The sequence below is a fragment of the Lolium rigidum genome, chromosome 2 (genome assembly GCF_022539505.1).
Source record: "Lolium rigidum isolate FL_2022 chromosome 2, APGP_CSIRO_Lrig_0.1, whole genome shotgun sequence".
In the NCBI taxonomy this organism is placed as follows: domain Eukaryota; kingdom Viridiplantae; phylum Streptophyta; class Magnoliopsida; order Poales; family Poaceae; genus Lolium; species Lolium rigidum.
The window spans coordinates 179,233,162-179,305,250 of NC_061509.1; the positions used below are offsets into that span (position 1 = coordinate 179,233,162).

The 72,089-nt window shown below is 42.9% G+C and overlaps 3 protein-coding genes across 3 annotated transcripts; 1 reads left to right on the forward strand and 2 right to left on the reverse strand.

The window, feature by feature from the left end:
* Nucleotides 1–10,063: 10,063 nt before the first annotated feature.
* Nucleotides 10,064–13,007, reverse strand: LOC124687766 (39S ribosomal protein L41, mitochondrial-like). Its single transcript, XM_047221515.1, has 3 exons — nucleotides 12,831–13,007; nucleotides 11,176–11,240; nucleotides 10,064–10,405 (listed from the first exon to the last, which is right to left on the reverse strand). The coding sequence occupies exons 1-3, from the start codon at nucleotides 12,976–12,978 to the stop codon at nucleotides 10,313–10,315; spliced, it is 306 nt and encodes a 101-aa protein (XP_047077471.1). The 5' UTR covers nucleotides 12,979–13,007; the 3' UTR covers nucleotides 10,064–10,312.
* Nucleotides 13,008–13,417: 410 nt separating this feature from the next.
* LOC124687767 (polyribonucleotide nucleotidyltransferase 2, mitochondrial-like) lies at nucleotides 13,418–22,473 on the forward strand. The gene is made up of 16 exons (XM_047221516.1): nucleotides 13,418–13,747; nucleotides 14,320–14,475; nucleotides 14,569–14,739; nucleotides 14,943–15,068; nucleotides 15,140–15,301; nucleotides 15,627–15,746; nucleotides 16,235–16,372; nucleotides 16,581–16,743; nucleotides 17,175–17,300; nucleotides 18,756–18,886; nucleotides 19,018–19,237; nucleotides 19,328–19,399; nucleotides 20,500–20,579; nucleotides 20,691–20,834; nucleotides 21,451–22,137; nucleotides 22,277–22,473. The coding sequence occupies exons 1-16, from the start codon at nucleotides 13,418–13,420 to the stop codon at nucleotides 22,373–22,375; spliced, it is 2,925 nt and encodes a 974-aa protein (XP_047077472.1). The 3' UTR covers nucleotides 22,376–22,473.
* Nucleotides 22,474–25,092: 2,619 nt separating this feature from the next.
* LOC124690332 (GDSL esterase/lipase LTL1-like) lies at nucleotides 25,093–27,799 on the reverse strand. Its single transcript, XM_047223726.1, has 5 exons — nucleotides 27,562–27,799; nucleotides 27,311–27,438; nucleotides 26,984–27,226; nucleotides 25,416–25,668; nucleotides 25,093–25,328 (listed from the first exon to the last, which is right to left on the reverse strand). The coding sequence occupies exons 1-5, from the start codon at nucleotides 27,797–27,799 to the stop codon at nucleotides 25,093–25,095; spliced, it is 1,098 nt and encodes a 365-aa protein (XP_047079682.1).
* Between the last annotated feature and the right edge of the window lie 44,290 nt (nucleotides 27,800–72,089).

The following is a 72,089-nucleotide window of genomic DNA, read 5'->3' on the forward strand; positions in this document are numbered from 1 at the left end:
GTTGTCTCCCATAAGCGCTTTTCTTTAATTAACGCCTTTCAGCTAGGCGCAGAAAGTGTGAATCAAGTAACATCAAGAGATGAAGCATTAACATCATAATTTGTTCTAATAATAGAATCATAAGGTAACTTCATTATCTTTCTAGGGAAGTGTTCCATACCTTTCTTGAGAGGAAATTGATACTTAATATTCCCTTCCTTCATATCAATAATAGCACCAACAGTTCGAAGAAAAGGTCTTCCCAAAATAATGGGACAAGATGCATTGCATTCAATATCCAAGACAACAAAATCAACGGGGACAAGGTTATTGTTAACCGTAATGTGAACATTATTAATCCTCCCCAAAGGTTTCTTTATAGCATTATTAGCAAGATTAACATCCAAATAACAGTTTTTCAATGGTGGCAAGTCAAGCATATCATAGATTTTCTTAGGCATAACAGAAATACTTGCACCAAGATCACATAAAGCATTACAATCAAAATCATTGACCTTCATCTTAATGATGGGTTCCCAACCATCTTCCAACTTCCTAGGAATAGAAGTTTCAAGTTTTAATTTATCCTCTCTAGCTTTTATGAGAGCATTTGTAATATGTTTTGTAAAGGCCAAATTTATAGCACTAGCATTAGGACTTCTAGCAAGTTTTTGTAAGAACTTAATAACTTAAGAGATATGACAATCATCAAAATCTAAACCATTATGATATACAGAAATGGGATCATTGTCCCCAATATTTTGAAAAATTTAAGCAGTTTTATCAGTTTCAGCAGTTTCAGCAGTTTCAGGCAATTTTGCACGCTTTGCACTAGGAGTAGAAACATTGCCAACACCAATTATTTTACCATTGATAGTAGGAGGTTTAGCAACATGTGAAGCATCAACATTACTAGTGGTGGTAATAGTCCAAACTTTAGCTACATTGTTCTTTTTAGCTAGTTTTTCTTCTTTTTCCCACCTAGCATGCAATTCAGCCATCAATCTAATATTTTCATTAATTCGAATTTGGATGGCGTTTGCTGTAGCAAATGACTTAATATCTATATCTTATTTAGGCATAACTTTCAATTTTAAAAGATCAACATCAGAGGCAAGACTATCAACCTTAGAAGCAAGAATATCAATTTTACCAAGCTTTTCTTCAACAGATTTGTTAAAAGCAGTTTGTGTACTAATAAATTCTTTAAGCATGGCTTCAAAACCAGGGGATTCACTCCTATTATTGTTATAATAATTACCATAAGAATTACCATAACCATTACCATTATTAGAAGGGTATGGCCTATAGTTGTTACCAGAATTATTCCTATAAGCATTGTTGTTGAAATTATTATTTTTAATGAAGTTCACATCAACATGCTCTTCTTGAGCAACCAATGAAGCTAAAGGAACACTATTAGGATCAACATTAGATCTACCATTCACAAACATAGACATAATAGCATCAATCTTATCACTCAAGGAGGAGGTTTCTTCAACATAATTTACCTTCTTAACTTGTGGAGCCCTTTCAGTGTGCCATTCAGAGTAATTGATCATCATATCATCAAGAAGCTTTGTTGAGGCGCCTAAGGTGATGGACATAAAAGTACCTCCAACAGCTGAATCCAATAGGTTCCGCGAAGAAAAATTCAATCCTGCATAGAAGGTTTGGATGATCATCCAAGTAGTTAGTCCATGGGTACGACAGTTCTTCACTAAAGATTTCATTCTTTCCCATGCTTGGGCAACATGTTCATTATCCAATTGCTTAAAGTTCATTATGCTACTTCTCAAAGATATAATTTTAGCGGGAGGATAATATCTACCAATGAAAGCATCTTTACATTTAGTCCATGAATCAATACTATTCTTAGGCAAAGATAGCAACCAATCTTTAGCTCTTCCTCTTAAGGAGAAAGGAAACAATTTCAATTTTATAATGTCACCATCTACATTCTTATACTTTTGCATTTCACAAAGTTCAACAAAATTATTAAGATGGGCAGCAGCATCATCAGAACTAACACCAGAAAATTGCTCTCTCATAACAAAATTTAGTAAAGCAGGTTTAATTTCATAAAATTCTGCTGTAGCAGCGAGTGGAGCAATAGGTGTGCATAGGAAATCATTATTATTTGTGCTAGTGAAGTCACACAACTTAGTATTCTCAGGAGTACCCATTTTAGCAGTAGTAAATAAAGCAAACTAAATAAAGTAAATGCAAGTAACTAATTTTTTTGTATTTTTAATATAGAGAACGCAAACAAGACAGTAAATAAAGTAAATCTAGTAACTATTTTTTTTGTGTTTTTGATATAAAGAACGAACAAAGCAGTAAATAAAATAAAGTAAATCAAGACAAAAACAAAGTAAAGAGATTGGATGTGGGAGACTCCCCTTGCAGCGTGTCTTGATCTCCCCGGAAACGGCGCCAGAAAAATTCTTGCTGACGTGTAGTTGACACATGTCTGTTGGGAACCCCAAGAGGAAGGTGTGATGCGTACAGCAGCAAATTTTCCCTCAGTAAGAAACCAAGGTTATCGAACCAGTAGGAGTCAAGGGCCACGTGAAGGTTGTTGGTGACAGAGTGTAGTGCGGCGCAACACGAGGGATTCCGGCGCCAACGTGGAACCTGCACAACACAATCACAATACTTTGCCCCAACTTAACAGTGAGGTTGTCAATCTCACCGGCTTGCTGTAAACAAAGGATTAAACGTATGGTGTGGAAAATGATGTTTGTTTGCGAAGAACAGTAGAGAACAGAGTTTGCAGTAGATTGTATTTCAGATGTAAAAGAATGGACCGCGGTCCACAGTTCACTAGTGGTGTCTCTCCAATAAGATAAATAGCATGTTGGATGAACAAATTACAGTTGGGTAATTGACAAATAGAGAGGGCATAACAATGCACATACATATCACGATGACTACTATGAGATTTAATCAGGGCATTACGACAAAGTACATAGACCGCTATCCAAGCATGCATCTATGCCTAAAAAGTCCACCTTCGAGTTAGCATCCGCACCCCTTCCAGTATTAAGTTGCAAACAACGGACAATTGCATTAAGTATGGTGCGTAATGTAATCAACACAAATATCCTTAGACAAAGCATTGATGTTTTATCCCTAGTGGCAACAAGCACATCCACAACCTTAGAACTTTCGTCACTCGTCCCGCATTCAATGGAGGCATGAACCCACTATCGAGCATAAATACTCCCTCTTGGAGTTACAAGTATCAACTTGGCCAGAGCCTCTAATAGCAACAGAGAGCATGCAAGAACATAAACAACACATATATGATAGATTGATAATCAACTTGACATAGTATTCCATATTCATCGGATCCCAACAAACAAAACATGTAGCATTACAAATAGATGATCTTGATCATGATAGGCAGCTCACAAGATCTAACATGATAGCACAAGAGGAGAAGACAACCATCTAGCTACTGCTATGGACCCATAGTCCAAGGATGAACTACTCACACATTAGTCCGGAGGCGATCATGGTGATGATGAGTCCTCCGGGAGATGATTCCCCTCTCCGGCAGGGTGCCGGAGGTGATCTCCTGAATCCCCCGAGATGGGATTGGCGGCGGCGGCGTCTCTGGAACTTTTTCCGTATCGTGGCTCTCGGTAATAGGGTTTTCGCAACGGAGAGTATAAGTAGGCGGAAGGGCAGAGTCGGAGGAGGCACAAGGGCCCCACACCATAGGCCGGCGTGGGCCCCTCCCTGGCCGCGCCGCCCTATGGTTACGGCCCCTCGTGGCCCCACTTCGTATGCTCTTCGGTCTTCTGGAAGCTCCGTGGAAAAATAAGACCCTAGGCGTTGATTTCGTCCAATTCCGAGAATATTTCCTTTGTAGGATTTCTGAAACCAAAAACAGCAGAAAACAGCAACTGGCTCTTCGGCATCTTGTCAATAGGTTAGTGTCGGAAAATGCATAATAATGATGTAAAGTGTGTATAAAACATGTGAGTATTGTCATAAAAGTAGCATGGAACATAAGAAATTGTAGATACGTTTGAGACGTATCATACGACACCAAGCAAGCCTCAAGGATGGACTTCTTCAAGGGTTTTCAAGGAAACCTAGGGTTACAAGTTCATTGGTGGAATCAGGAGGCAATTCGAATTCCTTTGATAAAAGGGTAGATCTAGCCCTTCTCCTCGGATTCCCCAATGGGGGTGTTCATTCGTTAGCTAGAGAGGGAAATACACCATGCTTAAGCTCTAGAGTAATGGAGATAGTGAGAGAGGAAAAACGAGCGTCCACCTTGGGGAACAAAGGGTGCTTATTTATAGGTTCCCCAGGTTTCTAGCTGTTGTTGTTTCGCGGGCGCCAAAATCTCCAGGGGGGGGGGGTCTCGAGGAAGAAAGCCTTCCGGATGACATGAACTTTTGCCTGGACGGAAACTCTGAAGTTTCTGGTCTAGTATTTCCGCCCCAATCTCTGCCACAACAACTTCTAGCGATGAAACTTCGAAGGTTCAAGGGACCAAAGATTTAGGTCATAAATTCTAACCGTAATTTCCACCCCCCGCCATTGTATCCTTACATAGTGTTGAGCTCTCAACTACGATTAGTTCGAGTGAGAGACCATGAGCTTGCTAGTCTTGGAGGGTGATCTCCTGGTTGGCTTGATGGTTGGTGCTCTGATGACCTCTTTGTGGAAGATGTGAATAGGCATGGGATTCTCCTTCGTGTAGCTTGTGAAGCTTGCCATCTCCGGAGTGGAGGAGAATCTATCCATAAGAAAAGGGACTTTGTCTTTCGTGACATGAAAAGGTGCATGCACTATGTGCCCAATTGGTTGCTCGCAATGGCCTTTCTCGCATGACTTGGGCCAAAAAACGGTCGTTTGGTAGCCCACAAGAAAAAAGATTCCCTATGCAGCACGGTTCTCAAAGCAGCCTAGATGCAGGGAAAACATGGTCCGGCGAGAACACTCGATTCTATCGTTTTTCTGTGGCCATACGCTGGCGAGCGCGAGGGGGGGGGGACGTTGCAGATGTCGGGAAGAGTGGGAGACGCCACAACGCCTCGAGAAGGCGCGTCATAATTCCCCTCACCGCCCACTCTCCCCTCTCACTCTCAACCGTTCTCACTCGCCCTCTCCTCTCGCCACCAGCGGTTGTACTGCCACCGGTAGATCGAAGACCACCACGACGCCATCTTGGTCGTCGCGTACATGGAACCCTTCTTCTCCGGTTCAAGCTCTGCTCGGCAAGGACATCCATGGCGGTAAGACCCTAATCAAAGCTTTTAGGATTCATTGTTCATAGATCTGTGGTTCTACGGTGTTTGATGTAGGGTTATTTTGCGCATGCATCCTAGATCTGGTCCCTTTGTGGTTATACTTGGCTCTAATTTATTTTCTAGCTACATTCTAGCTTCTAATCGGTAGATCGGTGGTCTTTGACCTGGTTTTGGCAACAATGATCCAGCCGTTAAGGATAGATCTAGGTTTTAGGTTCACATTTTGTCATATCGAGGTTTTATTGTTCATGCCGATGCTTACACGGTAGCGCTAAGCCACTAGATAGATGCTTTTTCAAAACCTAGTGCCATGATCGAAGTCTGTTGTTTGATAATGCATTAGGTTCTGATCAAACATCTCATTCACTTGCTAGTGCTACATTTTATGAGGCCTGACTGTATCCTAGTCTGTTCAGAACTGAGGCGAATATGAACTACATGACCTCAAGAATAAGGTAGCTATGTTGAAGAATGTATAGATATAACGCAAGCACAATGTTGAGGTCTAGGAAGGAAGAGTGGGAGGGATAAGGAGAGGCATTGAGGGAAGAGATTGAGGGAAGAGATTGAGGGTCTTAAGAAGGACAAGAGAAAGTTAGAGTATGTGATGTTTGATCTCCTAAAACACGGCTTTTTAAACAAGGATAAGCTTGAGAGTAGGGCAATTTGTGATGAGTGATGAAAGATACAGTGGCATGTAATGTTGAATAATTTTGATTTGTATGAACTATGAAATTATGTTTCTGTGAGATCTGTTGTATGATGCCATGATGCCATGATCTACCGCGATCTATTTTGGGCCAATGATATAATGTGTCAACAATATGACACCACAATTGATGCTATCCAACCTCGTACAAATTAACCAGGAAGACAACTCCATGTGCCTTGTACTTGGTTGAATAGCATCAATCGTGGTGTTCAATGATTTGAGGCCTTATATGTTTGCTTCCATCATGCTTTGAATGTTATTTCTGCTATGTCCAATGATTGTTCTGTGGCATAATGCAAGGCAAGGGGATGCCCATAAACCTAATCCTATGTGCAATAAAGATTGCTTATACACTAGACTTGGTTTGTGGGCAGTCTCTTTGCCTTGAGTGTTCATTTATATGAGGCCTTCATTGTCATGTTCTTGCCAATGATTGAAATGTAACCACATGCTTACAGTTTATCATATGTGAACCTTGCTCACAATTTATCATCCGACGCATGTGTGCACATTCAAATTGCTGCTTCTCTTTTCAGTGCTCGAATATGATGATGGGTGGACCGGCCAGCGTCTTTGTTGAGGGTTGTTTGAAGGAAGCTGGAGAGGGAAGCTCTGCCAAGAGGCATAGGGGGAGGCCTTGATACGTTGCAAACATATCTATAATTTTTGATGCTCCATGCTTGTTTTAAACCAAATTATATATGATTTGCTTACAGTTTGTTGCACTTTTATACATTTTCCGGCACTAACCTATTAACAAGATGCCATAGTGCTAGTTCCCTGTTTTCTGTTGTTTAGTATTTCAGAAAAGTTGTACATGAAATATTCTTGGAATTGGACGAAACAAAAGCCGAAGTTAATATTTTACCGTAACGAAGATAGAGTCCAGAGGGGGGGACGAAGAGGAGCCACAGGGCGGCCAGACCATGCCTTGGCGCGGCTAGGCCTGGGCCCGCACCAAGGGGTGGTGTGGGCCACCCTAGCCTCCACCGACCTCTCCCTTCCGCCTATGTATTCACGATCTCGGGGAAAACCTAAAGACCCGAGCCTCCATCCACGAAAAGTTCTGTCACGGCCGCCATCGCAGACCCTAGCTTGGGAGGGTTTTGAAGCTCTTCCCGGCACCCTGCCGGAGGGGGAGATCATCACCGGAGGCCTCTACATCACCATGCCCTCCTCCAAAGTGATGCGTGAGTACTTCATCCCTGGAATATGGGTCCATAGCAGTAGCTAGATGGCTGCCTCATATTTAGATCTTGTGAGCTACCTATCATGATCAAGATCATCTTTATGTATTGCTACATGTTGTGTTTGCTGGGATCGATGAATATTTAATACTATGTTGAGATCGATTATATATACTTGTCATATGTTATTTATGATCTTGCATGCTCTCCGTTGCTAGTAGATGCTCTGGCCAAGTAAATGCTTGTGACTCCAAGAGGGAGTATTTATGCTCGATAGTAGGTTCATGCCTCTAGTTTTCTGGAAGAGTGAGAGTAACTTCTAAGATCGTAGATGTGCTATTGCTACTAGGGAGAAAATAACAATATTTTATCCAAGGGTAATTCTATTGTTTACTTTACACACATTGCTTAATGCGATAATCCGTTGCTTGCAACTTAATACTGGAAGGGGTTCAGACGATAATCGGAAGGTGGATTATTAGTCATAGACGCAGTTGGATTACGGTCTATGTATTATGTTGTAATGCCCAAACGAATCTCATAGTAATCATCTTGTCATGTATGGTATTTATTCTGTCAATTGCCTAGCTGTAATTTGTTCACGCAACATGTTATTTATGGAGAGACACCTCTAGTGAACTGTGGACCCCGATCCTTTCTTTTACACTGATAAATTCATGTACTGCAATCCCGTTCTGTTACTTTCTGCAAGCACTGTTCTCATTAATTCCACTGCAAACAATCATCATCTTTCCACACGATACGTTTAATCCTTTGTGTTCAGCAAAACCGGTGAGATTGACAACATCACTGTAAGTTGGGGCAAAGTATGTTGGTTGCGTTGTGTGCAGGTTCCACGTTGTTGCTGACGCTGGTAGTGTGCCCTGCCAATAGTCAGCTAGCAACACCTTCAGATGTCACGCCTTTCTCCTACTGGTCGATTAAACCTTGGTTTCTTACTGACTGAAAACTTGCTTCTATGCTCATCATACCTTCCTCTTGGGGTTCCCCAACGGTGTGAAATCTACGCTACGTCAAGCACCATCAGGCCTGTGAAGGTTGGGCACTTCCATGACGATGTCGGACCAACCCATTTTGCCAAAGTGGTATTATCTCTGCGGTTGGAAATGCTCCCAATTCCCACATGCTTCCATCCCTACCTTGGCACCGTCCCTAAGACGATTATCCTAAAGATGAACACCGGCTACTCCTGAATGGTGAAGTCGAGGGACGTCAAAGGTATTGTATGCCTGGATCAGGGCTAGCTCGGATTTGCCATTGCCCATCAGGTCAAGATCAGCTACTTCTTGACCTTCAAGGTGCTCGGGGGCGACGTCTTTAAGGTCACCATCTTCGACTACACCATAACAGAGGTGGTCCAGAGGTGCCCGCAGCATGATCCAGCCCTTGCCATGATCGACGAGTGAAGACTGTGCATGTTTTATGTCTCATACTATGTTTAATTCAGTGATGAACTATGTTTAATATGTGTTGAACAATGTGTGCTATGTGGTAGTGAACAATGTCTGCTATGTTGTGCTGAAGAATGTCTGCTATGTTGATGCTGAAAAGGGGTGGTATCCTCACCATTTGGGAAAGAGTTTATCACATTCCTCGTTCTGCACATAACCAAACACGGTGGTATGTTTCTTCCAAGCGCAAAACAACCTACAAATCGAACTGCCTCTCGTTTCTCCCCTCGAGCCCAAATAAAATTGCTAGCATCCAAACATAGTGACAAAGCTGACCCAAGCCTCGTTTTTACTCATAGAGTGTTGGGCCAAGTTGCACGCGAGGGGAACAAACTAAGAAAACAAATGCGAGCAACCAATCATGGCCTATATCTTGGGCTTTTGGTATGCATCGATGTTGAAAAGGAACCCCAACCAATTGAATGACTAGATCGACTGATGACTCGTTGCTCCCCACATTCTTCCTACCCACATGCACTCGCTCTTCGCTCTTTACTTCTTTTTCCTAACACACAAAATCACGATCTCCTCTGTGATGCTCCTCCCTGTCTTGTTGGAACTATTCCTCTAGCTGGTTGGAAGTTCACAACGATGGATGACCTCATGGCTCGGGATCGAGGTCGAATTCAAAGCCGAGCAAATTTTGGTTGACTCTCTCAATTGCCGCTTACACTAACTACATTCTTAACATAATTACGTTTCTACGTTGACCGATCATGTTTTCAACGTATTAGTTTCAACAGAAAAAAAAGCTACACAACGCCAAACACCTAGACCGCAATGTCAGGGTCTTCACGGATGAACAGCTCCAGATAGCATAGGGCCTGACACGCAACATATGTCAATTTTTTTAATTATGCTAGATGTGCTATTCAGTCACCAGTGTCAGAACGAGTTTGACATGACTGATGCATGTATGAATCACGGGTGTAGGTGTGTCGCAGCATAGCTGCGTCAGTGGGGACTACCGTATGGCAAGGAAATTCCAAAGACAAACAGAGCTGAAATACAAAACATATACGCCACCAAATACGCTGAAGGTCACCCATCTTGGAGCAAACGGAAGTCAGGGCAAATGAGCCCGAGATCAGTTTTGCATTTCTTTCCACATTTACTGATTATGGAATCTTCAATGTTGTACACGTTCTTTCCACATGTTGGAACCTCCTTTTCTTTTTTGCCGCATAAACATAACTTTTTATGCAGCATAGATGTTTTGAAATGTTGCAAAGTTTTTTTTTCCCCTTGTTTTGACTTGTACCAAAAAAATGTTAAAGAGAAATGAGAGGGAAAGGGGATGCTGCAACGGACGGACGACACATATCACGATTTAGCCAGATCAGACGGCAGAAAGGTGGCAGATATTATGCCTTTCACTGGCACAATGTAATTTCAGTAAATCCTGTTCCTGTCGGCAACCAATGTTGTAGCATCACATGCTTCAGAAATGATCAAATGAATACCACTAACGCCAGAAATAGTGAACTCAGAGTACATGGTACGTCTAATAATGGTAAGTTTTCCAACGATTTATGCTGAAGCACAGAGTTTGCAGTTACGCATGGAATAGTTCACATGCAGCAATGTTGACGAGGCTACATATTCTGAACATGGTCACCGGATGGAAAACATAACTGCAGAGCCCCACCGTATTTTTGTGAAACAAGTAACGACTGAACATCTAACATATCAGTTTTTGTTTTCAGTAGATTCCGCTGAAGCGGAGGCTGTTGAGTTGGCTGCAAGGTCCTCCCTGGCGCATTGCGATACATATGGCTTCAACTGCAGTTATTTAGACAAGGATCTGATTAGTTACAGGTTACAGTACACCGTGAGGGAAGATGATTCCCTCAGCTAAATCACATATGGGATTTTCGCGCGCTATACACGCAATACCGTCCACTTTCAGCTCCTCTACCTTGGCCTAGGTTAAACAATCTAATGCTACTAGATTTGGAACATTTAATCCAATGCTGAGAGATTTTCGCACAATACATGTGATATCGTCTACTTTCAGTTCCTCTACCTTGGCCTGGGTTAAACAATCCAATGCTACTATTTTTTCCTTGGCAATATCTGTCCTACGTTTTTTCGATGAGTGAGGATCTGGGATTTTTTTCTTCGAAATACAATACTTGAAAAGAAAAGTTTGAGCAATGCTTGAAAAGGACGTGTTGGGGCTAAGGCATGCTGCATATAAACCAGAATTATCACCAATGATACGATATTTATACCGGTGTGAATACAGATTAGCACACAGATCCCCATGTATTTTTGTTGGTGAGATATGAGGAAAGGCAGCACCCATGTGCTCCTATGTATTTTGGTTGGTGAGATACGAGGAAGGGCAGCACCCATGTGCTCCTATGTATTTTCCTTGCTAACTACCTTTATCTAGTATAGTGCTCTGCATTCCGAGCAAAAGAGTTAACATTCCAATATTCCAAGAAGTTACCAGAAATTTGAGATTCTTAAATGCATAGGCAACTTTGGGACTTAATTTAAATTCAGCGTAAAACGGTGAAAAATGAAACAAAAAAGTACAAAGTCACCTTGAAATCAGTCAAGTCAGGGACCACAAATCTTGGTAACTTGGCGTCCACCATCACATACCCACCTGCAAAATTACATCAATATTTTGAAAATGATGTTAAAAAGTACAAGTGGAATTCTTCAGTCTTGAAAGCCATCGAAAAACTAGAAATTCACAGTAACAGCCACGCTCTTACCCACTTAGTGCAATAATCATATCCTAGATGAAAGTGGTTGCATATTTACTTGAACCAAGCAACATGAAGAATACTACACAGAGGGACTCGATCCTTCCGTACAAGTATGTAACACATAATCAAACTAACCTATTGCACAAAAATATATAAATAGTTTATTGTTCAAACAAGCATGGCGTGTCAGTAGATGAAAATTTCACATCCACATAAGAGTACTAGAGACAATGAGCCGATCACAAGATACGTGAAGCTTTCAGACTTGGATCAAACTCGTAAATATAATTATTGGATCTAATGGGCAAGGTACATATATGTTTCCTCCTTTGGACAAAGTTCAGATGAGGATTTATCTGCAAGGATTTCTTTCTACATATATGTTTCCTCCTTTGGACAAAAATCTTAATGGATAGTATCATTTCTTGACTTTGTTTCACTGAAGATGGTGCTAAGTTTTGGCTGACATCAATACAATGATCTCATCTGAACATGTACATACTACTGCCAAGTACCAGAATCTATCCAGGTTCAAAGTTCAGCTAAATATCCACCAGTATTTTAATTCTTTGCATTTGCCTGCATGTGAATTTCACAATCACCTAGCAATACAGCATTACTAGACCTTAGATGGATGCATACATACATTTCTTCCTGCAAGGATTTATCTCTATGCTTGTATATCCTTGGTGGTAATGGTAATCTGTCTACTCCTACCCCGCCTCCTTGAGAAGTAACTTGCTGACAGGTGGGGCTATCTCTACATGACTTCCACCATCTTGTTTTAGGACATGGAAAATAAGTCGCGTGGTTATTTAAACTGTTTTTCCATTTATAATTTGCCTTGTTTTTCCTAATCCTAACTTGAAGTCATTTTTTCTGACCATTTATTTGTACAGAGACAGATGTGTATATTTTTGTATGTTTCCCAAAGAAGTATCTATATTCTTTTTCCGTGAAGATGTTCTTCTAGCAGTATGCATGAACGGTAACTGAACATACCTACTAGTTGCCACATATCCGGTGCTAATACTCGTTCCCATGAACCTCACAAATGGCTATAGACTGCATAGAAGATTGAAATGTGCTGCACCTTTTCCACTCACTAAACCATGGTATCATCCTATTTTGATGCAATTGAAAGCACCTCAACTGTCAAGTAAGGAATCACTCGGTTCACACACTGTTGCACGGTTTGCTCACAACGACACTCAATCTTTGGCATTTGATCTCCGACGTATGATAAGGAAACTAGGGCGGCAATAGGCAGCACTGAGCAACTAATGTTTCAACCAATTAGATCCGCAGTGTCAGATTATTGTAACTACATCTGGTTCAAAATCTTCTATCTACACTTACCAAACCCAACAGATGTTGTATGTAAAATACACATGAACCAGAAGGTGATAACAAAAATGCAGCCTCGAACAGCGGGCACGAGATACAGATAAGAACTACTAGGCTCAGATCAGGACTGGTGTCACCTTTGCGAGTGTGGAACCCGGTGGGCTTGCAGTTCTTGCCCTTGTAGTAGTCCCGGGGCGCCCTCTTGGAGGAGAGGATGTTGAGCGAGGACGTCCGCTTCCGCCGCATCGACCTCCCGATCGAGCCCAGTATCAGCCCCAGCGGCATCTTCCTCCTCTAACACAGCCCTCCCTGCTGGTTCCTGCGAATCCCAACGGAAGAGTGAAGAGGCCGGAGGGGAGGAGAGGAGACGGCGATGTGAAGGGCATACCGGTGGAGCGGAGGCGGAGGCGACGACGGGGGAAAGTGCGGTAGGGTTTCGGGGGAAAGTCGGAGCCCTTCTCTCCGGCGGCGGCGCGCGAGAGAAATGGGATTTCCTTTGGCACGAGACGGCCGTCCTGAGCCGTCTGTCGCTCAACGTACGGTCGAGATCGCGTGAGGGCCAACTGACACGTGGGCCCAAACCCTACCGCGGCACAGCTCTACTGCACTGCAGCTCCAAGAGGCCCAAATCGCGAACCATTTCGCTTCGCCGCTTAAACCCTAAACCCAAGCCCAAACCCAGAGCTGAAGCCAAACCCCTCTCTCCTCCTCGCCGCGCGCCACCATGTCGATGGCGGTGGCCTCGCTCCGCTTCCTCGCGCGCCGCCGGCACCACCTCCGGCTCACCGGGGTCCCCGGCGCGCGCGCCGCATTCCTCTCCGACGCGGCCGAGGACCTCCCGCGGGCGGGCCCGCCGCCGCCGCCGGGGCGGAAGGTGCTGGAGAGCTTCCGCGAGGAGTTCGAGATCGGGGGCCGCCTCATTGCCTTCGAGACCGGCAAGGTGGCGCGCTTCGCCAACGGCTCCGTCGTCATCTCCATGGAGGACACCAACGTCCTCGCCACCGTCGCCGCCGCCAAGTCCTCCGACCCTGTCCGGGACTTCCTCCCTCTAACAGTAAGACCATTCCCTGTCCTGGTTTGTTGTTATTAGGTGTATTTGAGAGGCTGTTAAATTCTACAGGAGACCGCCAAACTCATTAACCCCTCCAGCATTTTTGCTGATTTGGTTCACAAGGGCTTTTTGGTTCCAGTACCATTGGTCATTATGCTGTTCATTTGTGCCAATGACCAATTTGGTATTTCAGTAAGAGATTATTCAGATTAACCCTGATATCATGCTTGATTTTGTCTGCTGGTAAGAAAGCATCATCATATTAACCTGTACTAAATTTTGATAGAGCAACACCACAGGTCCTTACACTTCTCCGGTACAGTGAATTATTCTACAGTTCTCGAGTTTAGCATACTTGATCGCCCTGGACTAGTTAAAAGACCCATTGTTTACTCTACTTTTTATCTTGCAAATGTAAGTTATTAGGGATTTGCTAAACCCAGAAGGAAGAACTGAATATGTCTGTCTTCACATTTTTCGACGCTACACTATACATCTGCTGTGTGCACCTTTTTAGGACCATTTCGGTGCTTCTTTCCCCTGATGAACATCTTGGTTATCGTTTTTGGCTGTAGGTTGATTACCAAGAAAAGCAGTTCGCTCAAGGTGTTATTCCCACAACATATATGCGCAGGGAAGGTGCCCCTAAGGAAAGGGAACTTCTGTGTGGGCGCATAATCGATAGACCAATACGCCCATTGTTTCCTCGTGGCTTTTACCATGATGTCCAGGTGATCTTTCTATCTTAATATTCTACTCTTCAAATTCACAAAGTTTGCACAAGGATTATCACTCACTGGTGGAGTTGCGTTCTGCTTTTCTAGATCACGGTAAATGTTCTTTCATCAGACGGAAAGCAGGACCCCGATGTTATGGCTGCAAATGCATCTTCAGCTGCACTTATGCTATCTGATGTACCTTGGAATGGGCCAATTGGAGTAATACGTGTTGGCAGAATTGATGGGAATTTTGTGTTGAACCCAACAGTGGACGAGGTAAGTACTACCACATGTAATAATGTGATATATCCTCCACCATGCATGAATAGTATCATACAGTATATCCCAGGAACATTTGTTTGCTCACGTTGCTCATTCCATTTGTGTAATTTGTACCATAACTAACTACGTCAGTTATAGAATTCTATGAATTCCTCCAGTTTACTCATTTTTTTGTATACTTCACCTGTTACCTGCAGTTAGGGTTGAGTGATCTCAACCTAGTTTATGCATGTTCACGGGATAAAACATTAATGATCGATGTACAAGCTCGTGAGATAACTGAAAGGGATCTTCAGGCAGGAATGAAGCTTGCACACTCTGAGGTATTATTCCTTTTTAATTTATGTTTGATACATTGTAATTGTGTTCTCATGCACTTGATTATGATTATCAGGCAGTTAAGTGTATCGACCCTCAAATTAGATTGGCTAAGCGAGCTGGCAAAGAGAAAAAGGAATACAAGCTTTCGATGATTTCAGATGAATCCTACGAGAAAATAAGAACATTATCAGAGGCACCAATTGAGGAAGTCTTCACAGATAAAACCTATGGCAAGGTGTGTAATGTATTCGATTTTGATCGATGCTCTTCCTTTCTAGTTATTGCCTTATTGGAGTCGAATTTGGAAATTTCTGGTTCTGACTCTTGTAAAGACTTCTGCCCCCACTCTAAATATAAGTTGCCCTGGGATCTGTGTGGTGATTTCTCTTGAATATTGCTTTCTCTCCTTTCTGCTAGTATGTTATGATAAACTATGCTCAGGGTTTGCTTTTTAAACCATGAAGAGTCAAAGTCAAACATCTACATTTCTTTTTGAATCACTATTGAAGCAACATCTCCTGTTCTTTTTTTTTCCGCTTAGATGTTTTCATTTGTTGCAGTTTGAGCGTGGAGAAGCCTTGCAGAACATCACAGAATCTGTAAAAGCAAAGCTTGAAGAAGAATGTGACGAGGAAAGCTTGAAGTTTCTTCCGAAGGCAGTTGACACTGTGAGAAAGCAGGTAGAGCACATCGATCTCATTTGACACACTGAAACTCAGAACACTATGGAACATGTTTAATGCAAGAACATATATGTAACAGAAATATCAGAGCACATTGCTCTCTTAATAGTGAATCCTCGACATTTGGAAAAGTTGTAGCTTATGTGTCCCAAATGCATTAGCAATTGGACCAGAACCCTGTTTTCTTCCATGTGCATGAATAAATGAAAGCTCCGGTCCCCATGCATTCTCCTGACCTGTTCTCTTTATCTTCTAATATGTCTGAATTCAAGATAATTTATAGATTCCAGTAGTACATGAAAATCTCTGAGAACCTAGGTAAACTATACTGAGGTATTGGGCTGCTAACTTCTAAAATGAGATGAAAATTCCAAGACCTATAGCTGCCATCTACCCTTGGCATAACCTGATAACACTTCATTCAGTGCTATTTTATTGTAGAATCACTTATATTATTTCAGTTCATAATGAGTTGTGCCCTGCAGGTCATACGCAATAGAATAATTAAGGAAGGTCTTAGAGTCGATGGTAGGCAACTTAATGAGGTGCGGCCATTGTTCTGCGAATCCAGCACATATCCAATATTGCATGGTTCTGCACTGTTTTCACGTGGAGATACTCAGGTTCTCTCTCTCTCTCTCTCTCTCTCTCTCTCTCTCTCTCTCTCTCTCTCAACACACACACATGCCCGCACACGCCTGCGCACGCGTGTCAAACATGCGAACATGCATACTCAGTTACACTGCACAGCCCACTGCAAATGGTTACTGCTTATATGGAATGAAGTTTTAACATATACACAATATGAAGTAACCTGATCCTCTCTTATAGGTTTTATGTACAGTTACCCTTGGTGCTCCTGGTGATGCTCAGCGATTGGATTCAATTGTTGGCCCTCCAACAAAGCGTTTCATGCTTCATTACAGCTTTCCACCATTTTCGATAAATGAAGTTGCCAAACGTGGGGGTTTGAATCGCCGTGAAGTTGGCCATGGTACATATTTTTCCTTGTACGTGCAGAGCTGCAGATTATAGAATTTGCTTATCCTGCAGTCTAAGCTGAAGAGATATGTGCAATACCATGTTTTAGTTTGTATCAGATATGATTAGGTTAGATTACAGAGCTTAGGGAACTTGGCAAACTGTGATTAAAGCGTAGCCTTATTGTTTGCTGCAATATTTAGGTTCCTTATCCCTGATTGTGTTTTCCTTGTTTCTTCTTCATTCAACTTGATTAATTTCAGTCTTAGTTTACAGTGAAATTGTGATGAGGCAAAATAAATACTCCCTCCGGTTCATATTAATTGACTCTAATATGGATGTATCTAGACATATTTTAGTTCTAGATACATCTATATTGAAGTCAATTAATATGAATTGGAGGGAGTACCACCGATTCAGCTACGTGTTTTGTACACTGTGCAGGCACTCTTGCCGAGAAAGCCTTACTTGCTGTGCTTCCTCCGGAAGATGACTTCCCATATACTGTTCGGATAAATTCAGAAGTCATGGCCTCTGATGGTTCAACATCAATGGCATCAGTATGTGGAGGTACACATCTTTATTTCTAGTGCTACTATTATACTCCCTCCTTCCATACATAGATATCTCAGTTTTGTCTAAATTTGGATGTATATCTATACACTAAGGGCTCTTTTGATTCATAGGAATAGTGTAGGAATTGTATAGGATTTAGATCCTATGAGATATTTTCCTACGCTAGTTGTTTGATCCATATGAATATATCCTATAGGAAATAATCATATGGGCCTGTAGTGCAAATTCTATGGGGAAAAACATGAGGTCATGCCTCATGAAAATTTCCTTTGACACAATCAAAGAGAGCTCATCTTCCTATAGGATTCAACTAGGCATGACATAGCAATCCTATGTTTTTCCTATCCCTATGATTTTCCTATCCTATGAATCAAAGGAGCCCTAAATATTGTCTACATACATCCAATTTTTGACAAATCTAAGACATCTATTTATGAGGCAGTACTTATAAAGGAACTCTGCTCTTTTATTTATGGCTTAGAGCCTTGCAGATGGTGTTTTATTTGAACTAAATTTCGTTTATCTGCATGTCAATGTTCTGCAGCTTTTAGCTGGTCGATCTTCACCAGTAGTTTGACAGTAGAATGTCATTCACTTGCAAAAGCCTTAGTTTGCAAGAACATGTCCTGCACTTCCATGTAAAATGGATCAAGGGTCTATACTTTGGTCTGTAACAAACCCAACCCAAGCCATTCACAGTTGCCTTTCAATCAAGGGGAGTTGGTGAATCAGGGATGGGTCCCCCTCCCTCCCCTCCTTCCTCTCTATAGAAACCCAAGTACAAAGCCTGCACAACCAGTCCGGTTAGCAAGCAAGTGCTGACATGAGCCTGGCCTGGCAGCTCGGCATACTGGTGATTCTGAAGTAGAGAGACACTGCAAGGCAGCAGGTGCGCACGCTGCAGTCGCCGGGCGTGTTAGTGACCATGGCAACAAGGACAGGCGTGGGTGCCTCCATGTGGTCAGAGGAAACGGGTGGCGCGGAACAACATCAGCATGTTATACAACTGGTAACTTAATGGAGGGTATTGCAACACATTGGATGCATCTCAGGTGTCTGGTAGAGCGTGTGCATGGTGTGATTTTCATATAGGTGTGTTGGAACTTGGAAGGAGTTAGATTGAAGGGACATTTCTTGAGCAAAATGAACTTCACGAATTTGGAAAGGAACAGGAAGAAACAGTCTTAAGTTAAATTCGATGAATTTGTAAGAATATAAGTTGCCGCGGTCTGTGGCAACGCAAGGGCTGCATGGCATATGTTAACATTTCCAAGAGACCTCAAAATAACTTGTATATTATATGTATTAAGTTCAATAGTTTTCTAGGTTCCTATTAATCTCGATAAAAAATGTCTTTCAAGCGTCGTTGTTATGTCCTTGAACTGCTCACAAGTAATTACTATTTTGTGGACTTCTACTTTTCACGTGTTTCTAAATGGTGACTGACAGGAAGCATGGCTTTAATGGACGCTGGGATACCTGTAAGGGAACATGTTGCTGGTGTTTCAGTTGGTCTCGTCAGTGAATCCGACCCAGCGACTGGAGATATTTCGAACTACCGTATATTAACAGATATTTTAGTAAGTCTTCTCTTCATTTCTGTTGTCAAATCAGGAGAGAACCATTTTGTATTTTTTTATGTAATTGACTAATAGTACGTTGCTTCCGAAAAATACCCATGCTTAATAAACATCTTATTTGGTGTTTTCAGGGTCTTGAAGATCACCTGGGTGACATGGATTTCAAAATTGCAGGAACAAGGAGAGGTATTACTGCTATTCAGCTGGATATAAAACCTGCTGGAATACCATTGGACATAGTATGTGAAAGTTTGGAGCCTGCACGAAAGGCTCGTAATCAAATCCTTGACCGCATGGACCAGGAAATCAGTTCTGCTCGTGCTATCAATGATGGAAGTGGTCCTCGATTAGGTTTGTTGATGTTTTGTCGCTGCTCCATTTTTAGGTTTGGTTATTTTGATTTGTTAATTGTTAATGTTACAATCGTGCCTCCACTTGCAGCCACACTGAGCTTCAGCAGTGATTCTCTTAGGAAGTTGCTTTTCCACAGGAAAAAGATTGAGAAAGACACAGGTGTGAAGTTAATATTTTACCTGATTCTTATTCATGTCATATCTTAAGTTCTCTATAAGAAGTGGTTCATGCCATTTGACAAGAGGGGTAAATGTAATTGTTTGTGAAAATGTTGCAGTTGTCTGCTGTGCCATAAGTCTGCCGATGATAGACACATGCGTTTCAGTTATCGACAAGTGCATTTTGGAACCTAATTGCAACTTTTTTCATTTCCAAAAAACTTAATTGATATTTGTTCTCAAGGCAACACTATACCATTATCAGTTCTGCCTAGATGAAATAAAGACAACCTTAGAGACCACAAGATTGATCCAGCTTATAACATTGAGTGATTGGAGGGTATGCTATAAGATTTGAGTTTTATCTTTTCTTTGTTGCAGAACTTGGACTGATAATTGTAAAATACTGATTCTATTATTGCATTTGATAATAGGGAAATATGTTGCTACCCCCATGGGCTACATCACCCATAGATCCAATGTGAATTCATGCTTCAGTGTAGCGCAGCCTCATTTCATATATTTCCTACTTTGCTGCGCCAATACAACCTATCTCCAAAACATCGCCAATACAACCTGGATTCGATTATCGCCTAATTGTTGATTCATTTTTCAATGCCTATCTCTAAGATGCATAGAAGGATTACTGCAAGATAAATATGAAATGATTCATAGTGGGTGGGTGGGGGGCAGTAAGTTAAGGACAACTCTATCTTTCCTGCTAGGAGATGTTCCTATTTGTTTCCTTTTAGCTGTCACTCTGTGTGGTGTCCAGACCTGCATATCAGTGTGATACCTGAATGTCATAAATTAAACTCCCCTTCAGGATTAACATAATTTCTAAGATACTACCTCCGTCCTATAATAAGTGTCTTAGTTTTGGATGTATCTAGATGCATTTTAGTTGTAGATACATCTGTATCTAGAAAAAGTGGGACACTTATTTTTGGACGGAGGGAGTACTGAATATGGAAATAATTTTTCACCATTCTGTTAGGCAACTTGTATACTCCAGTCCATGTATATACTTCATTTCATTATGCACTCTGTATTTTTCAAGTTTTTAGGCAGCTAAGTTTGTCCCTTTTCCATTTTCTTAAGGTGCGCGTGTATCTGTTAGTGACGGTACAGTCACTATTGTTGCTAAAACTCAGCCAATTATGGATAAGGCTCTTGAGAAGGTATGTATCAACATGGCACCTCCTGCTTGTATCCTTGTGTTGCTATAAGACAAGTGTTTGGGAGGAAGAATCGTTACATGAGAAAGTCTAACCTGTTCTATATGTTCGCAGGTTGAATTTCTTGTGGGCCGTGAAATTGAAGTTGGCAGGACATACAAAGGAATTGTTTCCTCAATAAAGGAGTATGGCGCTTTTGTGGAATTCAATGGTGGGCAGCAAGGTCTTCTTCACATTTCTGAGCTGTCACATGAACCGGTATTTCTCTTCAATTTCTGCTTCACATTTCAAGTTATCTCATGGATCAGTATTTATTTATCCTGAAATTACGTAGCATCAAGTACTCAAGTGGAGAACGTTTCCGCACGTAGTTTTAATTTGATAGAGGCCAAGAGGGTATTTGGTTTGAGAACCGGGTTGGTGTAGGATCATCCGATCCTAACTCCAAGCCCAACCTTCTTGCTTTGTTTGAAAAACAGATTGGGTTGGTGCACCACCAATCCTAGTTTAGACTACTTGCTTTTGTTTATTAAGATAGGCCTCTTTGCTCTTTCCTCTGTAGCCCTTCCCTGTCTCCTCTTGCTGTATATTCCTCTCTTGCACAGTTGCACTGTGAGGTCATCCCCTGAAGTTTTCCACTAAAAAAATCACCGGGCATGTCTATAATTACAGTATGAGCAATGATATCACGCCATAAAAAAATGATGAAATGTCAATGACCCTTGATGTACTAGCCTGACACCACCTATCGTCCACAACAACAAAAGTTTACTGTATTTATAACTGCTCTATCGTATTCTAAATACTGGCAAAGCAGCTTTTAATAGTTCTAACTATTATATTCGGCCATTTTTGTTTTATTTCGTTCCTTCAGGTTTCAAAAGTTTCAGACATTGTTTCTGTTGGCCAAGTGCTCTCATTGACGTGCATTGGTCAGGACGTGAGGGGTAATATTAAACTTTCACTGAAAGCAACCCTACCCCATAGGCATAAAAAGGAGTTAGCAAGTCAGGATACTGCTCCTTTGGCAAATCAAGACATTGTTGGTTGGGCAGCTGTGGAAAACATGGCGAGCAAGGATTTTGATGTTGAGCAATCGAGTAGCAAAGATGAAGACAGCACAAGTGAGGAGACGCCTGCATTTTCTACTCCTGCAGTCATAATTCGCAGTGCTGCTGACTGTGATGCTCAAGATGTTGCAGATGCTCCTACTAAGAAACAATTGAAGGCTGCAAGTTCAAAGGCTGCAAAGTCATCTCCTAGAGTATATAAAGCAGCCAAAGAACGGCAGGAGGCAAAGCCAGCTTCCCCTAAGAAAGCATCAAGTACATCAACCGCCAAGAAAAATAAGAAAGTGAAGGCTGATGATTCTGGAAGTAATGGGCTCGATGCCATTCCAGAACAAGACATAAGCAACACCCTGAAGTGTTCGACTTCCACAAACTTCAGATCAGGTTCTATGAAGCTGGGCGACGTAGTTACAGTAAAGGTCTACCAGATACGGGCCTATGGATTAGTACTTGAGCTGAGTGATGGAGTTCGTGGAATGCATAAATTTGTGGTAATTTCATACCCAACTCCCCGATTTTCTCTTTTAGTTCATGCTTCCATTATTTCATGCATTGTTCAATTTTGTAACCCTTGTTTGTGGTAGTTATCATTTGCTCTTTGGTACTGAAGTTTGGGTCAATGTTTTGCAGGATAATGGCCGAAAAGATTTTGAGGTCGGAGAGGAAGTGCTTGCAAAATGCTCAAGCTTCAATGCCAAGGGTGTCCCAGTCTTCTCATTGCTAGATTAGTACCATTTTGATGCGGCTAATTTACTCTTCATTATTAGAGGTCTATAGAGGTAAGACACTTGTAAATGCGTAGCAGTTAATCGACCAACTTGATGAACATGAAAGAAGCACAACAGCGCCAATTTTCCCCAAGTTTTGTGCTTTTGCAGCTGCTGCGAACATTTTGCGCCTGCATTTCCCCCCTTTTTGCAATGCAAGGAGGGGGAAAGTTTCATCCTGTGATTCGGCTGAAACGTAAGAGCACTTGCAACGTGGATAGCCACAATGTTGCCTACTTGTTGTTTATTAAAATAATCGTGATGTTAAATGTCCTTTTATGTAGCATTTGATAGTGTTCATAATGAATCACTCAAGACAGGATGGCTAGAGATGCCTACTTGTTGTTTACTGATCGGCAGATGGCTAATTGGCGCTCGTACTTTTGAACATTTGATAGTGTTCATAATGAATCAAGGTTTAGCTCCAAATCGGTGAGGCAGTAGACAAAATGGTTCATCGTTAGAGCATCTCTAGCAGACACCCCAAATACCGAATATGCTGTTATGCGGAACGTTTGGGCTACGCGACGATGGTTTTCTGTCCGCAAACAAAAATCGGAAACACAGGGTTTATGCAAATTATCAGATAATTTTCAAATGTAGCAACATAATCATGCAAATAGATTGTTCAATGTACTCAATTATACATGAAACACGGCATCAAAAGAAAATCAAACATCGCATCAAAAAGAATGATCAAGCATCACCGTTGGTTGCTGGGGCATCGACATGGCCGTCACCACTCGCCGTAGCATCATCACCTTAGGCATTCATGGCAGCGTGTGCAACTTCCCTCTTTCGCGTCAAGATCTCCTTTTCGCATGATTTCACCACTCAAGACAGGACTCATTCATCTCAGCCGGGTTCATTATTATAGTTTCATTCTTTGCCGCGATGGACTCCATCATGGCCCGGTTCTCTTCAGCGTGCCCTCTCTTCTCCTCGATGTCAGTCTTGCGCTTTGCATCCTCCCGGAGCATGCTCCATTTTGCCTCCTTCTCCTTGTTCTTCGTCTCCATCATCTCCCCCTTTGTCTCCAAAGTTTTCATCACCAATTTATTTTTTTGGATTTGACCATAACATCGATCTTGAGAGACATTGCGGCCTCTTCTTATTTCTTGATCTTGTCCTTGGCCATCTTTGTTCCATCAGGTCTCTTCTTGCTCTCTAGCACATCATCCTCTTCCACATCTTCCAACTCGACAAGCTTATGCCTCAGTGGTGACCCTTCTTGCTCCCTCAACTTCCATTTCGGATTGTGCTCAAGAAGGGAATAGCAATGACGGAATGTAAATTCCTTGCCCTTCAACCCGAGCATTTTCTTATACCTTTTTTTTGCGCGATAGCATCCCAATCACCGGCGTTGGTGCCACTCGGTGTTGAGTCCCTTACGCCCTCAATGTAACCGACCTACCGGCTGCACGCCGTCTTGATGCTAGCCCATCGGCCTTGGAGTGAACGGTAGGAGCGAGTTGGAATATAGAAGAGAGAGGTGGCATCAATTGGAAGAACTTGTCCTCGATGCGTTGCCAATACCTCTTGTCGGTTTGATCGCTGCCGGTCACGACATCCATCGAAACCGCCTCCCAAGCCCTGGTCATGATCACGTCCTCAAATACGGTGTAGTTGCCGGACCGGACCGCTCTCCCTTCGCCTTGGCCACCTCCCCATGAAACGCCCCTCTTCTATCTCTTTCAAGTCATCTTCCTCATCGCTGCTGGCGTCTTCTTCTTCCCCAAACTCATCACGCTCGAGTCCCTCCTCCAAGCCGTTGTTGTAGTCGCCGTAATCCGCGAGCGGCGGCGAATCAATGTTGACGGACGCCTCGTTGACGACTCCGGCGCAACATCAACAACGGGACTTTCGTCAACCACCTTGTGCGCAATGGCCGATGCCGACGGCGCCTTCGCCATCGTCGCCGTCAAAGCTGTCAACGACGCCATCTTGGCGGCGGCTGGCTTCTTCGCAGCGGGTTTCTTCGGCGCCGGATTCTTCTGCGCCGACGGCTTGTTGGCTGGCCGCTTCACCCGCTTGGTCGGAGCGGGAGGGGCAGTAGCAGTGGGAGGTCGGCGACGACGTGATGCCCTAGCCGCTTCCGTTTGCTATTGGAGAGGACATCTTGCTGCAGGGCGTCGACCACGAGCCCCTCGGTGGCGGCTGCTGCAGCGACGCTAGATCCGACTGCGGTGGGTGGAATCGATCCGTGCGGCGCGGCTTGGTCCGCGAGCAGCAGCGGGTTGACGGCTTCCGTCTCGGTGCGAGCGCGCCGGTGCGGAGGCCGGAGAAGGGCGGAGGCAGCGGAATCGGGGGCGGTGGGGCTGAAGTGGGAAAGGGAGGAGCTGAATGTTTCTTCACGCCAACGCGGGGGAGTTTATGGGGTTCCCGTTCGCACAACCTCGCCAACCCGGAAACTTGGAGTTTTCTGCGGCGCGAAACTAGATGGCCTGGATTTTTTTTGGTATGGTGTCCGATGCGGTGTCTGAACGGGCCTTTTAACCGCCCAAAACTGATACGGTGTGTGCTAGACATGCTCTTAATCACGAGGCCATGAATATACTAGTACTGTATAGTATATAAAGCTCTTAATCCACAAGGCTCAAGACCTGTTACGCAGAACGGGAAAACATCAAACTTGGAACGTACGGAACACTAGCGGGTACTCATAGCTTGACTGAACTATTAAGGGCCCTCCCGGTCCATGGCGAGGATGGTGCTGAGGTTCATGGGGTGCATGTACTCGGTGGATCCATGCATAAACTGTCCGACGATGATGCGGTTGGCCCGCTCCGTGGGGTGGAAGGCGTCCCAGAACGCGTACGCCTCCCTGTCCGCGCACACGTTGGACGCTGGCGTGCACAGCCCGATCCCGTTATACGGCCCCTGCCCGCAGCATGCCACCTTCACGTTCGTGAACCCTGCAAGCACAGACAACACTTGCCGATTAGGCTTATAATACAAAAAGGCACAGATCAATCTCCTGCGCGTTCTCGGAAAAAAATTACCGTAGCTCTGCGGGTTTGCCAGGTAGTCGAAGTTGGCGCGGTAGGTGTTGGCGGCGACGAAGACGTCGGCGCCGATGTCGCGGTTGAGGCCGCGCACCGCCTCCGCCAGCTGCGGGTTGAAGAGGTCGACGGCGCGGTTCAGCTCCGACGCGCACTCGCCGTCGCCGCTGTGCTGCGCCAGCTCCGCCGGCACGCACCCCAGCGGCCCCGTCCCCGTCACGATCACGCGCCGGGCACCCAGCTCGTACAGCCTCTGCATACATACATGCACCATGTCAGGCCACACTTGGAGCGGAAGGCGAGTGAATTCTAGAGGTGTCGTCGTTGCGCTGCTGCAGTGCACATGCATCGTGCATTCATGCTGCAGCGCGACACCAGTGAATTCTGCAACTAACTATCGGTCGCCATGTGTATAGGGCTGTCTTTACCCTGCACGTACGCTACCGTTGCTGGCTCCATTTATGCTTGTCTTTACAGATTGGGGGGAAAAAGTGTGCGTGAAGACGCGACAGGTCTCACGCCGCAAGGTGGGGGCTCACCAAATTGATTTGATTGGCTTGCATTGCGCTGGTAGATCCCGATCGTGAATTGCTATGTTTTTTTCATGTGCTCCAAGTTAATTCATGGCCACAAGTAGTTGGATCTTGGAATTGTAGTGGCTAGTGACTGCAGTGACATCCATTTGATGTAGAGATCTACCTTCTTCCGTGCTTCAGTTTGGCTCAATTTCACCGCAATCTACTCCCACCATGCTAAATTACTTTCCATATAAACTTTGGAAGTGGCTAATTCTTGGTTAAGCTAGAACTAACTTAATTCTCGGTCACCCTATTTCATGTGCAATTTATGTGTAACTGAGAAAAAATGATTTGAAATTGCATGCACACGTTTAATTGCATACCCATTTATAATTCGAGAAAATTTGCTACATGACACCGTTATTTTCCGGCGCCGATGTGCACAAATCTCGACACAGATCTTGTGGTTTTGAAGTTGACCTAGGACTGACCTAATTATCAATTAACCTAGAACTAGCAAAATGGTTAATTTTTAGTCAAAGTTAATTTTTTATAAGTTTGACCAAATGTATACGAAAAAGCATTAACATATACAATATCAAACTTATATTAGAAGAACCGCCATGAAATATATTTTTATATTATATGCAATTAGATATTTCAAGGATTAGTATGTTTGCCTTCATATATGGTCAAACTCTCCAAAAAAATAAATATGAAACACATTTTGAGATGGAGGGAGTAGTATTACATTGTGCACAAATAGAAACAAGATCTGTCAGTCTGCCGCTCTCTTCTTCAGATGTGTTATGGCTTCGTGACAGTTGACACTTCCATTTTTTCCTTCTGTCTTGGTGCTACTAATGGGCATGTCAGTGTGCAATCTTTTTTAAAGAAATGTTTGCAGTTTGCAGCAGAAACCTATCACTTGAACGCACTTTCTGGTTCTTAATTACTAGTGGCCATGTCAGTGGCTAGTGCATTATTGTGAACAAGTCGGGAAGAACTTCAGCAGTAAAGTGAGAGGCAGCGAAGGGATTGGTAGCTTACCGCGAGTATCTTCCTGTACTCGGAGACGATGAACCGGACGTAGTCCGGGAGCGCGTACTGGCGAGAGCGCATGGACATGGGCACCAGGTAGTAGTTGTTCACGAAGTCGTTGCCTCCCAGCGTGATGAGCACAAGAGCCCCGCTCACGATCCTCGTCGCCTGCTCCTCGCCGACGAATGCCCTCAGCTTGCGCTGGTACTCCCCGAAGTAGCGCAGCTGATCCCCGATCCTGATGATGTTCACCTGCTCGACCGATCGACCATGCATCAGTAATGTCTGGCAGAGAAATGCATGACAAGTGCTGACAATTATATCGATCTCTCGTACAAACTGCACGCCCGTGTCGTTGAGGATCCCGACGCCGGCCGACGCGAAGTTGGCGCCGACGAGCAGCTTCACCCCTCGGAGCTCGGGGCTCAGGTACGGCAGCGCAGGCTCTGCCCCGAGGTGCTCACCTGAAGCAACGAAAGTGACGGCGTCAGTAATTCGATAACCCCACTCCTCCCCAAATCAGCAGCATATATTGTGAAATATGCATGCATGGGCGCATGTCGAAAGAAAGCATAATTGTGCATTACTGATGATGTCAGGGATGTTGAGCCCGTTGGAGAAGCGGCCCGTGGCGCGGTGCGACGGGTAGTCGATGCCGTAGGGCGGTGCGTCGGCGCGCGCCGTGGTCAGGAGGTAGTTGTTGTTGCCGTTGTCCACGAGGGAGTCGCCGAAGACGAAGAAGGCCCGCGGCGCCGCGGACGCCGCGGGGGCATGCGCCGCCACGGCGAGGAGGGACACGAGGAGAGGAACCAGAGCCGCGTCCATCTGCTCGAGCAGACGCTCTAGGCTTGAAAGATGACAGGTGGCTACGTACGTACGCAAGCACTGGTGGTAGACTAGAGAGAGGTGGTGAGCGAGCGTGTGATTTATACAGGGCCGGCTAGTCGATTTATCTGGCACGGCCAGCTACCTGCATTGAACCAAGTTGAAATGGCAGGACACGCTCGCAAATGCGAGGTGGTTGGCTGATGGATGGGGAGGTACACCTCGGGAGAGGCTCGCAAGCAGTGTGTGACCGCCTGCAGCTAGCGCAGGTCGGAGAAGCTTTTTGTTCGGAAAGGAAGGGAGTCGATCTGCACTCGCTGGAGATATGCTTTGCTTCACGGCCGTCATGCTTGCTGTTTGGAGGGAAGAGGATTTTCTAAACATAAAGCCTTTTTTTACGATTAAACATGAAGCCTTACCTTAGCTTTAAATTAATAAAGCCACAAAATCTGTACACACAGAGTTTTTCACAGTATACACGGCTAATATGACACACAGCGAAAAAAGCGAACTGAGGATAAAAAAGAAAGTTTGGCTTGAGACTCCGGGGACATCGTATTCCAGAATGTTGTCAGCCTGCCACCAAGAGGAGCGTAGGAGACATCATCAACTGCTTCGCTTCTAGATGAACGTATGGAGAGACCAGCTCGCGGTCTCTGATTCCGAAAAGGGACCACATCCCTCTCACCTAGGATCGAAGGGCGCTGCACTGGCGGCATGCAGAGAGGTTCCCCCAACAATACTCCAGAACAGAGTCGAACCAAAGTCCATAGAAGAGACCAAGACCGGTTCCCGCGCTAGATAACTCGCCACAGGCACTGCCAACCCGTAGCATGCTGAGCGACCTCCAAACTAGGTTTGTCCCCACAAATGAAGCATCGCAAAGAGCCATCTCCAATAGACATAAGCTCGCCAATCACCCATGCAACCTCGGATGTCGTGACGCCGCCACCGCCCAATCAAGGGTTAGGGTTTTCACCTAGGGCAGAGGGTGGGTGGGGGGGGGGGGAGCGGACCCAACAAAGCCTCCAAGGAGGGAACCGACAGCAGGGGTGTCGACGACATCGTGGCCACCGGTAGCCAAGGATTTCCCCCGGTCGCAAGAACCGCACATATCAGGCCGGGAGGACTAGAGTTTCACATGTAAGGAATGGAGATCCCACTAGATCTGACGCCGTGTGTCGACAGAGAACCCCGTACGTCGCCACACCGCCACCCGTACGGCCAGGGATGAGGCCCAACACTCACGTTCGCTGCTCGCTGCGAAGAAGATGACGCCGCACCACCCTATGGAGCCGCCACTCGACGTATAGATGCCCCACTGAGGGCACCATCTGCAGCACATCCACCACTAGAGGCCGCCACCGTCAAAACGCAAGATCTAGAGATCCACCCGCACCACGAAGGTGGGGAGGCCGCTGGAGTTATTGGCTTGGGGACATGCCCATCGGGAAAGGACGACACCGTCGAGCAGCATCCTCAGCCCCGGCGAGACCAACACATCAACCTTCCTCCATGTGGCCATGCTGGGAAGCTAGGGGGCATCGAAGGGCCAAATCCCCGCCACCCCCTTCATTGGCTCCGCGGCCTTCGGAAGACAATGCCTCCATAGACGACGAGGAGGTGGTGAGGGAAGGGAGGACAGGGACGACGACGGGCTACGATTCACCCTCTCAGTTGCCTGGAGGGGCTACATGAGAGGGGCGGAACATTTCCGATATAGTTTTCTTGAGATAGCTTAAAATAGTTTTCTCCATAAACAGACCGCACTGCGATGGGAAGAGAATTTCAGTTATGAGCTATGATTTAAAGCTTTAAACCCATGCTGAAAGCTGAAATTGTTCGAAGTGTGGTTGGTCCGGCAATTAGTACATGTTTAGTTTTTCTTCATGATAGTTGGTTATTTGAATTTATCCTGAATTTGTTTTGACTAATACAAGCTTTTTAGTAAATTAGAAGACAGTAGTCATTAGTGGGGGCAAACAGAGTTCCAATAGTATCTCTGTCAGAAGTGTATCTAGCTTTAAAATCCATAGTAATTCTCACCTACTTAACTATAGAAAAACTCTCATGTCTACAACGAACATCTAATCCGAAAAACTTACACCTCTTCAAGTCTATGCACACTGTTAATCCCACTTTTCATTTATTGTGCTGTCAGCAACTTTCCACGAGGAAAGTAACATACCATGTGAATTTCATAAATCTGTGGGGTAGAATTTTCAAGATGAATAAAAAGAAGCAAATACACCATTCTACGACAGATCATTGTACTACAAAACAAATCTTGGGGGTACTACAATACTTTGCACAGCAGTACAAACATGTCATGAAAAGTGAAAACATCTAATAGCTGCCACTTTGACATTCTCTGAACATAGAATGCTATCTTTCACACATCAACACTTTGTGATCAGTGAGATGTAATGATTACTTTGGATGTTTGGAGTAATAATGAAATAAACGCCATATGATTCAATTGATGCAGAGGCTAGGGCTAGTCCCCTTTTTCTAAAAAAATAGAATGCTAACTTTATGTTATAGTATTTATCTAATATGGTATCTTACAAAGATCTCATATCAAGACATGAATTCCCAACGATCCCCTTTATTTGGTTTATAACTCTGCAGAATATGAATTCCCTATTTTGTGTATTTTTCACTTTAAGAGACCTATACGAGTTAAATTGAGCTGGGATTTTTGGGAGTTATTTTTTCATCGGGAGAAGCACCATGGACCCTGGAAGCTCACCTGGAGAAGCCAGAGTCCCGAAAGAGGCCAGGTGGCGCGCCCAGTAAGGGTCGGCGCGCCACCCACCCTCTTTCGGCCGTCGATCGTCCAAATCGCGTGATCTTTTCGTCCACCGACGTATTTTGACCTAAAAAATCAGTAGATATATGGCCCCGGAGAGTTCTTGGGAGGAGAGGGCCGCAGAAGACAGAAACACGAATAGAGAGGCTACAACAGAGAATATTGGATGGGGAAACTCCACGGGAGCCGCCGCCGGAGGGATCTCCACCTTCTCCAACGTCTTCATCGTCATTACCATGATCAAGGTGGAGTAGTCCACCTCTGGACTACGGGTTTGTGGTAGTAGCTTGATCTATTTCTCTTATGTTCTTCATAGTTCTTAGTGCCATATGAGCTTCCCAACATGATTATGGCCATATTTGTCTTACCTATGTGGTGGATCCTTATTCTACGATATTGTGCTATGATCTAATCATATTATGTGCAAGATGTATTGATAGATGCATACTATGTACCCGTTCTTAAGTATTGTTTTTGATCCAATTATTATGCAAGAGCGTGCATGGGGTGATGTGTGTATTAGATGGAGTGGCATGGTTTTAGTGATTGAATAGTGACAACAAATTCATGACCTATTATGGTTTTGTCTTTTCTTTTGCTACCTCACTAGGGATAAAGTGAATGCATGTGCTATGTTCGTCACGTGACAAAAGTGATGATCTTGTTTGTTCAAGGTAGCATATTTGATATTCAAACATCATGTCAAAGTACTTATGACTATGCTCTATTAATTTTTAATACAATATTGTATGGAAGTTTTCCCTTTCTTGTTGAGTATAAGAGAGATGTGTGTTGCATCATCTCTATGTTAGGACGTGATGCCCATATGAATGTGTATCTTTTACATGTTATTATTTTTCTCTTTATATCTAATTCATGAATTGTTATTGTCCACTACAACTTAAAAGAGAGAATAGTCAAGTGAATCCATGAACTTGGATCTAGTTTTTATCATAAGAAACGCCTTTATATTGCTTTGTCTTACTTTTTATTTGCTGCCTATTTTAACCCGAATTTTTTTTACTTATCTTGTTTGCATCTAAAACCCCCAAAACAATCAACCTTTTTACTATTTTTTTTAACTTAGTTACTTTATTTTGTCTAGTTTTACTTATTTTATTACTACTCGTGTTATATTTACTTACACGAAGCATTGTGCTTGACAACCACACGGTGGGGTTGGGGACACAAGGCTTTATTTTACTTTGCAGGATATCTAGAAGAAGAGAGGGAGAGATACCTCTTTGCTCAGTTCCCCGAGAGTTTGATATAACCCTCGAGTCACCCTTGTGGGGAAAATTGCTTCCTAAACTGCACACTCTGCACTTGGAGTTCCAGCGTTATCACTCAGCCACACAGAAGTTCTGTAAAAATCCACAAAAAAATGAACGGGTTTTTTCTCACATAAAAGAACAACACAGTCTTATTTTTCTCTCTAAATATTTGTTAATTATTTTAATTAACAAACATTAACATTCAGCCCCCTTAACTATTCCGATATCCTGAAACAATTCTGGCGATTCCCAAGATAGTCCTTATGCTGTCCAAACTTTATTCGGTGTTCCGTATCCACTTAAAAACATCGAAGAGCCTTAAGCGTGTCACCCTACGGTTCGTGAATAATATGGACATGATCGAGACACCTCTCTAGGATTTGGAGATCCGTAATGACTCCCAGTTATTCAATGATGAAATTTGTGATCGCATGAACCATAAATGTCATAACTAATTCCTTTTATCTCATTATATTTTACTTGTCTGGGATCCGATCATCTGTATCAACCTAGTTCAATCCCGTTACCAGCAAATACTCTTTACTCGTTCCGTGATATGACATTCCTGTGACCTAGTCACATGCTTGTAAGCGGTGTCATCAGAACGGACAAATCCCATTCTTGATCCATGAGCGTCAACTAACATTTTCGCATGCTATACATACTTGGGTGTGTGTTCATCACATTATTCTTCTAATGACATGACCCTGTTATTAACAACATCCAATGTTCATGACCAGGAAACCTTGATCATCGGTTAATCAACGAGCTAGTTAAAATAGAGGCTTTACGAGGAACCCTTGCTTGTTTTTTAAACACACATGTATCAACGTTTCCGGTTAATACAAGGAAAGAGGGCATGTGGTGCGCCCACCCCCTTTGGGCGCGCCACTAGGGTTCTTTCCCACCTCGAGCATCCGTTTGGCCTCAATCTTTAGCGAACCGACTTCTTTCGACCTAAAAACCACTATATATATGAGCCCCAAGGTTTTGTCGAGGCTACTGATGGTGCTAATCGTAGCGTAGACTTCACACCGTTGGAGAACCCCAATATGAAGGTATGATGAGCACAACAGCAAGTTTATTCTCAGTAAGAAACCAAGGTTTAATCGACTAGTGGCAGAAAGGCGTGACTTCTGAAGGTGTTGCTAGCTGACTTGTGGCAGGGCGCACTACCGGCGTCAGCAACAACGTGGAACCTGCACACAACGCAACCAAAATACTTTGCCCCAACTTACAGTGAGGTTTTGTCAATCTCACGGTTTTGCTGAACACAAAGGATTAAATGTATCGAGTGGAAAGAGATGTTTGCAGTGGAATCAATGAGAACAGTGCTTGCAGAAAGTAAACAGAGCAGGATTGAATTTATAAGTGTAAAAGAAAGGACCGGGGTCCATAGTTCACTAGAGGTGTCTCTCCATAAAGATAAATAACATGCTGGGTGAACAAACTACACCTGGGCAATTGACAGAATAGAGACCATACATGAAAATATGATTACTATGAATTTCGTTTGGACATTACAACATAATACATAGATCGTAACCGCGTCTATGACCGAATTCCCTTTTGTAGCGATCGAGCGTTGGAGCCAACTGCGTCTATGACCGAATTCCCTTTGTAGCGATCGTATGCAGTTTTTGTCGTATTCGATCCGAGACCCCGCGCCTGCGCCCGAAAAAGATAACTGCCCTGGGGAGATTCGAACCCACAAAACCTCCTGGTTGTCACGGGCCTGCTGGCCTAACCACGCGAGCAACCAATGGTTTGTGTTAGAATTAGAAACAGATTGTTTTTGTACTATCGACTGTATATGTTATAAACATAAAAATATGAACTTTTTTTTTCCGCGAATTTCTTTTGGTGATTTTGTCATTTGTATCAGTATATTTTTGATTCCGTAAATTTATTCCAAATTTTACCTAGCAATGCAACTTTTTTTCAATTCCCTTTGTACAATTCCCTTTTAAAAATTCAGTATCATTTTTTTTTCATATTGTTGTTACTTTTGTATATAAAAATCATGTTATTTGGACTATTTTTAATTCCCTTTTTTGGGCTAGTGGTTTTTAAGAGGGAAAAAAATAACGGGTGGGAGAACTACTTGCAACTCAAATGAACTACCACTTGCAACTCAAATAAATATCACTTTCAACTTAATTAGATTTTGGGTAGGTAACTTTTCAGTTTTAGCGTTGATAAATAATGGGCGAGGGGTTGATAAATTGTGAGCTAAAATGTTTCTAAAATATTTTAAATAAAATTAACTTTTCGGGTTGATAACTCTTCACATTTGCCATTGCTAAATAACGAATAGAGGGGTTGATAAATTATGAGATAAAAATATTCCCAAAAATATTCTAAATAAAATTAGGTTTTCGGGTCGATAAGTTTTCACATTTACCTTTGATAAATAATAGGCATAACGGTTGATAAATTGTAAGCCAAAAATATTCCCAATATATTCTAAATTACATTAACTTTTCGGGTCGATAACTTTTCACATTTTAGCGTTGATGAATAACGGGCGGAGGGGTTGATAAATTTGAGAGTTAAACATGTTTTTAATATATATTATAAATGAGTTTAGATTTTCGGATTGATAACTCTTTACATTTACCATTGCTAAATAACAAACATAGGGGTTGATAAATTATGAGCTAAACATATGCTCAAAAGTATTCTAAATGAAATTAGCTTTTTGGGTTGATAACTTTTTACATTTTACCGTTGGTAAATAATAAGCACAGTGGTTGATAAATTGTGAGCTAAAAATATCCTCATAATATTCTAACTTAAATTACTTTTTCGGATCGATAATTTTTCACATTTACCGTTGATAAATAACGGGCAAAGGGGTTGATAAATTTTAAGCTAATAAAAAATTGTCAATATATATCAACATGGATGCTAGTTTCATGGTTTGCTATCTGGTTTTTTTTTAGTTTAGACCGTGTTTTCTTTTGTTATCTCAGCCGTGATTAATTTTAGTATAAATAGAGGTACGTCTACGGAGATGACACAAACAACTGATAGCTTAGTTGGTTGTACCCACTGTTTGCCCCGCCCGGGCTCGCCAGGAGGTCGTGGGTTCGACTCCTTTTCTCTGCTGTTTAATTTTGCTCCGCGTCACGTGCGTCCAGAAATGGAAACAATACAATCGCCCGGAAATCCGTTTTCGGAAACGACAAAAACGATCGCTTGGGTCGAAGGCAGCGCTCGTTCGCTAGCTAGGCTCGCCCGTCTATGACTAATAATCCACCATTTGGTTATCGTCCGAACCCCTTCCAGTATTAAGTTGCAAGCAACAGATTAACGCATTAAGCAATGTGTGTAAAGTAAACAATAGAATTACCTTTGGATAAAACATTGTTGTTTTCTCCCTAGTAGCAACAACAAATCTACAATCTTAGAAGTTATTGTCACTCTTCCAGAAAACTAGAGGCATGAACCTACCATCGAGCATAAATACTCCCTCGTGGAGTCACAAGCATTTACTTGGCCAGAGCAACTACTAGCAACGGAGAGCATGCAAGATCACAAATAACATATGACAAGTATATATAATCGATCTCAACATAGTATTCCATATTCATCGGATCTCAGCAAACACAATATGTAGCATTACATAAGGATGATCTTGATCATGTTAGGCAGCTCACAAGATCTAAACATGAGGCACAAATTGGAGAAGACAACCATCTAGCTACTGCTATGGACCCGTAGTCTAGGGATGAACTACTCACGCATCACTTCGGAGGCAGGCATGGCGATGTAGAGGCCTCCGGCGATGATCTCCCCCTCCGGCAGGGTGCCGGGAATAACTTCAGAACCCTCCCGAGCTAGGGTCTGAGATGGCGGCCATGATGGAACTTTTCATGGATGGAGGCTCGGGTGTTTAGGTTTTTCCCGAGATCGTGAATAAATAGGCGGAAGGACGAGGTCGGTGGAGGCCAGGGGGCCCACACCATGCCATGGCGCGGCCAGGCCTAGGCCTGTGCCATGGGGTGGCCTGGCCGCCCTGTGGCCTTTCTCCGTCTACCCTCCGGACTCTGTCTTCGTTGCGGTAAAATATTGACTTCGGCTTTTGTTTCGTCCAATTCCGAGAATATTTCCTGTACAACTTTTCTGAAATACAAAATAGCAGAAAACATGGAACTGCCACTGTGGCATCTTATTAATAGGTTAGTGCCGGAATTTTTTTAAAAGTGCAACGAAGTGTAACCAAAACATATATATATATTGGTGTAAAACAAGCATGGAGCATCTAAAATTATAGATACATTTGCGACGTATCTGCATGCCCAAGCTTAACTCCTGCTCGTCCTCGAGTAGGTAAGTGATAACAAAATAATTTTTGAGGTGACATTAAGCCAACACAATCTTGATCAAGTTATTGTAAAAGCATTGTAAGCTGGGATCAAACTACTCTAAACATAGGCATGATAGATATAATTCTAACAATAGAACTTAGCAACTATGTTATAACATGAGAAGTAACTCAAACAAAGGATCATGAATAATTATGTATTGAAAGCAACTGTTTGTTTATGAGCATAGAGAAAACATAGTAAAGTGGTACTGAACATGTCCTTTATGAAGTAGCAAAACATAAATGCTAGGAAACCTTTAAAGTTTAAAGGGTGACTAGATACAAATAATTTGAGAGCAAGTAATAACATAATCATGAATCAATCAATAATAATTTTGGAACTATACACATTATACTAAGAATAACAACTATGCTCTCTTAATTGGTGCATAAAGCAAGAAGATGAAGATTCAACATAAAAGTAAATGAAAGGCTCTTTACAGAGGAAGCAAGATTAACAAGTTTTATAAACCTTCCAAAAAGTATGGTACTCATTGGCTTTGAGCTTTCATTACCCCTATCATAAGCATCTTGAATGGTTAAAGTTAATGTGGGGGCAAATATGAGTTATAGGCTTGATAAATCACAAGTTGAAAATCTCGTGCCCCTTGAATACGAGTACCTAAACCTCATGCTACTCAATTTAGGTCCCAAATAAATTCTTGTCATTGTAAGTATACATGTATCACCGAGAACGCCAATGGGGTACCTCCTGCCCCATGATATGGAAGTACTCCTGCATAGGAGAAATCCCATGCCAAAATGACAACACAAACAGACAATGAGCATCTCAGGAATCCTTTTATTTACTATGGGTATAGCTTTTTTTTATTGAAGATGCTTCATAGAATGCTCACTATGGTTCGCTGTAAATTTCCACCATGAATGATGCATGGATTAAATTGGCCGCCCAGGCGTTTCTCTAACATATATACAAACTCCATGGACTTACAAGTTTCTATTTTATTTCGCACCACTAGGTATCCATAAACAAAAGAACATGACATCAACTAAATAGGAATAAGTGCAATATTGAAAGCGTTCCCCATGAAAGCATGGTTATGCTAACTCCCAACTCGTAATTTGCAAACATATAGACTTCATAAGATAGTCACAATGGCTCAAGTTTATTAAGTGCAAGAAAGTAAATGTGCCATCAAGTTCGTGAGAGCTTTACTAGCTAATTTTCTCATGAAAAAAAATTTAATTTGGAAGATAAATAAAAACATGATGAATATACTTAGAATAGAAATAATGCTAATAGGTAGATATGGTGGACACAATTGGCAAACTTTGGTTTTTGGTGGTTGGATGCACGAGTAGAGTTCATACTCGCATACAGGCGAATGCTAGCAAAAGACTGGGAGCGACCAACTAGGAGTGCAGTAATGGCCATAATCATGCATAGCGACAAAATATTATTAATAAAAGCATAAAGTGATATTACAAGTCAAAAACTAAATGATCTCAGAGTCATAACATGGCATAAGCATGTGCCAAGTCATCCCAATAAAGCATCAAATGGGAATACCATAATATTATGCTTTGTATGATGGGAACAACACATGATTCTTTCAATAGCACATTATGCACTCTCAGCTATTTGAGACAAGTCATGCTACAACAATAAATACTAAGCATATAACAAGAATAACATCCAACATGACATGCCAAAGTCTATGCCACAGTCTAGACAAGCTTCCTTTTGCATCACTATAAGCATGAAACATTTTACTCGTCTCCAACACCAATCAATTTATTTGAAATAGCTCTCGGAGATAAAAAAAAAACAAAATATGGACCAGAGATCTAATAATACACAAATAAATAATACTAACCAGCTCTGAACAAAATTTGAGTGAAAGAACAAGAGCTAAACGCAGTACTAGCAAAATAGAGCACTCGCAGAATAATAAGAACAAAAACTAGAACGTTCTATGCAATTAAAAGGAGTGTGTCATTCTACAAAACAAATATGCCGGGATCCAACCATATGCTACAGCAAGAAAACTAAACTAAACTAAAAACAAAAATAAAGACGCTCCAGGAAAAACACATAATATATGAAGCAATAAAAATATAGCGCATAGAAAGATGATCTGTTGCTTTGTTGATGAAGAGGGGATGCCTTGGGCATCCCAAGGTTTAACGCGTGTACCTCTTGGATATTTCTTGGGGTGACATGGGCATCCCCAAGCTTGAGCTTTTGTCCATTCTTCATCTTATTACATCATTCTTCTCTCGCTACACTTGAAAACGTCCTTCATACAAAACTTCACACAATTTTTATTAGCAGCATGAGTACAATCAAAACAACAAATCCACTTGGGTTCAGTTCTAACATATATCAAACATATCTTAAAGCATTATGTACTGTAGAACCTCTTCCAAAAAACTCTTTGCTCAAAAGAACTCAGAAATAAAGAGATTAAGAGGCAAATACAAATAGTGGCAGAAATCTGTCAAAACAGAATAGCAGGTAAAGATCGATTTTTTTAGAAAAATATATGTTGCTCAAATCGAAAAGTGGTAAACTAATGAAAGTTAGATAATAACCTGGGGCATATGCACAAAAATTTTCAGCTCAAAATTCCGCTCTGCCTGTGAATACGAATTTTTATGGTGACAGCACAAAATCTGTTTTCAGGACAACAACTTCCCCAAATCTTACTTTCTTTCTATTGAAGGCTATTTTTGGCACAAAAAAAAAATAAAAATGATAAGAAGAGGTTATTACAGAGGTAAAAAGTTCCAAGACTCGGCATAAAATAAAAATTACAGAAATAAAACAATGGGTTATCTCCCATAAGCGCTTTTCTTTAATGCCTTTTAGCTAGGCTCAGTAATTTGAGAAGATGCTTACATAAAAATATGAATTGAAGCAAAAGAGAGCATCAAGGAGAAAATATGAAACACATTTAAGTCCAACCCACTTCCTATACATAGGAATCTTGTACACAAATAAATTCACAAATAACAAAGTGACAATCATAGGAAGATAAAACAAGAGTAACTTCAAAAATTTCATCATATAGAGGTGTTTTAGTACCATGAAAAATTCTACAACCATATTTTCCTATCTCGTAATAATTTTCAGTAGCCTCATGAATAAACTAAAAAATATCACTAACACTATCACATAAAACATTATTATCATGATCCACATAAATAAAATAATTATTACTCTCCACATAAGCATAGTCATTCTTATTAATTTTAGTGGGAGCAAATTCAACAAAATAGCTATCATTATTATTGTCATCACCATAATCATCCGATATAGGAGACATATTGTAATCACAATTAATTTTCTCCTAAATAGTAGGTGGACTGAAAATATCATATTCATCATTGTGATCATCATAGCAAATTTTCTCCTCTAAAGCCGGGGAACTAAAAAGATCATTTTCATAAAAACCAGCTTCCCCAAGCTTAGACTTTTTCATAGCATCAGCAATAATGGTGTTCAAAGCATTCATACTAATAACACTGCTATTAGCATGCAAATAAAGTTTCATAGGTTTTTTTAATTTTCTCTTCAAACACTTCATGTCCTAGCTCAAGATAAATACTATAAAGGTCTCTAATTTTGTTGTTATTTTCCATTAAGCCTAAATAGTGAAAATCAAGAAACATCAACATGGGAGGTGAGCATGGAATAAACTAAGCAAAACAATAACAAAGTAAAGAGATTGGAAGTGAGAGAGTCTGATGGTGCTCTAGTGATGGCAGTGGTGGAAGCGGTTGGGAAACCCCAAGAGGAAGGTGTGATGAGCACATCAGAAATTTTCCCTCAGTACGAAACCAAGGTTTAATCGACCAGTAGGAGAAAGGCGTGACTTCTGAAGGTGTTGCTGGCTGACTAGTGGCAGGGCGCACTACCGGCGTCAGCAACAATGTGGAACCTGCACACAACACAACCAAAGTACTTTGCCCCAACTTATAGTGAGGACGTTGTCAATCTCACCGGTTTGCTGAACACAAAGGATTAGACGTATCGAGTGGAAGGAGATGTTTGCAGAAAGTAAACATAACAGGATTGCAGTTGAATTTATCAGTAAAGGAAATAGGAATGGGGTCCACAGTTCACTAGAGGTGTCTCTCCATAAAGAAATAACATGTTGGGTGAACAAATTACAACTGGGCAATTGATAGAATATCGGTCAATACATGACAAGATGATTACTATGAGATTTGATATGAGCATTACAACATAATATATAGATCGTAATCCAATTGCGTATATGACTATTTGTAAGGGTATATTGCCCCTATGTGTGGTTTTGGTAATTAATGAAAACCCCTATGGACTAATGTTTTCATTGAGTTTATATGAAGGAATATTCCATAGGAACTACTTGTATTTCATGTGTTGGATTCAAGTATGGATGCCATGAAGATAAAGATATACCTTGAGTATTGGCATCAAGATCATCGATTTAAAGATATATATGTGATATGATCAAGAAGAAGAAATGAAGATGGAGTCCTTATGTGGAACTCAATATTAGCCATGCTCTAGCTTATGTGATAAGCAATGAATGATCAAGATCTTGAGTGCTTGATTCCAAGTGAAGAATTCAAGATATGGTTGAGTTATGGTTGACTAAGATTTAGAGCATGCAAGCAAATGAAGAATTCTTTATACACCTCAGGATAGTATGATAGAGCATGAGAAGATACAAGGTTGACCAATACAAAGAGTGAAGAATAGATTCAAGATTGGTCAACACATGAAGCATGAAGAATGTGCCACATGAAGTCATGTGGTATGGTAATCCTTGTCAATTATGCTTTGTGAACTAACCCATCATATATGTGCCCTTGTGTTGTCTATGTGGGTTAGGTATCTTTCCATGGGCATGCATCAAAAGTGAGATCTCATATAGCCCATGAGAGGATGACGGCAAGTGGTGATCGTCATCAAGGTTGAGTTGGGAAAGTTCAAGTTGAGCATCTCGAGAGGATCATATGCTTGAAGCTTGCCGTCCATTTGATGATAATGGACATGTGAAGATGTACATCAATGGAGCTTTCCCATCATAGTGTATGGGGAGCATTTGTGAGTCTTCACGAAGTAACGATGATCAAGTAAGGCATTCTCGCTTGAGTGGAGCTTGAAGAGCTATCATCAAGATCAAGCGGGATGCGCAAGGCAAAGGTATGGCCTTGCTAGGTTTTCCTTTTACCGGTCTCAAGGTGGTTGTTGGGAGACCGGATTATAGGATAGATAGCCGTACTATCAAGAGGGGCTTTCGGTTGGGTAACTTGATCGCATCGTCTTAGGGAGATCAATCCTTTGCATACTTTGCATATCCCTATTGCTTCTTAGTGTTTCTCTGTGAGAGGTTCTTGAGCTTGTTGCTAGCTTTACAACAAGCCCAAGTTCATCGAAAACAGAATCCGCATGCATCTTCTATTGCGTTTTCGAGTTTGGACGTCTTCACTGTTTCTTGACGGTGGGAGACTCCCTCTCTAAAAACATCTAAAAATATCCTGTGAGGAGTCTATCTTTCCAACAAAATTGGTTTCATGTCAATCGGGGTCCGGACACAAAGGTTATCACAATTTTTGTATAACATGTTTTCCTGCTGGCCCAGTTTCTCGCCCGGCGTGACCGGCCGTCCCACCGGATGGCCCGGTTCAAACCGGCCCCTAGACTGGTGCCAACCGGGCACTATCCAGTATGTCTTCCAGCTTCGCCCGGTGCTGGTCCGGCCTGTGGTCCGGTTTGGACCGGTCGGGTCCGGCCGGTGGCCCGATCTGATCGGCCCCTGGACCGGATGGCCCGGTCCCAGGCCCGGTTGACCGGCCTCCTCGGCGGTTGACTGATACGTCCCAAACGTATCTATAATTTCTTATGTTCCATGCTACTTTTATGATGATACTCACATGTTTTATACACATTATATGTCATTATTATGCATTTTCCGGCACTAACCTATTGACGAGATGCCGAAGAGCCAGTTGCTGTTTTCTGCTGTTTTTGGTTTCAGAAATCCTAGTAAGGAAATATTCTCAGAATTGGACGAAATCAACGCCCAGGGTCCTATTTTTCCATGAAGCTTCCAGAAGTCCGAAGAGGAAACAAAGTGGGGCCACGGGGCGCCGCCACAGTAGGGCGGCGCGACCTACATGGGGCCCGCGCGGCCCTGTTGTGTGGGGCCCCCGTGACGCCCCTTGACCTGCCCTTCCGCCTACTTAAAGTCTTCGTCGCGAAACCCCCAGTACCGAGAGCCACGATACGGAAAACCTTCCAGAGACGCCGCCGCCAATCCCATCTCGGGGGATTCAGGAGATTGCCTCCGGCACCCCGCCGGAGAGGGGAATCATCTCCCGGAGGTCTCTTCATCGCCATGATCGCCTCCGAATCGATGTGTGAGTAGTCCACCCCTGGACTATGGGTCCATAGCAGTAGCTAGATGGTTGTCTTCTCCTCATTGTGCTATCATGTTAGATCTTGTGAGCTGCCTATCATGATCAAGATCATCTATTTGTAATTCTACATGTTGTGTTTGTTGGGATCCGATGAATATTGAATACTATGTCAAGTTGATTATCAATCTATCATATATGTTATTTATGTTCTTGCATGCTCTCCGTTGCTAGTAGAGGCTCGGCCAAGTTGATACTTGTGACTCCAAGAGGGAGTATTTATGCTCGATAGTGGGTTCATGCCTCCATTAAATGCTGGGACGAGTGACGAAAGTTCTAAGGTTGTGGATGTGCTGTTGCCACTAGGGATAAAACATCGATGCTTTGTCTAAGGATATTTGTGTTGATTACATTACGCACCATACTTAATGCAATTGTCTCGTTGTTTGCAACTTAATACTGGAGGGGGTTCGGATGATAACCTGAAGGTGGACTTTTTAGACATAGATGCATGCTGGATAGCGGTCTGTGTACTTTGTCGTAATGCCCTGATTAAATCTCATAGTACTCATCATGATATATGTATGTGCATTGTTATGCCTTCTTTATTTGTCAATTGCCCAACTGTAATTTGTTCACCCAACATCTCGTTTATCTTATGGGAGAGACACCACTAGTGAACTGTGGACCCCGGTCCTATTCTTTACATCTGAAATACAATCTACCGCAATTGTTACTGCATCGTTCTTCGCAAACAATCATCATCTTCCACACAATACGTTTAATCCTTTGTTTACGACAGAGTCTGGTGAGATTGACAACCTCAACGTTACGTTGGGGCAAAGTACTTTGATTGTGTTGTGCGGGTTCCACGTTGGCGCCGGAATCCCCGGTGTTGCGCCGCACTACACTCCGCCACCATCAACCTTCAACGTGCTTCTTGACTCCTACTGGTTCGATAAACCTTGGTTTCTTACTGAGGGAAACTTGCTGCTGTACGCATCACACCTTCCACTTGGGGTTCCCAATGGGCGTGTGCTTTACGCGTATCAAGCTAAATTTCTGGCGCCGTTGCCGGGGATCGAAGAAAAGTTACACCACAAAGATTTTCAACTCCCACGTCAACAGCTAAACTTCTGGCGCCGTTGCCGGGGAGATCAAGACACTCTGCAAGGGGAGTCTCCCACATCCAATCTCTTTACTTTGTTTTTGTCTTGCTTTGCTTTACTTTATTTACTGCTTTGTTTGCTTCTATATCAAAAACACAAAAAAATTAGTTGCTAGTTTTACTTTATTTACTGTCTTGTTCTCTATATCAAAAACACAAAAAAATTAGTTACTTGCATTTACTTTATTTACCTTTTGTTTATTTCATCATGTTTCCTCCTAAGTTCACTCTGAAAGACATACCGGTAGGACGAGGGTCTATAATTGGGAGAGATAATATAGAATTTTTTTTCACTCATGTTAGTACAGCTGAAGATTTTGAAGATAGACACTTGGTAGAACTTGCTCCTACTTATGAAATTGCTGTTGCTTATTTAGTACACATGTTGGAAACTAAATTTGTTAATCTCAATCCTATAATTCAACACATGTTTCTCACACTCTGTGATATGGAGGAAGGGGAAAAGAAAGATTTTGTCTTAGAAACCCTTCTTAAAGAATTTGGTGGTGTAGCAAGAGAGGCTAGAAAGGTCTTCACTAAATATAAGATGCTTGGCTCTTATACCAACTTTGCTAGTACCCTTGAAAAGATGGACATGGATAGAATAAGGTATACTAATAATGTCAATGATGGTGGGGAGATTAAGACAACAATACCTTGTAAGCTCCTAGGAATGAATGACGTTGTAGAAAATAACTATGGTTGGCTTGTTCCTGAAAATTTGTTTGACGAGGATAGCAAACCTAAGAATAATGAAAAGGGAGCCTCTGAAACTCACATAGATAAGATAAAATGCATAGTTGAGAAAACTCCCAACACCAATGTTGATGCTTCATCTCTTGATAATACTTGATACACACTTTCGCGCCTAGGCGAAAGGCGTTAAAGAAAAGCGCTTATGGGAGACAACCCATTATTTTACTTCTGCACTTTGTTTTATATTTGAATCTTGGAAGTTGTTATTACTGTAGCAACCTCTCCTTAGCTTTATTTTATTGCATTGTTGTGCCAAGTAAAGTCTTTGATAGTAAAGCCAATACTAGATTTGGATTACTACGCAGGAACAGATTTCTTGCTGTCACGAATTTGAGCAGTAATCTCTTTAGAAAATTTATAAAAATCTGCCAATTTACGTGCGTGATCCTCAGATATGTACGCAACTTTCATTCAATTTGGGCATTTTCATCTGAGCAAGTCTGGTGCCTCTTAAAAATTCGTCTTTACGGACTGTTCTGTTTTGACAGATTCTGCCTTTTATTTCGCATTGCCTGTTTTGCTATGTTTGATGGATTTCTTTGTTCCATTAACTTTCAGTAGCTTTGTGCAATGTCCAAAAGTGTTAAGAATGATTATGTCACCTCTGAATATATGAATTATGCACTCGACCCTCTAATGAGTTTGTTTTGAGTTTGGTGTGGAGGAAGTTTTCAAGGGTCAAGAGAGGAGGATGATACAATATGATCAAGAAGAGTGAAAAGTCAAAGCTTGGGGATGCCCCCGTGGTTCATCCCTGCATATTTTAAGAAGACTCAAGCGTCTAAGCTTGGGGATACCCAAGGCATCCCTTCTTCATCGACAACTTATCAGGTCCCTCTAGTGAAACTATATTTTTATTCCGTCACATCTTATGTGCTTTACTTGGAGCGTCTGTTTGTTTTTGTTTTTGTTTTTGTTTGAATAAAATCGGATCCTACCATTCTTTGTTTGGGAGAGAGACACGCTCCGCTGTTTCGTATGAACACATATGTTCTTAGCTTTATCTTTCATTGCGAAAGTTGAACTACTTCATTCATTGTTATATGGTTGGAAACGGAAAATGCCGCATGTGGTAAATGGTATAATGTCTTGAATAATTTGATACTTGGCAATTGTTGTGCTCATATAGATCATGTTTAAGCTCTTGCATCATGTACTTTGCACCCATTAATGAAGAACTACATAGAGCTTGTTAAAATTTGGTTTGCATGATTGATCTCTAGAGTCTAGATATTTTCTGGTTGAGGTATTTGAACAACAAGGAGACAATATAAAGTCTTATAATAATTACAATATGTTCATATGTGAGCTTTGCTGCACCTTTTATACTTGAGTTTGCTTCAAACAACCTTGCTAGCCTAGCCTTGTATTGAGAGGAATTCTTCTCGTGCATCCAAATCCTTGAGCCAATAACCATGCCATTTGTGTCCACCATACCTACCTACCACATGGTATTTCTCCGCCATTCCAAAGTACATTACTTGAGTGCTACCTTTAAAAATTCTATTCCTTTGCCTTTTCAATATATAGCTCATGGGAAAAATAGCCTTTAAAACTATTGTGGTGAAGAATATGTACTTATGTGTCTTATTTCTTAATAAGTTGCTTGTTGATCGGTAACCATGTTTCTGGGGACGCCATCAACTCTTTTACCTTTGTTGAATATCATGTGAGTTGCTATGCATGTTCGTCTTGTCTGAAGTAAGAGAGATTTTCATGATCAAATGGTTTGAGTATGCATACTGTTAGAGAAGAACATTGGGCCGCTAACTAAAGCCATGATCCATGGTGGAAGTTTCAGTTTGGACAATCAATCCTCAATCTCTTATGAGAATTTTAATTGTTGTTGTATGCTTATGCATTAAAGAGGAGTACATTATCTGTTGTCTATGTTGTCCCGGTATGGATGTCTAAGTTGAGAATAATCAAAAGCGAGAAATCCAATGCGAGCTTTGTCCTTAGACCTTTGTACAGGCGGCATAGAGGTACCCCTTTGTGACACTTGGTTGAAACATATGCTATGCAATGATAATCCATGTTAATCCAAGCTAATTAGGACAAGGTGCGAGCACTATTGGTATACTATGCATGAGGCTTGCAACTTATATGACATCTTATACATAACACATATGCTTTATTACTACCGTTGACAAAATTGTTTCTTGTTTTCAAAATGAAAAGCTCTAGCACAAATATAGTAATCAATGCTTCCCTCTGCGAAGGGCCTATCTTCTACTTTATTGTTGAGTCAGTTTGCCTATTCTTTCTATCCCAGAAGCAAACACTTGTGTCAACCATGCATTGATTCTTACATGTTTACCTATTGCACTTGTTATATTACTTTGCGTTGACAATTATCCATGAGATATACATGTTGAAGTTGAAAGCAACCGCTGAAACTTATATCTTCCTTTGTGTTGCTTCAATGCCTTTACTTTGAATTTATTGCTTTATGAGTAGCTCTTATGCAAGTCTTATTGATGCTTGTCTTGAAAGTATTATTCATGAAAAGTCTTTGCTATATGATTCATTTGTTTACTCATTATCTTCATCATTGCTTCGAATCGCTGCATTCATCTCATATGCTTTACAATAGTATGATCAAGATTATGATAGCATGTCACTTCAGAAATTATCTTTGTTATCGTTTACCTACTCGAGGGAGAGTAGGAACTAAGCTTGGGGATGCTTGATACGTCCCAAACGTATCTATAATTTCTTATGTTCCATGCTACTTTTATGATGATACTCACATGTTTTATACACATTATATGTCATTATTATGCATTTTCCGGCACTAACCTATTGACGAGATGCCGAAGAGCCAGTTGTTGTTTTCTGCTGTTTTTGGTTTCAGAAATCCTAGTAAGGAAATATTCTCGGAATTGGACGAAATCAACGCCCAGGGTCCTATTTTTCCACGAAGCTTCCAGAAGTCCGAAGAGGAAACGAAGTGGGGCCACGGGGCGCCGCCACAGTAGGGCGGCGCGGCCTACATGGGGCCCGCGTGGCCCTGTTGTGTGGGGCCCCCGTGACGCCCCTTGACCTGCCCTTCCGCCTACTTAAAGTCTTCGTCGCGAAACCCCCGCATCGAGAGCCACGATACGGAAAACCTTCCAGAGACGCCGCCGCCGCCAATCCCATCTCGGGGGATTCAGGAGATCGCCTCCGGCACCCTGCCGGAGAGGGGAATCATCTCCGGAGGTCTCTTCATCGCCATGATCGCCTCCGGATCGATGTGTGAGTAGTCCACCCCTGGACTATGGGTCCATAGCAGTAGCTAGATGGTTGTCTTCTCCTCATTGTGCTATCATGTTAGATCTTTTGAGCTGCCTATCATGATCAAGATCATCTATTTGTAATTCTACATGTTGTGTTTGTTGGGATCCGATGAATATTGAATACTATGTCAAGTTGATTATCAATCTATCATATATGTTATTTATGTTCTTGCATGCTCTCCGTTGCTAGTAGAGGCTCTGGCCAAGTTGATACTTGTGACTCCAAGAGGGAGTATTTATGCTCGATATATGTATGTGCATTGTTATGCCTTCTTTATTTGTCAATTGCCCAACTGTAATTTGTTCACCCAACATCCGTTTATCTTATGGGAGAGACACCACTAGTGAACTGTGGACCCCGGTCCTATTCTTTACATCTGAAATACAATCTACTGCAATTGTTCTTTACTGTTCTTCGCAAACAATCATCATCTTCCACACAATACGTTTAATCCTTTGTTTACGAGCAAGCCGGTGAGATTGACAACCTCACTGTTACGTTGGGGCAAAGTACTTTGATTGTGTTGTGCAGGTTCCACGTTGGCGCCGGAATCCCTGGTGTTGCGCCGCACTACACTCCGCCACCATCAACCTTCAACGTGCTTCTTGACTCCTACTGGTTCGATAAACCTTGGTTTCTTACCGAGGGAAACTTGCTGCTGTACGCATCACACCTTCCACTTGGGGTTCCCAACGGGCGTGTGCTTTACGCGTATCATTGACTCAGCCCAACTTTTCCCCAACGGTTATATTTGCTATTGGGCTATAAATAGCCCTTCTTCCACCTTGGGCTGTATAAGTTCTTCCACTCTCTCTCCTCCATTGTTGACTTTGAAGAACTTGCCCTCTCTCTTGATTCCCCCCATGATTCTTCCTCATTCTTGAGGGATATATGAGAGGAGATCTAGATCTACAACCTCCACCAATCCATTTCTCCTCTAAGTGAGGGGAACTCTTGGGATCTAGATCTTGGAGTCATTTGTTGATTTCCTCTTTGTTCTTCTCTCTAATCTCATCCTAGTATTTGTTGCTTTGGTGGGATTTGAGTGTGAAGGATTTGAACACCTCTAGTGTTCTTGCTTTGCATCATTGCATAGTGTTGAGCTCTCCACCACGATTAGTTCGAGTGAGAGACCGTGAGCTTGTTACTCTTGGAAGGAGACCTCCTAGTTGGCTTGGTTGGTGTCCCGGTGACCTCTTCGTGGAAGATTGTGAAGGGGCCCGGGCTTCTCCTTCGTGGAGCTTGTGAAGTGGTTGTGGAGCTTGCCATCTCCGGAGTGGAGAAAAAGCTAACCATAAGGAAAGGGCCATTATCCTTCGTGGGTTTGGCTCGGAGAATAGGGTGAGCCTTCGTGGCGTTGGGGAATCCTTCGTGGGACCTCCACTCCTCCAAACGTGACGTACCTTCTTGCAAAGGAAGGGAACACGGGAATACATTCTCGTCTCTGCGTGCCTCGGTTATTTCTATACCCGAGCTTACTTTCCTTGTGATAGCCATCGTGCTTGAAGTACATATATCTTGCTATCACTTGTGCTACATATATCTTGTGCCTATCTTGCTTAGCTCTAATTGTTGTTGTTGCACTTAGGTGAGCCTAGCATATTTAGGGTTTGTGCTTGTAGAATAAACATAGTTTAATTCCGCATTCTTACAAGCCAAATCCGTAAGAGTTTTTAAACACCTATTCACCCCCTCTAGGCGACATCTCGTCCTTTCACTAATAATCCACCTTCAGGTTAGCGTCCGCACCCCTTTTAGTATAAAGTTGCAACCAACAGACTATCGCATTAAGCAATCTGTGTAAAGTAAACAATAGAATTACCCTCGGTGAAAGAGCAAAGTCTAAACCCCGGGTTTTGTGTGTTTGATGACAACACTTGAATAATCTCACTGTGTGCTTTGAGTATCGTTGTTAGATTTGCAAGTGCACGGTGACCTCGCTGGACACGTCAAGATCGGAGGACTGAAGCGTAGCTTATAGGTTTTCTGGTTTTGTGTGTGTATCGCGAGGTGACATGGTTGGAGAGAAAAAGGGGAGAAAAATAGTTTTTGTCAGGCCGGTACTACCGGTACCAGTAGCGGTAGTACCGCTACCCCTACTGGTACCGCCCACGGCACCGCTCTGAAGTTCTGCGCTGGTTTTGACCCAAAGTATGAGTTACGGTACCTCTGCGGTACCTGGAGCGGTAGTACCGCTTGCAAGCGGTAGTACCTCCCACGGTACCGCTCAAGTACCGTAACTAGTTACGGCAGTACCTCTTAGGTACCGCTTTGGATCCAGTAAGGTTTGGACCCCATTGGTACCTCGAGCGGTAGTACCGCTCTGTGTCCACGTGGACCAGATCTGTGGGACTTTGAACTCAGAGCGGTAGTACCGCTTACCTAAAGCGGTAGTACCGCTTAGGCAAAAACTGGACATAACGGTTGGATTTGGGAGGGCCTATTTAAGGGGCCCTTCTTCCCCAACTCGTTTTTATCTCTCCTCTCTCTCTCCTCCATTGTTGCTGAGCTCAAACTGAGTGGATCTCCCTCCCTACCCAATCAATCTTGCTCATACTTTGAGGAGTGGTGGAGGAGACCCCGATCTATCGTTCTACCGAGAGAAATTTCACCAATTCGTGGTAGTCCTTAGTGGATCTTGGTGGTAGAGTTCCTATGGTGGAATCTTGGAAGAAGTGCACCTATGGAGGCTAGCTTGGTGTTGTGCTAGCCCCATAGGTTGTTGGGAGCCTCCTTGTGGTGTGGAGCTCGCCCCAACCTTGTGAAGGAATCACCGCCTCGACCGGTGCCATAGTGGAGAAGGGGGGGGCACCTTCGTGGAGCTCTCTCGAGGATGAAGGTGAGGCCTTCCTTCGTGGTGTGGCCGTCTAGCCTCTTGTGTGAGTCTAGCACCTCCTCAACGCAGACGTACTCCCTTTTGTGGGAGGAACTGCGGGAAACAAACCTCGCCTCGTCTTCGCGCCCTCCGGTTGTCCCGCTCCTTAGTTTTACTATCTTGTTTGATTCCTTTGCTTGTTGCACTTGTCTAGGATCATTGTAGGAACACCCCCATCGCTAAAGCTATCACCTTTACCTTCCGCACCGCTAAAATTGAAAAAGACTAAAACTTGACGTAGCGTCCATTCACCCCCCCTCTTGTTCGCTACGATCCATTCAATTGGTATCAGAGCAAGGTTTCTTGCTCGGGCTTTACCGCCTAAGAAATGGCCGAACAAGAGACGGTTGGGAATGGGTCACCTTCCCTTGTGCCACCCGCTCCATCATCTCCCATCGATAGCACAGCGACTACGTTGGATGACCTCAAGAAATTGGAGTCATCCATCGTTAACCAAATTAATGAAGGCGATGATGATGGAGTTGGTTGCTCAAAAACCAACCCCTATCGTAGATCCTAAGGCAAGTGCCAAGGATCCCCCACCAAAAGCTAACCCATTTCCTCTTGTTGATTTTGTCGCGCAATCGACAAAAGATCCACAAAAGGAAGGGCGTGGGGAGACCGGCACTTCGACAAAGGGGAAGGATGAGACACCGGTTGTGGAACGTCTAGGGGGTAATCATGAGGTGCCACCACCAAGTGATTACACCATAAACGTTCCAATACCTATGCCACATATTTTGTCGCATGGTTCACCACCGTTACTTGAATCAAATAGCTTTGAAAATTGGGAATTCTTAATGTGTTCTCATGTGCGCAGCGCATCTACCGAGCTTTGGCGCATTATCAAGGAGGGCTACTCACCAAGAGACCCAAAGAGCTTGACAAGAAGAGAAGTGGTGGATGACCAACTCAACGCCACCGCCATCAACATGATTCACATGGCCGTCACGCCCAAGGACCGCGCTCATATCCGCTCGCTCAAGACCGCCAAGGAAGCATGGGATAAACTCGACAAGCTCTTCCTCGGAAATGAGAGCATACAAAGCTCTTGTTTTGATGAAGTGAACAACATGGCCGACAACTTCGTCATGAATGAAGGAGAGACCCCGAAGAAATGTATCGGCGCCTCATCGCTCTCGCCGTACAAATGCAAGATCTTGGAGCAACGTTTGTGGATGACCATTGGATCAAGCGCAAGTTCTACAACGCTCTCCTCCCTTATGAGGAAGTGAAGTTGACGGCCATCCGCCAAAACGCCTCCTTCCGTTCTATGACATCCGATGAAGTTCTTAGCGAAGTCATCGCTTTGGACATCTCCAAGAAGAATGCGGAGGATCTTGTTGCTCGCGCCCACAACACCCGCAAGCCCAACCTTGCATTGAAAATGAAGGTACATGAGGCTAGTGAAAGCGATGAGGATCCCATTGAGTGGGGACCGGATGATCCCAAGACCAACTATCATGAGCACATGGCTCTCGCTGCCAAGAAATTTTGGGAGGGAAACAAGTCCCGAAGCACAAGACCAAGAAGATCACGTGATTCTCCAAGAGCCCAAGGGAGGGGCAAAGGGGGAGAACATGCTACAATTGCGGCGACAAGAATCATTTTGTTGCGGATTGTATGTTTGAGAGAAGAGAAGATAATGGTGGAAGGCTTGTCCGCAAGGAAAAGTTCAAGTCTCTCTCCATAGGATTCTCCAAGTTCTCCCCCAAGCCCGATGACGACAAGGTCCCCTTCACCAAGAAGCCTAGAGCCTTCATCATTCGAGAAGAGTACTCCTCCGATGAGGATGAAGAACATGAGGACAAGAGATCCAACAAGGAAGGAGAGGGAGTGGCCGCCATCGCCATTACCACTCCCTCTATCTCCCTCTTCGACTCTCCTAATGAGAACCTCATCACCCACAACGCTCATTGCCTTATGGCAAAGGTATCCACGGAGGTAGAACCCCCTTCCAAACTCTCATCTTCAACTAATGCCTTATATATTGATGATGCCACTAGTCTCACCATTAAGCGTGAGGTTATGGGTTTGGATTATTTTCTCACTAACATGCAAGGGGATACCAAGACTCATGTTGGGGCTCTCTTGGCCCAACTTGGTGCGGCACAAGACCTTATAGAAGAAGGAGAGGCTTGAAAGGGAGGCGGCAAATGAGATTTCCTCTCTCAATCAAGCGCTTGAAGAAGAACAAAATTTGCGCATGTCTCTTGAAGATAGTGTCATCATCCTTGAAGACTCCAACAAGGATAGTATCTCCCAACTCACCAAGGACCAATACCATGCTCTTGGTTTGATGGGTGAGCTCAAGAAGAAGATGCTCTCTCTCGAGGAAGCCAACAAGGAAAAAGATGAGGAAGACCCTAACTCTTGCCATGACGATCTTGTTGATCAAGTTGCTTCCTTGAGGAAGCACAATGCTCTTCTCTTGGAGGTCAATGCTCTTCAAGAAGAAGCCTTGGATGAGTATTACCTCTTGTGCAAGGAGAAGACCTCATGTTGCAATCATGAAGAAGAAATTGCCACTCTTGAGACCACCAAGGCCAAGCTATTGAGTTAGAGTAGCATGCAAGAAGAGTCTTTGGTGGAATGCCTCCGCATGAGCAAAGAGAAGCTCACTTGTTGTGATCATGAGGAAGAAATAGCCGTCTTGAAGAGGAGCGAAGCCAAACTCATGGAGGTCAATTCCATGCAAGGGGAAGCATTGAAGAAGTATTTTCCTTTGAGCAAGGACCGTGCGTGTTGCACCCATGAAAGTGACATTGCCAACATGGAGAGTGACAAGCGTATACTCATGAAGATGAACGCTCTTCAAGAAGAAGCTTTGATGGAACACTTCCGGGTGAACAAGGCAAAGGAGGTCCAAGTGTTTGATATTTGTCATCCTCACCCGGAACATGAAGATGAAGTCAATCGTTTGAAGGCCAAAATTGATAGACTCCAAGTTCAAGCCAAGTACTTGGAAGGAGTCATTGGAGCCAAAGATGGAGCCAAAGAGGGCTCTTGCAATGAAGGAGGAGTGGCTACCAAGCCAAAGAGGAAGAGGAATAGGAGGACCAAGAAGAAGAAGAACAAGGAGAACATGGAGATCAACCATGAGGAGAGCGATGTTAGCTCAAGAAGGGATGGAGTACCCAACTCCGCCTTGAAGGGTTTCGCCGGCTCTAACAACCCTTCTCATGTTCTTTTTGTTGATTACTATGGACATATTCGTGCTCGCTTTATTGGTCCTCAAGAGGCCAATGTTGATTGGACTATTTGGGTTCCCAAACCCCTTGTTACTAACATGATAGGACCCATTGAAAAATGGGTACCTAAATCCAAGACTTGATTCCTTGTAGGACTATGCTTCTGGTGGCGCTAAGTGGGTGGTTGATAGTGGAGCCACAAGTCATATGACCGGAAGCGAGAATATTGTTGTCGACCTCGAGCCTTCTCACTCTACCGTATCATATGGCGACAACACGTGCTCTAAGGTATTGGGTCTTGGCAAGGTGGTGGTAACACCCGACATCTCACTCGTGAATGTCCTCCTTGTCGAGACCCTTGGTTACAACTTACTCTTCGTTCATCAAATTGCTCGTATGGGTCTATGTACTTTCTTTGATGAACATATGGTGGTCCTCTTGTGGAGCAAGACACTCCGTGTAGCTTTTGTTGGATATGTAGAGAACAGATTGTATGTTGTTGATTTCTCTGGAAAGACAACATCTTCCGCTCTTTGCCTACTCGCCAAAGGTGACAAGGGTTGGTTATGGCATCGCCGACTAGCCTATGTCAACATGAGGACTTTGCAAAGTCTCCACAAGGGTGGCCACATTCTCGGACTAAAAGAAGATGTCTCCTTTTGTAAAGATCGTGTTTGTAGGGCTTGCGTACAAGGAAAAATGCATGGAGCTCCTCACAAGGCCAAGACTATCATCTCTACCGCAAGATGCTTGGAGCTCCTACATGTTGATCTCTTCGGTCCACCGTCTCATGAAAGTCTTGGAGGAAAGAAGTATTGCCTCGTCATTGTTGATGACTATTCACGCTATTGTTGGGTATTCTTCTTCAAGTACAAGAGTGAGACTCAACGGACCATGATGGAGTTTGCCAATCAAGTTCAACGCAAGTACGACAACAAGATCCTCGCAATAAGGAGCGACAATGGAATGGAGTTCAAGAACTACACCTTGGATGACTTCCTCGGCGAAGAAGGAATCCAACACCAATACTCCACGCCATATACTCCCCAAAAAAATGGGGTCGCCGAAAGGAAGAATCGAACCTTGATCGAAGCCGCTCGAACCATGATGATGGAGTACAAGTCTAACTACAATTTTTGGTCGGAAGCTATCTCTACCGCATGCCATGCTACTAATCGTCTCTACTTTCGCAAAGGTCTAGAGAAGACACCATATGAGATTCTCACCGGCAACAAGCCCAATGTGTCATATTTCAAGGTCTTCGGATGCAAATGCTATGTGCTTGTCAAGGACACACGTCTATCCAAGTTTGATTCAAGAGCTCAAGAAGGAATTTTTGTTGGCTATGCTACGGATTCTCACGCCTATAGAGTCTTCAACAAGTCAAATGGGCGGGTTGTAGAATCTTGTGATGTGACATTCGATGAATATGATAGATCTTTGGAGGAGCGAAGTGCTTCTTGTGAGAAAGGAGATGCCATTCCCCCGAATGCCATAAGAAGGATGGGTGTTGGCGTTCGCCGACCTCAAGAGCTACCTTCTATGAGTACCGGGGAAGGACCAAGTTCCACCCAAGTGGAGCCATCTACACCACAAGGCCAAGCTTCTTCCGTTGATCTTACAAGTGCAAGCCAACCTCTACAACAACCTCAAGTTCAACCTCAACAACTACAACAACAATGAAGTACAAGCTCACCTCAACAAGCTCAAGAACAACATCTACCGCAAGCTCATCTACCACAACAACCAACATCAAGTGACCAAGGCCAAGCTTCAAGTTCTTCTCCGAATGGCTTGGGGATGATCTTTACGGACAATCCCATTCCTAGTACCCCCGAGTCATCCGGCTCTCATGATGATGATGATGATGCCCCCTTAAACAACAATGAAGGTCAAGGCGAGGATCTAAACTGTGATGAAAGCCAAGAGGACCCACAAGAATCTACTCCTATAGCTGATACTCGCTGTGAAGATCCTACTACAAGACACTTGCGCCTCAAGTCCCATTCTTTGCGTAATGTCATTGGTGATCTAAAGAGCAAAGTAACCACCCGGAGGCAACTAGCAAACTTTTGTGAGCACCACGCCTTTGTCTCTATGGTTGAACCTCTCAAGGTTAATGATGCCCTTGAAGATCCCGATTGGGTGATTGCAATGCAAGAGGAACTCAACAACTTCAAGAGGAATGATGTGTGGACTCTCATGAAGCGACCCGATCATTGCCGCAATGTTATCGGCACCAAATGGGTCTTCAAGAACAAGCAAGATGAACATGGCATCGTCATCCGCAACAAAGCAAGATTGGTGGCACAACGCTATTCTCAAGTTGAAGGCGTGGACTTTGGTGAAACCTTTGCACCCGTTCCAAGGCTTGAGTCCATCCGTATCCTTTTGGCCTTTGCCTCTCATCATGGCTTCAAGTTGCAAAAAAATGGATGTTAAGAGTGCTTTTCTTAATGGTCCTTTACATGAGGAGGTGTATGTGAAGCAACCCCCGGGGTTCGCGGACCCCCATTCTCGGACCATGTCTTCAAGCTCAAAAAGGCCCTATATGGACTCAAACAAGCTCCTAGAGCTTGGTATGAGCATCTAAAGGAGTTGCTTGAAGATCGTGGTTTCGAAGTGGGGAAAATCGATCCCACTCTTTTTAATAAGAAAGTCAATGGGGAGGTTTTCGTATGCCAACTCTATGTAGATGACATCATATTTGGCTCGACTAACACAAAGTTTAATGATGAGTTTGCTAAGTTGATGACTAATAGGTTTGAGATGTCAATGATGGGTGAACTCAAGTACTTCCTTGGGTTCAAGATCAAGCAAATGTTGTTGGAGATATGCCCAAGAGGCAATAATAAAATGGTTATTATAATATATCTTTGTGTTTATGATAATGTTTACATACCATGCTATAATTGTATTAACCGAAACATTGATACATGTGTGTTATGTGAACAACAAGGCGTCCCTAGTAAGCCTCTTGTATAACTAGCTTGTTGATTAATAGATGATCATGGTTTCGTGATCATGAACATTGGATGTTATTAATAACAAGGTTATGTCATTATATGAATGATGTAATGGACACACCCAATTAAGCGTAGCATAAGATCACGTCATTAAGTTATTTGCTATAAGCTTTCGATACATAGTTACCTAGTCCTTTCGACCATGAGATCATGTAAATCACTTATATCGGAAAGGTACTTTGATTACATCAAACGCCACTGCGTAAATGGGTGGTTATAAAGGTGGGATTAAGTATCCGGAAAGTATGAGTTGAGGCATATGGATCAACGGTGGGATTTGTCCATCCCGATGACGGATAGATATACTCTGGGCCCTCTCGGTGGAATGTCGTCTAATAGCTTGCAAGCATATGAATGGTTCATAAGAGACCACATACCACGGTACGAGTAAAGAGTACTTGTCATGAGACGAGGTTGAACGAGGTATAGAGATACCGATGATCAAACCTCGGACAAGTAAAATATCGCGTGACAAAGGGAATCGGTATCGTATGTAAATGGTTCGGTCGATCACTAAAGTCATCGTTGAATATGTGGGAGCCATTATGGATCTCCGGATCCCGCTATTGGTTATTGGTCGGAGAGAAGTCTCAACCATGTCTACATAGTTCGCGAACCGTAGGGTGACACACTTAAGGTTTGATGTCGTTTAAGTAGATATGGAATATGGAATGGAGTTCGAAGTTTTGTTCGGAGTCTCGGATGGGATCCAGGACATCACGAGGAGTTCCGGAATGGTCCGGAGAATAAGATTCATATATAGGAAGTCACTTTCCAAGTTTGGAAATGATCCGGTGAATTTATGGAAGGTGGTTTCTAGAATTATCCGGAATAAATCACTATGGAAGGAGGAGTCCCGGAGGGACTCCACAAACCCTAACCAGCCAACCAAGTGGGAGGGTGGAGTCCATGATGGATTCCACCTCCTTGGCCGGCCAAGAAAAGAGGGAAGGGGAGAGTCCCTGTCCCTCTAGGTTTCGTCCATAAGGCGGTTTTTCTGTTGGGGTCTTATTCGAAGACTTTGGGCAAACCCTTGGGGTTCCACCTATATAATGAGGAGGAGAGGGAGAGGGGCAGCCATGGCTTGGCCGCACCACCCCTGCCCCCTTGAGGCCGGCGCCCATAGCCCCCTCTCCCCAAACCCTAGCCTCCCCTCCTCCACATACAAACTCCCGCAGCGCATAGGCGAAGCCCTGCCGGAGTTCTCCACCACCACCGCCACCACGCCGTCGTGCTGCCGGGATTCCGAGGAGGATCTACTACTTCCGCTGCCCGCTGGAACGGGGAGAAGGACGTCGTCTTCATCAACACCGAACGTGTGACCGAGTACGGAGGTGCTGCCCGATTGTGGCACCGTCAAGATCTTCTACGCGCTTTTGAAAGCGGCAAGTGATCGTCTACCGCAGCAACGAGAGCCTCCTCTTGTAGGCTTTGGAAATCTTCAAGGGTTAGTCTCGTTCATCCCCTCGTTGCTCCCATCTTCTAGATTGCATCTTGGCTTGGATTGCGTTCTCGCGGTAGGAAATTTTTTGTTTTCTATGCTACGAATCCCTACGGTGGTATCGAGCCGTGTCTATGCATAGATGGTTGCACGAGTAGAACACAATTGTTTTGTGGGCGTTGATGCTTATGTTGTCTTTAGTTTGAGTACTTTGCATCTTTGTGGCATAGTGGGATGAAGCGGCTCGGGCTAACTTTACATGACCGCGTTCATGAGATTTGCTCCACGCTCGACATGCAACTTGTATTGCATAAGTGGCTTTGCGGGTGTCTCGTCTCTCCTACTATAGTGAAGATTCAATTTACTCTTCTATTGACAACACTAGTATCACCGTTGTGGTTCATGTTCGTAGGTAGATTAGATCTCACTCGAAAACCCTAAACCACGTAAAATATGCAAACCAAATTAGAGACGTCTAACTTGTTTTTGCAGGGTTTGGTGATGTGATATGGCCATAATGTGATGATGAATATGTATGAGATGATCATTATTGTATTGTGGCAACCGGCAGGAGCCTTATGGTTGTCTTTAAATTTCATGTTGAGTAGTATTTCAAAGTAGTTGTAATAGTTGCTACATGAGGTGAACAACCATGAAGACGGCGCCATGGACCTTGACGCTACGCCGACGATGATGGAGATCATGCCCGTTGATGATGGAGATCATGTCCGTGCTTTGGAGATGAAGATCGAAGGCGCAAAGACTAAAGGGCCATATCATATCACATATGAATTGCATGTGATGTTAATCCTTTATGCATCTTATTTTGCTTAGATCGCGACGGTAGCATTATAAGATGATCCCTCACATTAATATCAAGATAATAAAGTGTTCTCCCCTCGTATGCACCGTTGTACAGTTCGTCGTTTCGAAGCATCTCGTGATGATCGGATGTGATAGACTCAACGTTCACATACAACGGGTGTAAGCCATGTTGCACACGCGGAATACTTGGGTTTGCTTGACGAGCCTAGCATGTACAGACATGGCCTCGGGACAACGGAAACCGAAAGGTTGAACACGAGTCATATGGATGATATGATCAACATGTTGATGTTCACCATTGAAGCTACATCATCTCACGTGATGATCGGTTTTGGTGTAGTGGATTTGGATCGTGTACCACTTAACAACTATGAGGGATGTTGTATTAAGTGGGAGTTCATTAGTAATTAGATTAAAACATGAACTAATTATCATAAACATAGTCTGAGTAGTATTTTGAATTAATTTTGTAGTATTGGCATCCGTTTTCTACCATGCGCTAGTCTTGTAATTGAGATAGAAATACTGTTAAAATCTGACAAGAAACTTTACGGATTGGTACCGTATTGTTAAAGAATCAAGAAATGATTAAGTCCTATTGCAAACTTTTAGTAAACCTCACATTGTTGATTCAAAGAGCTATGGTTTCAATTAGTACCTAAAGTTATCTTGTCTCCGTGAAACTTGAAGTTCAAATCTGTTTGAAAAGTAAGGAGCTGAAAATTTAGTTTTCATAAATAATCAAGGTATGAGATATATATGATATCTAAGACCTTATTGCAAGATGATAGAATATAATTTGGTGAGACTACATAAACTCATAAGTTTTATGGGAATGTACGAAGGTTGAAGACGCAAGTCGTCCCAATCCTCCAACTATTGGGGCACTAACAATATTCGCATATCCATGAAGTGATCGTCCTTAGTATGCACCGTTGCTAAGACTCGTCGTTTCGAAGCATCACGTGATGATCGGGTGTTATAGATTCTACGTGTGCATACAACGGGTGCAAGCCAGATTTGCACATGCGAATATTGAGGTTATACTTTACGAGCCTAGCATGTACAGACATGGTCTCGAAAAGTCTTCATGATATGATAATATTATGAGTGAAATTGTTCATCATATTAAAAGGTTACTAATAGTGAAATCCGGAACACTTGTCATATGATGATCAACTTCAAAGTAAGAACCTCAAGGTTATTGGTATTTGACCAACAAACCTAGAAGTTATTGATGTTGAAGTGTTTTTCTGAATAATGAGGAAAGCTAAAAGAGAAACTACAAAAAGATTATTGGCGTAAAGAAAGAAAAGACTAGAAAGTCTAGCTCGGGTGTATATAAATGATATACATGTTATGAATGTATTCCTTGTTTGGTCACACAATGAAATTCTTGGGTATTAGTACCATATTGGTTGGTATGAAGTGTCATACAAAACAACGCAATACAAGAATACAATGGCCTAAGTGACTGATAAGGAATATGATAGGAATGCACGTCTGGAACAAAAATAAAGTGTTATTATGTTCATCGTTGGCATTCTATCTAGCCCTTAGAATTTATAATAAAGAACTTAATAATTGTTATTTTGCTCTGGTCAAATGAAAAACAATGAGTTGTTCAAATTATGACATTACTCCATGTACGATGGATAAGTTATTATAAATCTTAATAGTGAAACACACATACATAACACTGACGCTAAAATGCCATAAGGCAATTGATTTGAATTCCACTTATTTGTGGAACCGCCATTTAGGTCATGTTAGAAAGGAACGCATGAAGGAACTCCATGCAAATGGATTTTTGGAGTCATTTGATTTTTTGAATCGTTTGACGCTTGCAAATCTTTTCTAAAGAGAATGACTAAAATACCGTTCATAGGCCAAGAGTTGAACGGGCAACTAACTTAGTGGAAAAATACATGATGATGTATGTGATTCACTGGGCATAGTTGTGTGCGGGAGATTCTTCTACTTCATGAAAACTTCCAACGATGAATTGAGTATATATGTGTGGATATATTCAATAAGGAAGAAGTTTGAAACATTTGAATAGATTCAAATAAATTTCAGCATGAAGTGGAAATCATCGTAATAGAAAAATCAAATATCTATGATTGGATCATGGTGGAAATATTTGAATTACGAGTTTTAGTGAACATCTAAGAGAGTTATGAAATTGTTCTACAACTCATGTTTCTTGGAGTATCATAGTGATGATGAAGTATCCGAGAGATGTATCCAAACCTTGTTGGATGAATGATGAGATAAAATATTGATGCCATTATATTTTTGTGGATTATGCTTTAGAGACTACCGCTTTTACACTAAATAGAGCATCATCATGATCCGTTGAAATGACATCATACGAGTTATGACATGGGTATGAACCCTAATAGTCTTTTCTTAAATTTTGGTATGCATAGCATAAGTAAATAAGTTTACAACCAAAATCGGATGAATGTCTTTGTTGGTTATCCCAAAGAATTGATAGGGAATTCTTTCCACTATGAAGTAAAAGACAAAAGTGTTTGTTAATGTTACTTGCTTATTTCCAAGAAATTGTTTTCTAGCGAAGTATTTGAGTGGGAGGACAATAGAACTTGATAAGGTTTATGAACCCGAGCAAAATGATCGAGTAGTACAAGCATCGGAAATGGTTCCGGAAGCGGCCACGACGATCATGGCTCCCATGACTACAAAGTGTTTTAGCCATGGAGATCGAAGTACATATTGAACCTTGTAGGTATGGTTTACTTTGTGATCAAATAAATGATTTGTGGACAAAGGATTGATTTTGAACAATGATAAACCAACTACAAACAAAGAAGTTATGATGGGCCCTGACTCCGTTAAAATGGCTATACGCCATGAAATCCAAGATAGATAAATACTTTTTGAAAGTAAATGGATCTATAGAATTGATGGACTTGGATGAAATATCCTTGAAGAAGCTCGACTTGTCGAAAAGTTGTTTACGACAAAGTTCAAAGAGTTGACTACGATAAGATTAGATCTTCCGTAGCAATGCTTATAGTCTATGAGGATTATTCTAGTAATCGCTACATATTTCTTTTATGAGATATGCTAGTAGGATGGCAAAATACATTACTTAACGAAGTGTGTAGTAAAGGTGTATACAAGATACAACCAAGAGTTTTGCTGGTCCGTGGAATACTAGATAGGTATACGAACTTCAATTGGATGAAGTGAGTATCGCGGAGTTGGAATCTTCACCGGATGAAATAGTCAAAGAGTTTTTGATTTCATCAGAGACGATGAAGAGGCTTGCATTTGCAAGAAATTAAGTGGGAGCGCTGAGACATATTTATAATACTTTATGTAGATGACATATAGTTGGTTATAAATGATGTAATTATATACTTGATTAAAAAGGTTTCATTGAGAAATTAACTTCAATGAAAGGATATGGATCGAAACAAATTTAGTGTCAAGATCTATGAAGATAGATTGAAACACATAATAAAGTTTAAGTCAAAGTACATAGAATGGATATTGAAGTAGTTCAATATAGAAATATTAAGAAAATGTTCTTGTCATGTGAAAGTTTAACAAGACTTGAGTGTGTCTGACACTCAATGAGTAAAAACACATGAGTGATTATAGATCACGAATAAAATGTACACAATCAGATGTCCTGTGCTCTAAAAATGTTATGAGCATGTACCAGAATGATTCATATGATAATCATTGAAAAACAGTAAGAATATTCTTGAGTACTTAAGAAGAACCAAGGATATATATATATTTTTGTATGGAAAAATGACAAACAAATCGCTGTAAGTTGTTGCACCGATATTAGTTTGGTCACATATAAAAATGAATTTCAAATCTCAATTAGGCTAAGTGTTGATTAAAAGGTAGCACAATGAGCTAAGAAGTTGTCTATGCTAGATTTAGAAGAGTTCTAAAATATTGTGACGGATTCTACAAACAAAGGCAGAGTATGTCATTGTTTTGACAATGACCGAGGATGTTAAGTTAAAAGGTTCTTTGAGAACTTGGTGTAGTTCCGATAGTGTCGAACTTTGAAGCTATATTGTGTATGACAATATTAGTGACATATTTCAGACCGCGGAATTAAGGTTCCACCAGAGGACTGAACATATAAGAATAATGCCGACTCATTTGGAAAATAAGTGATGCGTTGAGACGCAAATGAATTGCAAAATACATACGTTTCTGAGCGTGTCAGATCCGTTGACTAAAACCTCTCCCGTGAGCAAAACATGATAAAGCACCGGAAGGCCAAGGTGTTATATCTTTACATATGTAAACTAGATTATTGACTCTAGTGCAAGTGGGAGACTCGTTGGAGATATGCCCAAGAGGCAATAATAAAATGGTTATTATAATATATCTTTGTGTTTATGATAATGTTTACATACCATGCTATAATTGTATTAACCGAAACATTGATACATGTGTGTTATGTGAACAACAAGGCGTCCCTAGTAAGCCTCTTGTATAACTAGCTTGTTGATTAATAGATGATCATGGTTTCGTGATCATGAACATTGGATGTTATTAATAACAAGGTTATGTCATTATATGAATGATGTAATGGACACACCCAATTAAGCGTAGCATAAGATCACGTCATTAAGTTATTTGCTATAAGCTTTCGATACATAGTTACCTAGTCCTTTCGACCATGAGATCATGTAAATCACTTATATCGGAAAGGTACTTTGATTACATCAAACGCCACTCGCGTAAATGGGTGGTTATAAAGGTGGGATTAAGTATCCGGAAAGTATGAGTTGAGGCATATGGATCAACAGTGGGATTTGTCCATCCCGATGACGGATAGATATACTCTGGGCCCTCTCGGTGGAATGTCGTCTAATAGCTTGCAAGCATATGAATGGTTCATAAGAGACCACATACCACGGTACGAGTAAAGAGTACTTGTCATGAGACGAGGTTGAACGAGGTATAGAGATACCGATGATCAAACCTCGGACAAGTAAAATATCGCGTGACAAAGGGAATCGGTATCGTATGTAAATGGTTCGGTCGATCACTAAAGTCATCGTTGAATATGTGGGAGCCATTATGGATCTCCGGATCCCGCTATTGGTTATTGGTCGGAGAGAAGTCTCAACCATGTCTACATAGTTCGCGAACCGTAGGGTGACACACTTAAGGTTTGATGTCGTTTAAGTAGATATGGAATATGGAATGGAGTTCGAAGTTTTGTTCGGAGTCTCGGATGGGATCCAGGACATCACGAGGAGTTCCGGAATGGTCCGGAGAATAAGATTCATATATAGGAAGTCACTTTCCAAGTTTGGAAATGATCCGGTGAATTTATGGAAGGTGGTTTCTAGAATTATCCGGAATAAATCACTATGGAAGGAGGAGTCCCGGAGGGACTCCACAAACCCTAACCAGCCAACCAAGTGGGAGGGTGGAGTCCATGATGGATTCCACCTCCTTGGCCGGCCAAGAAAAGAGGGAAGGGGAGAGTCCCTGTTCCTCTAGGTTTCATCCATAAGGCAGTTTTTCCATTGGGATCTTATTCGAAGACTTTGGGCAAACCCTTGGGGCTCCACCTATATAATGAGGAGGAGAGGGAGAGGGGCAGCCATGGCTTGGCCGCACCACCCCTGCCCCTTGAGGCCGGCGCCCATAGCCCCCTCTCCCCAAACCCTAGCCTCCCCTCCTCCACATACAAACTCCCGCAGCGCATAGGCGAAGCCCTGCCGGAGTTCTCCACCACCACCGCCACCACGCCGTCGTGCTGCCGGGATTCCGAGGAGGATCTACTACTTCCGCTGCCCGCTGGAACGGGGAGAAGGACGTCGTCTTCATCAACACCGAACGTGTGACCGAGTACGGAGGTGCTGCCCGATTGTGGCACCGTCAAGATCTTCTACGCGCTTTTGAAAGCGGCAAGTGATCGTCTACCGCAGCAACGAGAGCCTCCTCTTGTAGGCTTTGGAAATCTTCAAGGGTTAGTCTCGTTCATCCCCTCGTTGCTCCCATCTTCTAGATTGCATCTTGGCTTGGATTGCGTTCTCGCGGTAGGAAATTTTTTGTTTTCTATGCTACGAATCCCTACAAATGCGGCAAGGCACCTTCATCAATCAAGCAAAGTACCTCCAAGACATGCTCAAGCGCTTCGACATGAAGGACGCCAAGGGCATTGGAACTCCAATGCATCTCAAGTGTCAACTCTCCCTTGACGAGACCGGCAAGGCGGTGGATCCCAAGCTCTACCGTTCGATGATAGGTTCGCTTCTTTACCTTTGTGCCTCTCACCCGGATATAATGTTAAGCGTTGGTATGTGTGCACAGTTTCAAGCAAGCCCGAAGGAAAGCCACATTGTGGCGGTCAAAAGGATCTTTCGATGTTTAGTTGATACCCCACACTTCGGACTATGGTACCCAAGGGACACGGACTTTGCTTTGGTTGGCTTCACCGACTCCGATTGGGCGGGCGACAAGGTTGATAGGAAGTCTACATCCGGAGCTTGTCACTTTCTTGGAAGATCCTTGGTGTGTTAGTCCTCGAAGAAGCAAAATTGTGTCTCCGTCTCCACCGCGGAAGCCGAGTATGTTGCCGCGGCAAGTAGTTGTGCTCAAATCTTATGGATGAGGGAAACCTTGCGGGATTATGGACTCGAGTATAGCAAGGTGCCTCTTTTTTGTGACAATGAGAGCGCAATCAAGATCGCCTATAATCCGGTTCTTCATGGCAAGATGAAGCACATTGAGATAAGGAACCACTTCATCCGGGACCACATCGCTCGCGGATATATTGTTCTATCCTTCATCGGCACCAAGGAGCAATTGGCGGACATCTTCACGAAGCCCTTGGATGAGAAGCGTTTCATTGAGTTGAGGCATGAGCTAAATATCATTGATCCATCGAACTTTGCTTGACCATCGTGCGCACATACCACTCTCAAACTATATATCTAGGCACGCATGAACATAGGGGGAGTGCGGTTTAAACTTATTGAGCTATCCCTCCCCCCATAATGCATAAAGAAATCCAAAACATATGCTATTTGTCAAATAAGTGACTAATGAGCTTCATTTTGAGTTGTAGTCGTGAGTCCTAGATACATCTACGCGACCTCACACTACTATACTCTTACACGGTGGCTTCCGCCACCAACCTCCTCCTTGAGGAGTTTTTCGGTTCTTCGTGTTTCTTTGTGACTTTCTTTTTTGTCCTTCCTTTTTGTTATCCTTTTCCCCGTGTTTTTGGAGCGTCTCGTTCAAGCTTTGTTTCCTTTTTGGTTTTTGCAAGCTTGGTTATGTGTTCTCTCTTACCATTCTTATAGTTTCCTTACCCTCCTTTTTGGTGTTCCGATGCCAAAGGGGGAGAAGTTCTTATTCGGATGGGTGTTTGCATGGGTACTTTCGTTGATTGTAGCCTTTGGATCCTCGTTGTTTATCTTTTCTTGTGGCTACATCAACACTATGGAGGCATCTTACGGTGAGTTTGGGTATTCTCAAGGCAAAGGTATGATAACTTCACCCAAAACTCCTTGCATGATCTTGTGTTGCCTCCATATTGCGCATATGCTATTTGAACATGTCAAGTATCCTTGTTGCATATGTGATTGGTTTGTAAAATCTAGGGGGAGTTATCTCTCTAGAACGTGTGTGTTTGTATTCAAATACATATTCAAAATATGCACATGTTTAGGTGGAGCTCCGTCGAGCTTTTGCAAATCTAAACATCTCATCATAATATCATATGCTTTTGCAAAGTCTTGTGTTGTCATCAAACACCAAAAAGGGGGAGAATGAAAGAGCAAAGTCTAAACCCCGGGTTTTGTGTGTTTGATGACAACACTTGAATAATCTCACCGTGTGCTTTGAGTATCGTTGTTAGATTTGCAAGTGCACGCTGACCTCGCTGGACACGTCAAGATCGGAGGACTGAAGCGTAGCTTATAGGTTTTCTGGTTTTGTGTGTGTATCGCGAGGTGACATGGTTGGAGAGAAAAAGGGGAGAAAAACAGTTTTTGTCAGGCCGGTACTACCGGTACCAGTAGCGGTAGTACCGCTACCCCTACTGGTACCGCCCATGGTACCGCTCTGAAGTTCTGCGCTGGTTTTGACCCACAGTACGAGTTACGGTACCTCTGCGGTACCTGGAGAGGTAGTACCGCTTGCAAGCGGTAGTACCGCCCATGGTACCGCTCAAGTACCGTAACTAGTTACGCCAGTACCGCTTCGGTACCGTTGTGGTACCGCTTTGGATCCAGTAAGGTTTGGACCCCATTGCGGCACCTCGAGCGGTAGTACCGCTCTGTGTCCACGTGGACCAGATCTACGAGATTTTGAACTCAGAGCGGTAGTACCGCTTACCCAAAGCGGTAGTACCTCTTAGGCAAAAACTGGACATAACGGTTGGATTTGGGAGGGCCTATTTAAGGGGCCCTTCTTCCCCAACTCGTTTTTATCTCTCCTCTCTCTGTCTCCTCCATTGTTGCTGAGCTCAAACTGAGTGGATCTCCCTCCCTACCCAATCAATCTTGCTCATACTTTGAGGAGTGGTGGAGGAGAACCGAGAGAAATTTCACCAATTCGTGGTAGTCCTTAGTGGATCTTGGTGGTAGAGTTCCTATGGTGGAATCTTGGAAGAAGTGCACCTATGGAGGCTAGCTTGGTGTTGTGCTAGCCCCATAGGTTGTTGGGAGCATCCTTGTGGTGTGGAGCTCGCCCCAACCTTGTGAAGGAATCACCGCCTCGACCGGTGCCATAGTGGAGAAGGGGGAGCACCTTCGTGGAGCTCTCTCGAGGAAGAAGGTGAGGCCTTCCTTCGTGGTGTGGCCTTCTAGCCTCTTGTGTGAGGCTAGCACCTCCTCAACACAGACGTACTCCCTTTTGTGGGAGGAACTGCGGGAAACAAACCTCGCCTCGTCTTCGCGCCCTCTGGTTGTCCCGCTCCTTACTCTTACTATCTTGTTTGATTCCTTTACTTGTTGCACTTGTCTAGGATCATTGTAGGAACACCCCCATCGCTAAAGCTATCACCTTTACCTTCCGCACCGCTAAAATTGAAAAAGACTAAAACTTGACGTAGCGTCCATTCACCCCCCCTCTTGTTCGCTACGATCCATTCACTCGGATAAAAAATTATTGTTTTCTCCCTAGTAGCAACAACACATCTACAATTTTAGAAGTTATAAAGTCACTCTCCCAGAAAACTAGAGGCATGAACCTACTATCGAGCATAAATACCCCCTCTTGAAGTCACAAGTGTCCACTTGGCCAGAGTTTCTACTAGAAACGGAGAGCATTGAAGATCACAAATAACATATGACATGAATATATAATCAATCTCAACATAGTATAGAATATTCATCGGATCCCCGCAAACCAAACATATAGGATTACATAAAGATGATCTTCATCATGTAGGGCAGCTCACAAGATCGATACATGAAGCACAAAGTGGAGAAGACAACCATATAGCTACTGCTATGGACCCATAGTCCAGGGATGAACTACTCACGCATCACTTCGGAGGCGGGTATGGTGATGTAGATGCCTCCGGCGATGATTTCCCCCTCCGGCAGGATGCTGCGAAGAGCTTCAGAACCCCCCGAGATGGGTTCTGCGATGGCGGCCGCGACGGAACTTTTCGTGGATGGAGGCTTGGGTATCCAGGGTTTTCCCGAGAAGATGGGCGGAGGATTTAGGTCGGTTGGGTTCCTGGTGGGCCCAGACCTACCCTAGGCGCGGTCCAGGTCCAGGCCGCGCCTAGGGGTGGTCTGGCCACCCTGCTGCGCCTCTTCGACCCCCCTCTGGACTTCGTCTTGGTTTCGGTAAAATATTGACTTCAGCTTTTGTTTCGTCCAAATCCAAGAATATTTTCTGTACAACTTTTCTGAAATACAAAAACAATAGAAAACAGGGAACTGGAACCGTGGCATCTTGTTAATAGGTTAGTGCCGGAAATAATGTAAAAGTGCAATGAAGTGTAAACAAAACATATATGAATTTGTGTAAAACAAGCATGGAGCATCAAAAATTATAGATATGTTTGAGACGTATCAGACTCCCCTTGCAGAAATACTCTTTCTCCCCGGCAACGGTGCCAGAAAATAGTCTTGATGGTGCTTCTCATAGCGTAGACTTCACACCGTTGGGGAACCCCAAGAGGAAGGTATGATGAGCACAGCAGCAAGTTTTTCCTCAGTAAGAAACCAAGGTTTAATCGACCAGTAGGAGAAATGTGTGACTTATGAAGGTGTTTCTAGTTGACTTGTGGCAGGGCGCACTACCGATGTTAGCAACAACGTGGAACCTGCACACATCACGACCAAAATACTTTGCCCCAACTTACAGTGAGGTTGTCAATCTCACCGGTTTTGCTGAACACAAAGGATTAAACGTATCGAGTGGAAAGAGATGTTTGCAGTGGAATTAAAGAGAACGGTGCTTGCAGAAAGTAAACAGAGCAGGATTGCAGTAGATGAATTTATTAGTGTAAAAGAAAGGACTGGGGGTTCACAGTTCACTAGAGGTGTCTCACCATAAAGATAAATAACATGCTGGTGAACAAATTACAGCTGTACAATTGACAGAATAGAGACCATACATGACAAGACGATTATTATGAGATTCGTTTGGGCATTACAACATAATACATAAACCGTAATCCAACTACGTCTATGACTCATAATCCACCTTCCGGTTATCGTCCGAACCCCTTCCAGTATTAAGTTGCAAGCAACATATTATCGCATTAAGCAATGTGTGTAAAGTAAACACTAGAATTACCCTTGGATAAAATATTGTTGTTTTGTCCCTAGTAGAAACATCACATCTACAATCTTAGAAGTTATTGTCACTCTTCCAGAAAACTAGAGGCATGAACCTACTATCGAGCATAAATACTCCCTCTTGGAGTCACAAGCATTTACTTGGCCAGAGCAACTACTAGCAACGGAGAGCATGCAAGATCACAAATAACATATTACAAGTATATATAATCGATCTCAACATATTATTCCATATTCATCTGATCCTAGCAAACACAACATGTATCATTACATAAGGATGATCTTGATTATATTAGGCAGCTCACAAGATCTAAACATGAGGCAAAAATTGGAGAAGAAAGCCATCTAGCTACTGCTATGGATCCGTAGTCCAGGGATGAACTACTCACGCATCACTTCAGAGGCGGGCATGGCGGTGTAGAGGCCTCCGGCGATGATCTCCCCCTCCGGCAGGGTGCCGAGAAGAGCTTCGGAACCCTCCCGAGCTAGGGTCCGCGATGGCGGACGCGGCGGAACTTTTCGTGGATAGAGGCTCGGGTGTTTAGGTTTTTCCCGAGATAGTTAATAAATAGGCGGAAGGGCGAGATCGGTGGAGGCCAGGGGGGCCACACCATGCCATGGCGCGGCCAGGCCTAGGCCCACGCCATGGGGTGGTCTGGCCGCCCTGTGGCCTTTCTCCGTCTCCTCTCTAGACTTTGTCTTCGTTACGGTAAAATATTGACTTCGGCTTTTGTTTCGTCCAATTTCGAGAATATTTCCTATACAACTTTTCTGAAATACAAAATAGCAGAAAACAGGGAACTGGCACTGTGGCATCTTGCTAATAAGTTAGTGCCAGAAAATGTATAAAAGTGCAACGAAGTGTAAGCAAAACATATATAAATTGGTGTAAAACAAGCATGGAGCATCAAAAATTATAGATACGTTTGTGACGTATCAGCTACGGCGGTGGAGATCAAAAACACATAAACAGAGAGTCAGCAGGCCGCCGCCGGCGGAGATCGAAGGGAGGAAACGCTGCCGGAATCGCCTCCTGTGGACTCCAACCCCTCTGGTGTGGGCATCATCAGCATCTTCATCATCTCCATCACCATCTACAACAGCACCATCTTCATCTACCCCTTGTAATCTCTTGGCAAACATGATGTGTGATGCAATATATTGTTTTCCACGATCTATTGTATCTCTATGTCTATGTTTGAGTAGTGACTTGTTCATGGCAATTGTGAGATAGTTTGTGATGGTTGCATATAAGTATTTGTTATCTTCTATGATGATCATTTGTAATGATATATGAGTGCACAATGATGTTGGGGGATGCATAAGGTTGTCACCATTTCATGTTGATAGGATGAGGGGCAGATGGAGCATGACAGAAACCATGTCCCAATTCTTAGATGCATGTTGTCTTAATCATGATTAATCAAACGTGGGGTATAACTATGGGAACCTTTAAACTTACAATGGTGGTTGGACGTTATGTCTTAATAATTCCTTTGTTTGCTCATACCTATGGCCTCAGGCAATCATTAGGGGTGTATTTTCTCATATCCATAGTTACACATATCTATGGCTCCTCTCTAGAAGAAATAATAAAAAGACTATCTTTGTGTGCTTCACTAATTATGACAACCAAAAAAATGAAGTAGCAATTTGCTAGAACACTTACGCCCTTGAGTTACTCCACTTCACTTCACTTCATCTCATTTTATTTTATTGCACTAGTTTTACATCTCTTATTTTAACTTCAGCACTTATAGTTTATAGTAGAAACCTCTTCACACACATCATATCTCCTAGCTTTGCATAGAAGGCCATATAAGTGGGTTATAGAGCTTTAGAGAATAGATAGCTTACCTTCAGCTCATCGTGGGTTCGACACTCGAATACTTATCGAGTTGTACTGCGGTTATCCCCTGCACTTGGGAGTTATCAGGGTGACGTTTGATCTCATCAAAGTACTCCTCCGGTGTTAGTGATTGACATGATCTCATGGTCTAAGGAACAAAGCTACTTCGTATGTGTTTGATATAGCAATGTAAACTTAATGACATGATCACAATCGCATGCTGTACCTACTTGGGTGTGTGTTCATCACATCATTCTTCT

Bases quoted from the DNA above. Each gene is read 5' to 3' on its own strand.
- LOC124687766 (XM_047221515.1), bottom strand. From the start codon at position 12,978: ATGCCGCTGGGGCTGATACTGGGCTCGATCGGGAGGTCGATGCGGCGG. The intron at 11,241-12,830 runs GTGACACCAGTC...GTAATTTTGCAG, and splicing joins CGGGTTCCACACTCGCAAAG to GTGGGTATGTGATGGTGGAC. The intron at 10,406-11,175 runs GTGACTTTGTAC...AAATAACTGCAG, and splicing joins CTGACTTGACTGATTTCAAG to TTGAAGCCATATGTATCGCA.
- LOC124687767 (XM_047221516.1), top strand. From the start codon at position 13,418: ATGTCGATGGCGGTGGCCTCGCTCCGCTTCCTCGCGCGCCGCCGGCAC. The intron at 19,238-19,327 runs GTTTGTTGATGT...CTCCACTTGCAG, and splicing joins TGGAAGTGGTCCTCGATTAG to CCACACTGAGCTTCAGCAGT. The intron at 22,138-22,276 runs GTAATTTCATAC...AATGTTTTGCAG, and splicing joins GTGGAATGCATAAATTTGTG to GATAATGGCCGAAAAGATTT.
- LOC124690332 (XM_047223726.1), bottom strand. From the start codon at position 27,799: ATGGACGCGGCTCTGGTTCCTCTCCTCGTGTCCCTCCTCGCCGTGGCG. The intron at 27,439-27,561 runs GTAATGCACAAT...TCGTTGCTTCAG, and splicing joins CAACATCCCTGACATCATCA to GTGAGCACCTCGGGGCAGAG. The intron at 27,227-27,310 runs GTACGAGAGATC...TCGGTCGAGCAG, and splicing joins ACGACACGGGCGTGCAGTTT to GTGAACATCATCAGGATCGG.